This window comes from Scardinius erythrophthalmus (genome assembly GCF_964197995.2).
Source record: "Scardinius erythrophthalmus genome assembly, chromosome: 9".
Lineage (NCBI taxonomy): Eukaryota > Metazoa > Chordata > Actinopteri > Cypriniformes > Leuciscidae > Scardinius > Scardinius erythrophthalmus.
The window spans coordinates 7,677,191-7,749,279 of record NC_138229.1 but is presented as its reverse complement, the minus strand read 5'-3'; the positions used below and the strand labels follow the sequence as shown (position 1 = coordinate 7,749,279).

General features: G+C 39.3%; 1 protein-coding gene across 2 annotated transcripts; it reads right to left on the bottom strand.

Annotated features, from left to right (window-relative positions):
• Positions 1-38,699: 38,699 nt before the first annotated feature.
• Positions 38,700-69,193, bottom strand: pax3a (paired box 3a). Of its 2 annotated transcripts, none has more exons than XM_081373632.1 (9): positions 69,062-69,193; positions 67,869-68,104; positions 67,120-67,249; positions 66,722-66,865; positions 51,417-51,616; positions 50,585-50,750; positions 49,356-49,567; positions 42,849-43,112; positions 38,700-39,639 (listed from the first exon to the last, which is right to left on the bottom strand). In XM_081373632.1, the coding sequence occupies exons 1-9, from the start codon at positions 69,144-69,146 to the stop codon at positions 39,622-39,624; spliced, it is 1,455 nt and encodes a 484-aa protein (XP_081229758.1). In that variant the 5' UTR covers positions 69,147-69,193; the 3' UTR covers positions 38,700-39,621. The 2 variants fall into 2 exon arrangements, with proteins under 2 accessions (XP_081229758.1, XP_081229759.1); XM_081373633.1 differs by having other exon boundaries at positions 67,120-67,246.
• Positions 69,194-72,089: the final 2,896 nt, after the last annotated feature.

Genomic DNA, 72,089 nt, shown 5'->3' with positions numbered 1-72,089 from the left:
ATAGGATTAACAGGGTTTATTTCTCTTTCTCAGCAAGAATTAAGTGAGAGTCACAGCTCTGGAATTTTCTTTTGGGGTCGTAAAACTCTTATCAGTCTCAATGTGTCGTGTAACATGACACCGGGTTCTGCCAGTGTGTTAGCTTCACTTGTGATGTAAGTTTTGGGGGAAGTTTCATAGGCCTTTGTTGGGAGAGTGAGTTTGCTGGATTATTGATTAAATATTATGAATCATTTGTGTGTATCTGATTGGTCCAGACGCTACAAGACTTTCAATGAATTTAAGCTCTTGCCTATTTAAATCCAAACAGTGATTTATTTTTTATTTTATTTTATTTTATTTATTTTTTGGCCGAGCAGTGTATATACAATTTTTAATTCCTTAGTCATCATACAGGTTGCCTGTGGAGCTGTAACTTTGATCAGGATGAATGTGGGTGCCACTGTAAAAAAAAATTACATCCCCAGGTCAAAAATTTCTAGTGACTAATAACATCTAATTTTTCAATTAGTCTGACTTATTATTTCTCATTGAGCCAATGTAAACAGACTATTGCAACAAGAATTGCACTTGGGCCAATTTAAAAATTTAGATGTGACCAGTGACTAGAAAATTTTGACTTGGAGAGGTTAGAAATTTTTTACAGTGTGGGAACAACTTCCAAGACAGTTTTGATTGGACCAGATGGTCAGGGACAACACCATTAAACTTCACTGGACCACCCAGTGACCACACCACAGAAAGTAAGTTTGCTGGGAAAATTGGTTCATAAAATATGAAGTAGACTATGGGATTCTGTTGGAATTCTGTGGAGCAGATTTCATGAAGATATTGTATCCATGTCCCAGTCAATACCTGGGTAAAACAACTGAAAACTGGGTTTACTGTCTCATTCACTTCTCTGACTGTTATATTTAGGTGGCTTTTACATGTATATTGAGGGGGATAGTGTGGTCCATGGCGACTCAGCCCGAATGATGAGTCCTGTCTGCAACACTTCCAGCAGGCAGTGTTTGAGTTTCTGGTTCCACATGTACGGCCTGGCAAATGCTATGGCTCTCAATCTCTACATGTATGAGAACAACCGCGCCATCAAAATATGGTCCAGAGCCAACAACCAGGGCAACAGCTGGTACCAAGGCCAGGTTGAAATCCAACCACAAAAGCCATTCCAGGTAAGTTACTGTGTGTTGATATGACATCAACGCATTCTACTTGTTAATGAATTCAGAGGACAAAATTAATTGCACAAGCAAACATGATGGATGAAAGACTGTTTGTTAATACTCTAATATGGACTGTTTCAGGTCATCATAGAAGGCATCAGGGGCTCAAATCAACGCTCAGATGTGGCTATAGATGATGTGGCAATAATGTATGGTGCATGTGATTGTAAGTGTTGTAGATATAAATCTATTTCAGACTGATGATCTACTGAATTTTCCGGACTATAAGTCGCTCTGGAGCAGGGCTGGATTCAGCCAGCCCCACTAGGGGGTGCAGGTAGAATATCAAGGGGGGCAAGTCATTTTTGGGGTGTCAAATCCCCCCAAACCCCTAAAATGCATAGAAATCTATACTAACTATCATCATATCAGTTCATCTATTCATATATCTATCTTAGGGCTAGGCGATAAAACGATAACGATATCTATCGCGAAATAACATTTTCTCGATAGAAATATGAGACTATTGCATAGAACTCATTTGTCCAATTTTTTTTAAATAGACATAAGAATAGCCAATCAGAATTTAGTAGCGCTGTGCCGAACCAATCATTGTGGGAACAGAGCCATGTTCCCAGACTTCCCACTGTTACCTACAGCACTTGTGAATTAGCAAGCGGTACACATGTGGATGTCTGGGCTGCAGGAGCCGACCGGGCAGCGGAGAACATTAATGTTCCGTCTGATGAAAAATTTACCGAGAACTCAAGCGTTATACCATGAGAGGGAAAAAAAACAAAGAGATTTAAACATTAAAATAAAATAAGCCTTCACACACAGAATATAACCTAGCAGTCAAAAATCCCCACACACACACACACACCTGATTCTGGTCTGATTCTAAACAAAATAATTAACATCTGGCTTGACACTGCTAATAGCTTAGCATTTCATTTAGTTTATGTTGTCTTTGAAAGCTGCTCTAATTTGCACCAAGGATTTAAACAAAAATGTATCTATATTCTGTTTGATTTTTTGTTTTAAAAAAACAATTATTCTGATAATTTGTTGTTAGTTCCTAGCTAATTCATTGCTGCCAGTGCTAGCTTTAGCAACCAGAAATCGGCGCATACTCGACTCGTCACTCGGTGCAAATTACAAGAGAAAGCGATAGAGAGATCGATGGAGTGAATGAGAACACGCTTACAGAAAGAGTAACCAAATAATTTCAGTGACTGACGGCGAAGGAAACTCAAAACAGGGGCTGAGCTCAGCTGACGACAGTGTGTCTGCGTGCTCCGCTCTGCAGTGACTAACTGAGACGTGAAGCTCAGCAGGTTCACCACAAGCCGGTGAAGCGACTGGCCACGCCCTCCCGTTGCATCTACCAATCAGTAGCTACTTTGAATGAGGGATAGAGAGCAGAGAGCGCTCTGACCATTTTTCTTGAAATATTTTTTAAATTTGGGATCTTTGCATGCCATCACGTTTGGGGGGGCAGTCACGGCATTTGGGGGGGCATTGCCCCTCCTTGCCCATGCCTATATCCGGCCCTGCTCCGGAGTATAAATCGCATCAGTCAAAAAATGCGTCATGAAGAGGAAAAAAAACATATATAAGTCGCACTGGACTATAAGTCGCATTCATTTAAATTTATTTCACAAAATCCAAGACCAAGAACAGACATTTAATCTGGAAAGACAAGTTATTCAACTACACAGTAGCACACAGAACAACAGGCTGAGTAGTAGGGATGCAACGGTACACGGTAAAATCCCGGACCGTTCGGTCAGCCCTGCACGGGACAATCTACCCTCGTGTCCCGCGGGACTTCGGTTTTGCCATTGAGTTCGCGCTGATCCTTTTAGTTTTTGCTTTAAGCGCCGTTCACATATCGCGCCTAAAAACGCGTAGAAAACGCTAGGCGCGCCGCGTTCTCCTTTTACCAAAGCGCGGGCGTCTGTCGTTGCTAAAGCAACCATCAGCTGCGCTCTGGTTGGTTCTTGTCACGTGACCTACGGTGCGCTTGCGGCATTCTGAAAAGTTGAGAATTTTCTCCACTGCTGGGGACATCGTTAGTGCCAACCGGTCTCGCCTTGCACCAAACAGTGTTGATAGACTCATCTTTTTGCACAAGAATCTCTCAATAGTGGATGAGTAAATAACATTGCACTTTGTATCGTGAATGCATTATTTTTTTTATTATATTATTTTGCTCAGCTTTTTTTTATTCAAAGCACAAGCTAATTTATGTTTGTTAAAGGTAAAAGTGCACTTTTTCTTTCACATTGATCACTTCATATACCAGTTATCAAGGTTTGGAATTGGGATCCACTTGAATATTTTGAAGTGTGTTTGTTTACATTTTGTATTTCATATAAGTGATAGTTGAAGAGGTTGTATTACTTAATGTTGTTCAGTACAGACTAGAGTGTTAATTTATTCCATACATTGATGTTCTTCCTACTGTGACATTCTGTTTATGCTCATAAGAAAAATAAAACATATTTTTGGGATGAAATAGCAGTCTCTTTCTGCACAAAACATGTACCGAAACCGAACCGAGACCGTGGCCCAAAAACCGAGGTACGGACCGTACCGTGGGCTATCTGTACCGTTGCACCCCTACTGAGTAGATGTCTGGTATGTTAACGCAACACATTAACAGTTATTCAGCTAAACAATAGCTAGCATAAAGAACATATACCTGGGAGGCTGAATAGGCTAAATTAGCACAAGCCAGCGAGTCCAACAAGCATGTTAAACGCTCCCACGATCTCATTCCACATCACTGAATCCATTGAATTTTCTTCATCCTTGGTAGTGATGGCCGGTTCGTGAACGAATCGTTCTTTTGAACCGGTTCTTTTTAGTGAACTGGTCGAACCAGTACACTAAATCGGACTGAATCGTTCGAAACAGTTCGCGTCTTGCGTCAGCGCTGATCCACAAGTTAAGTTACTCACTTTCGGACATGCCTGAGTCCTGACAGTCCCTTCGACTCAAAATAAACCAATATCCCGAAATAGGCATATATGTTACTCTAGTAAATCCAACAGTTCACTGAACTGAGACATGTTGTGCTGAGAGAAGTGATGAGCACGAGCAGTTGATACTGAGCATGCGCGCACTACCGAACGTACAGGTATACAGCGGTTCTCGGCTCACCAGTACAGAACTGAGAACTGTTTCTTTCGGACACGTTCGATACGGAGAACGTACTCGGTTACTAATGTAACCTCGGTTCTCTCTAGAAGAGGGAACGAGTATTGCGTAAGTAGCTTACGCATCGGGAAAGTCTTCTTTCTTCGAGATCTGAAGCCAAAAAATTATCCTTAATTTTGTATTCATTGTCAACGCAGTGCAGCAGCCGACAGACCTAGGCAGGCTAAATAAGCGTGCTCATTGGCTGCTCGGCTGCAACTGCTTAAGCCTATCGGTGAGCGCTCTGAACGCGGCTACCAATGAGGGCGCTTCGCGCCCTCCACACCCTTCTAACCGTCAGAATGGGCGTGGCCAGCGTGTATATATTCAGCGCTCACAGGCTAAAATTCTGGTTTTCGCAGTCTGAAGCGCAAAAGCTCGTGGCGCGACACGGCAGGTTACGCAATACTCGTTCCCTCTTCTAGAGAGAACCGAGGTTACATTAGTAACCGAGTACGTTCTCTTACGAGAGGTTCTCTCGTATTGCGTAAGTAGCTTACGCATCGGGAACCCTTTGTCAACGCCGTGTGCGCCGAGCATCCAGCCCATGAATCCCAGGGGAACCGGGGAAAACACTCTGCTGGGAAATGTGGCCGGTCGGAGAGACGGGCCAGCGCAGTACATGCACTTCATGCAGCATATGAAATAGAGCGGCGCGGCCGGTCTATAAACATAACAGTACAAACAGTAGGGCCGGCGGAGCGAGCCCATACAGCACATAAGCACTCATAAGGGTAGGAGAAAACGACATAGTCGGTCTCACATGAAGAGAAAAATTCCCACGCGGCAGAGAATAATGCGGGGGCCAGCAGCGCGGGCCAGCACCGATAACAGCGCGTAACGGGAAATAGGAAACAGAACGGATCAGCCGGTCTGAGTCAAACACTTCACCCTGAGTAGTTACCAGAATAGCGCCAGCATATGAACGTAGTCTGCACACGGGAGCTGGGCAGAGCATACATGTCACTTATACTGACAATATTTTTGCCTGTAGGGCAGGAACTTCCAGGTTATAAAACCTCACGAATGTTGACGGGGAGGCCCAGCTCGCCGCCATACAAATGTCGTGGATAGAAATTCCGCTGGACCAGGCCCACGACGAGGCCATGCCTCTAGTGGAATGGGCTCTGATGCCCAGAGGGCACTGCAGGTGTTTGGAGGCATAAGCTGCTGCTATCGCGTCCACTATCCACCTGGACAAGCTCTGCTTCGAGGCAGCAAGACCTTTGGTGCGTCCGCCGAAGGAAACAAAGAGCTGCTTTGAACGCCTGAAAGCGGCGGAGCGCGTGATGTAAACTCTCAGCGCCCGGACAGGGCATAGGAGGTTATCACTGTCCCCACTATCGGATGCTGGCAGAGCCGAGAGGGAAATAACTTGTGCCCTAAACAGGGTTCCAATCGCTTTGGGGATGTAACCGTGCCTCGGTCTGAGAATGACTTTCGAGTCATTCGGCCCGAACTCGAGACATGCAGGGCTAACAGATAGCGCGTGCAAATCACCCACTCGTTTGACTGAAGACAGAGCTATCAGAAAAACGGTTTTAAGCGACAGATACTTTAGATCCGCGGATTCAAGCGGTTCAAAGGGAAAAGCCTTTAGGGCCGCCAGGACCAAGGACAGATCCCACGAGGGAACCGAGGGGGGCCGCGGGGGATTCATCCGTCTAGCTCCTCTGAGGAAGCGGATAATGAGCTCATTCCTTCCCATTGCCCGGCCGCGCGTCGTCTCAGCGAACGCTGTAATAGCGGCCACATATACTTTGAGCGTGGAAGGGGATCTGCCCTTTTCCAACAGCTCTTGTAAGAAGGAGAGCACCCGCGGGACCCCGCATGCGCGCGGATCCAGGTTTTGAGTAGCGCACCATTTAGAAAACACCGACCATTTAGACGCATAGAGTCGTCTCGTGGAGGGGGCTCTCGACTGTGTGATCGTGTTCACGACCCCTTCTGACAGGTCAACGGGTATCCGTTGATCACCCATGCATGCAGCGACCAGCGCTCTGGATGGGGATGCCAGATCGATCCAGCGGCTTGGGAGAGGATCCTTTCTCACCGGGATCGGCCACGGGGGTGAGTGCGACAGCCTCACTAGCTCTGGGTACCAAGTTTGGTTTTCCCATCGCGGGGCTATAAGCAGCACTGAGTGGTGCGTTTCTCTGATCCTCTAAATGACCTGTGGCAACAGGGAGATCGGAGGAAAAGCAAACAGCGGGAGGCTGGGCCATGTCTGGGACAGCGCGTCTTCGCTCTTCAAATAAAACTTCAGGCATTGAGCATTGTCTTTCGACGCAAAGAGGTCGATTTCCGCTCTGCCGAATAGGCGCCAGAGAAACTGGACTGTCTGGAGGTGCAGAGACCATTCTCCCGGGGGAATGTTGTCCCTGGACAGTCTGTCTGGACCGACATTCAGGTGGCCCGGTACGTGCGCGGCTTTCAGCGAGCGCAGCGAGCGGTAAGCCCACACGAGAAGGCGTTCTGTCAGCCTGCACAGATTCCTGGATCTGACACCGCCCTGTCGGTTCACATAGGATACCACGGACATGTTGTCCGAGCGGACTAGCACATGGTGATCCCGTATGAATGGGAGGAAGCGCCTGAGCGCGTTCTCAACCGCTATCATCTCCAAACAGTTTATGTGGAGGCATTTTTCCCGGTCTGACCATAGGCCAAAAGCCGGTTTGCCCTCGAACAGAGCGCCCCAGCCTGAGGTGGAAGCGTCCGTCGAGATAATTTTGCGGTGTGAGATAGCTCCCATTGTCACTCCCCGCTGGTACCAGTCGGCCGCTAACCAGGGCTTCAGAGCTGAAACGCAGCTCTGAGTCACTCTGATGCGAATACCGCCGGAAGCCCATGCTCTGTGAGGCACTCGGGCATTCAGCCAGCATTGTAGCGGGCGCATTCGTAAAAGACCCAGCCGAAGCACTGCTGCGGCTGAGGCCATACAACCCAGTAGCCTCTGAAATGTTTTGAGAGGTACGGTGCTGCCCGGCCGGAGAGACGCGGCCAGGCGTCGAATGCAGCGCGCGCGCTGTGTCGACAGGCGGGCCGTGTACTGATATACCTGACCGTCGAAGGCGAATCTCAAGAATGGCCTGTGACGGGGTATTATCAGGATCTGAAAAGCACGCGTCTTTTAGATCGAGAGATATAAACCAGTCCCTCGGGCGAATTTGCGCGAGAATTTGTCTGGTTGTGAGCATTTTGAACGGTCTTCTCATAAGAGCCTCGTTCAAACGTCTCAAATCCAAAATTGGTCTGAGTGCTCCGTCCTTCTTGGGAACGAGGAAATAACGGCTGTAAAAGCCCGACTCGCTCATGGAAGGGGAAACCGGTTCCATAGCCCTTTTGCACAGAAGTGTAGCTATTTCTGCTCGAAGTAGATGTGCTACTTCCCCATTCACTCTGGTCTCGATACGCGCTTGAAAGCGCGGAGGGCGGCGAGCGAACTGCAGAGTATAGCCCTGTTTTACTGTGCTTAGCACCCGTTCTGATGCGCCTGGAATAGTTTCCCACGCTTTTGCGTGTGCAGCCAGGGGCAGAATGGCCTCCGGGCTCCGATCGCCGCGCATCGCGGGCTCGAGAGCTCGAAACGGAGGGGCGGGCGCGGCGCGCGCGCTCTTGGTGCTTAGATACGGCAGATCGCACGCAGCGATAGCTGGCCGTTTTACACACAGTGTCCCGCTGGCTTTAGACGGGGAACATAAAGTGTGAGGCGCGACGCGCGATGGCGGCGTCGGGGCGAAAATGTTCGTTAGTATGTGTGAGCGCTCGAGGGCGGGCACAGGAGTTACATTCAGGGGCGGGCGCGGCGCGCGCGCTCTTGGTGGTTAGATACGGCGGATCGCACGTAGCGATAGCTGGCCGTTTTACACACAGAGTCCCGGTGGCTTTGGACGGGGAACATATAGTGTGAGGCGCGAAAATGTATGTGTGAGCGCTCGAGGGCGGGCACAGGACTCACATTTAAAACATGACCGGTCGTGCAAGGCCGTGTGACAGAGCGGGCAGTGAGTAGGTGTGGGCATGGAGAAGTGGACACGTGACCTACTTTTAACACTAAAGCGGCTTTTGCCTGCTTCATGAGAGTGGGCTCTGTGAGAGACACGGGATGTATAGTGCTTGTGTACAGGGGTGAGCACAGAACGTGGGCACATTCACTGTACTAGAAACACATACGGCGTCAGCCGTGCAACCAGACATTATGCTCTTTTGACATTTTCTGGGTTGCCGTGAGAACGGCGGATGCGCGCAGGCGAGCGAGTAGATACCGGCTCGTTGACTGCGGGGTAAACAGCTGCAGTAGCCGTGGCAACGGGGACTGACAGAGCGTTAAGCTTCGACGGTGGTCCAGCCGCAGGGCTGTGGGATTTAACCGTCTTTTCTTCTCTCGTGTTTAGACGCTCAAAAAATACTCGAGCACCCTGAGAAGGTGTGGTGCGAGGGGCGGGTTCGCTTTCTGTAAGTAAGAAAGACTGGCCGCGAGCTCGGAGAAGCAAGCAGCATAAATTTTATTTTCCCCGAGAGCTGGGATCGAACGCGGGTCTCTCGCATGAAAGCGTATGATTCTGCCACTGAGCCACAGGGGAATCACATAGGCTTTCAGTTAGCGCGAGCATATAAAAAGCGACCTCATGTGTCGCGTCGGCGTTCGTTTGCAGGCGAGCGTGTGTTTAAAACAGGCTCGTTTACTGCAATAGTAATATTTCCAGTCGCCTGAACTTAAGAGGGGACTGAGAAATGTGTGAGGATTGGCGGTTGTCCAGCCGTAGCGAGACTAACACACTCTCTTCTCTTTTCGCCGGTGAGTGAGGCGCGCACGCTGAACGCTGCTCGTGACCGTCCGCTTTGTCATCCCTTGAACGGCGCAATCTGCACGGCCCAACGAGGGAGAGAGCGGGCTTGTTTTCTGTATGTAAGAAAAACTGGCCGCGAGCTCGGAGAAGCGAACAGCATAAACTTTAACTGCCGCGAGAGCGGGGACCGAACCCGGGTCTCTGGCTTGACAGTCTAGGATTCCGCCACTGAGCCACAGGGGAGAATACATTAGTACGCGGTTAGCGTCATCATGTCTTGTGACAGCGTTTGCTTGCAGGCGAGCGTGTATTTATAACAGGCTCGTATACTGCAATAGTAACAATTCCAGTCGCCTGAACTTAAGAGGGGACTGAGAAATGTGTGAGAATGGAGGTTATAGTCCAGGCCACGGCGGGACGAAAACACTCTGTTCCCCTTTCACCAGTGACGCGCGAGGACGGAGTAGCTTTCTTGTAACGTAAAGAGAGCTCAGACCGTCCGCTCCTGCCATCCCTTGTGAGCGGCGCAGTTTGCGCGGCTCGAACAGAGGGAGAGGAAACTCGCTCCGAGACCGTCCGCTCCTGCCATCCCTCGTGAGCGGCGTATTGCACGGCTCGAACAGAGGGAGAGGAAACTCGCTCCGAGACCGTCCGCTTCTGCCATCCCTCGTGAGCGGCTCAGTTTGCGCGGCTCGAACAGAGGGAGAGGAAACTCGCTCCGAGACCGTCCGCTTCTGCCATCCCTTGTGGGCGGCGTATTGCACGGCTCGAACAGAGGGAGAGTACGGGTATCTATCACATTCACCTCATCTCCTGACGCGGCGGCGGCGCGGGCAGAGCCGGCGGTTGAGCGGCCGGGAGGGAGAGGGCGAGAGAGAGCTCGAGGGAGAGGTTCCGGCGAGCTCCTCAGTCACAACAGTCTCCGGTGGTCGCTGCGAGCGGCGCTTCTTATTGCGCGGCCCGGCAGGGACAGGCGGAGCGACAGCTTGGTCGAAAGCTTCAAGTCGAGCCCGCAGGGTCGACATTGAAAGCTCTTCGCACTCGGAGAGTGCGGTGGCGGCGTGCCCGCGGCCCAGGCGGAGAGCGCAGAGAGGTGGCGGTCTCCGTTGCTGAGCGGGGCGCGGCACGAGCCGCAAAAACGAGGCGTTTTTACAAAAACGCCTCGTGCTCTTTTAGAGTACACACAGAAACAGTAATAATGTAAAGGATATGTCGCCGGATAGCGTAGCAGGCACGGATGGCTGAAGGCGGCGAAGACGGCCGGCTTCCTCAGGCGCTGTCCTAAGCTTGCTGGTCGCTGGTTTCAACGGCGGCGGCTCTCAAGATCCAGCGATGCGAAGAGCGTCGCTGAAGACAAGAAAATCAGAATTTTAGCCTGTGAGCGCTGAATATATACACGCTGGCCACGCCCATTCTGACGGTTAGAAGGGTGTGGAGGGCGCGAAGCGCCCTCATTGGTTGCCGCGTTCAGAGCGCTCACCGATAGGCTTAAGCAGTTGCAGCCGAGCAGCCAATGAGCACGCTTATTTAGCCTGCCTAGGTCTGTCGGCTGCTGCACTGCGTTGACAATGAATACAAAATTAAGGATAATTTTTTGGCTTCAGATCTCGAAGAAAGAAGACTTTCCCGATGCGTAAGCTACTTACGCAATACGAGAGAACCTCTCGTAAGAGAACCGATGAGCTGATGAGCTGAGCATGCGTGCAATTTTTTCAGAGGGACGAAATGCATGTTTCTTAAGTATTTTATTGAACATCAATAAGTGTAACAAAATAAAACATGTTAGAAACATGTTTATCACATAGGCTACTACCTTTTCACTGTATTATTTTAAAGATTGGAAACAATGAATGGATTATAAAACTAAACATTTATTATTATACTAAAACATTATTTTCAGGAACAGATCATTTAATTTCTAAGTAAGTTGATATACATTTTTGACGTAAACTCTTTCCAAGGTTTTAAAGGGTGCAAATTAAATGTTTATAATGTGTTAATCAAAACATAACGTATTAAACATAGCCTACTGGAGTCAGACATGCATCGAGTTTTTAGTTTTGTCGACTGAATTAGCCTAGTAAGGTTTCAGTAGTTTTCAGCTCACACACAGGCATATGCTACGGTTCTCGAGTCAAGAACTGGTTGTTGCAGCAGTTCTCGGATCACCAGTACAGAACCGAGAACTGTTTCTTTCGGACACGTTCGATACGGAGAACCGATGAGCTGGAGAGACTGCGCATGCGTGATCGCACCGTCTCTGAACCGAACTTTCTTTTGGCCAACTGATGCTGTGTTTATATACTGCGTGCTGTGCTGTTACATGAGCACGGGTGAACCAAGGACTTGAATGAGGGGCCGAATGTAAGTTTAAGCGGCGAAATGTAAGTTTATTTAATTACAAATAAAATAAAAATGATGAAGACCAGTTTATTCACTTTAAGACATGTAAAACATCCGCGTTTGCGCATTGCCTTGGGCCTACTGGGTTCATTTTCAAAACGTAAATGTAAGAAACCTATCCAAGATGATTATGACGATGAGTACTATTATTTAACTGAAGTTATGATTACAAATGCCTTTATTTGAATGTATATTTATACGCCGGGATGATAGAATTGACGTCATTACGTGATGACGTAAAAGAACTGGTGAACCGGTTTTTTGAACCGGTTCATTGAAACGAACTGTCCGAAAGAACCGGTTCGCGGAAAAGAACCGGACTTCCCATCACTAACCCTTGGTGTTGCTTCTGAACAACTTCACCATAGAGCGCCCTCTTGCGGCTGTAGACGGTTTTCTCTTGGTTCATCTCAGTCTGAATTAATTTTGATATATAAGTTGCACCTGACTATAAGTCGCAGGACCAGCCAAACTATGAAAAAAAGTGCGACTTATAGTCCGGAAAATACGGTATAAACATATTTTGAATCTGATTATTTTTGTGTGGCATGATCCATGACCACTTAGTCTTTTTTTTTTTTTTTAGCTTACTCTACTTCAGAACTGGATATTAATTAATAGCTTAGCTTAGCATAATGAATAGAATCCTTTGTTGCCAGCTAGCATGTCCTGAGTAAAAGTGATATAAAAAATAAAAAAAAACACCTAATTACTTCTTGCGGCCTGCGTATTCACAACGAGTACAAATAGCGATGCAGATTGGGACTATATTAGGGGGAAGCACAGGCGAAGCACTGCTACTTGGGCGCAGAGATATCACACCCAAGTAGCAGTGTTTTGCCTGTGCTTCCCCCTAATATAGTCCTTAATATATAAGTCAATATCTGCCTAGGAAATCGCCCAGTGTTAATCTGCATCGCTATTTGTACTCGTTGTGAATACGCAGGCCAAGAAGTAATTAGGTGGGTTTTTTTATTTATTATATCACTTTACTCAGAACATGCTAGCTGGCAACAAAGGATTCCATTCATTATGCTAAGCTAGCGCCGACCCTGTCAAACTAAAACAACGCATGCACTGAGACAAAAATGCATTTGCCCACCTATCTAAATGTGGGAAAGAAGGTGAATAAGCCCTATTTCAAAAAACGGTGGAGTGTTCCTTTAAGCATCGCAGTGAAATCTCTTTCTGACTCTGCAGAGATCACTCTCTCTGACACGTATGGAAATGCTGACGGTACACTCAAAAATAACATAATAATGTCAAACGTGGAGAAAGTAAAAAATAATAAAGAGTTTGGAGACAACTGGAAAGCAACAGATGACAAAAGCACAGCAAGAAGAAGGTAGAGAGACGTTCTTAATCTTTTTTTTCTTTCACATCAGCCATACCAAATCTGGTTTTTGCTTTTCATTATTGGGTATGGAGTGTAGTTTGATGTGAAAAAAATAATTAAAAAGCATTTTAGCATAAGTCTGCAACATAACAAAATGTGAAAATGCACAACATTTTTACGTCGCAATCTTATGTGTGAGAGTGATTAATTTAGTAACCATATTGTGCAATTTATGTAGGATTATTAATTGATTAACAGCAAATAAGTTAATCATAAGTTGTCAGGGTAATTCTTATATACTTTGTATCAATGTCAAAATCTGAACACCAGATTATGGAAGCTTGTTTCGCCACGAAAAAAAAATAAATAAATTTAAAAGATAGTTGAGACTTTTATATGGTAATAATTGCAAAGGGAAAAAAGTCAGAATTGCAGAATATCTCAATATTCAAAAATCTGAATTGTGAGATATTCTGCCATTCTGACTTTTTTCCCTTTGCAACTCTGACTTTATAACACAATTGCGACATGCAATTCTGAGAAAAACTTTTTTGAAAAAAAAAAATTGTCACTTTTTTTTGTGGAAAGATGCCTTTATACAGGCAAAGAAAACATAATATACTATCTTCTTGTATATGACAGAAAACTAAAATGTGATCATGTTAATCAGTTATACATTTATACATTTGAATACTTTTTTTACAAACTAAAAATGCTTTTTGATTATAATATTGTGAGTCACCTATAATAAAAATATTAGTATGCGTTTTGTTTTTGTCATCATTGTTTTACATCACATTTTAATTTATTAAGAGAGGTTTTAGGTTAAAATAGCCTTAACTGATTTGCAATTTTAGACTGTTTATGAACCAGTGATGTTGGCCCATGTTTTTTTGTTTGTTTTTTAGTTTTTTACAAACATAATTGACACCTGTATGATTGCTCTTCTTTCATCTTTGAAATGCAGGCGGTCGTTGCTGTTAAAAAAACATTCTTAGGCTTGAGCTGAAACAGACTTACTTTATACGTGGCAAACAATCAGCTGACAGCACCTGTCGATATGGACCTCCTCATCATCATAACTCATCAATCACTCACACTAGTTTTAGCAAGATCTTTAGGAAGCTGGGTGTGTTGGTGTTGTTTACCAACAGTCTCTAACATAGACATTTCATTATATGATGTACAACAAACTGCTTATCAGCTTTTAATAAATATAAGGTGTTAACCCCCTAAATGTCACAGTGAATTTTCTTCTCAAGTTCACAAGGTCTCCTAGTTCCTCCATTACATTAACTATGAACATGTTCCACTAATGTTTGAACATCCACAAAATGTCCATATGCTTATTTTAATTTTCAAAAATGTATCTATTATCATTTGAAAACTAGCAAACTTTTTTGTCTTTTTGTGTGTGTGTGTGTGTGTGTGTGTGTGTGTGTGTGTGTGTGTGTGTGTGTGTGTGTGTGTGTGTGTGTGTGTGTGTGTGTGTGTGTGTGTGTGTGTGTGTGTGTGTGTGTGTGTGTGTGTGTGTGTGTGTGTGCAAACGAGACAAACGTGTTTATGACTTGCATTTAATAAACATTTAAATGTCATTCAATAAAACCTGTGATGGTCCTGTTGCTTATTTAACCTTTTTAAACTAACAAAATCACAACATAATTGTTTTCCAGCATTCCTGTCATAGTTTCAGACTATTACGCGTGATGACAAATTACACTGATATACAACAAAACCTGCTGAGCAAGATGCAATCCGTATGTAGACTCAAGTAAACTCAGGTAGAAAACACAGTTAAATGGCAAGAAAGTCAGTTGAACTGGACACACGTACCTGGAGAGAATGAAGGTTTTAGTTGTCCACTTCTGGCTTCTGTTTCTACTCCTGTACCAAAGAAACATGAACCTGGCATCAGGTAAGTCAGACGACACTGCAGGTAACCTGCCGTGTGTACACATGTTCTGTGAGAAACTACAGGTAAAAAGAAACTTTCACATATTGGTCAATTTTGAGATTTTAGTCTATTTTGCTTTCTTAACTAGTGGAAAGAAAACATCCAAAGTATAGCCTACATTTAACTGTTTCTTTTAGAACACTTTATCTATTTGCGTCTGTAGATTTCAGTTGCATGTCTTTAAAAGGCATTTTCTCTCCACTTCAGAAGCACTTACATACACCAGACTTACCAGTTTTATTCCTATCTATGCTTCTGAAAGTTTCGTATATCATTCACCTGATTTATATAACATTTTACTTTGATTTATGGAGTGATAAAAGAGAATCCAAAACTCCACTCTGTAAAAACTTTAACTGGAATGTGTCAACAAATATTTTACATATTTTATTTGATTAAAAATACAAAATAAAACAGTAATATTGTGAAATATTACTACAATTTAAAACAGCTGTTTTCTATGTGAATATATAGTAAAGTGTAATTTATTCCAGGGTTCAAAGCTGAATTTTCAGCATCATTAATCCAGTCTTCAGTGTCGCATGGTTCTTCAGAAATCATTATAATATGATGATTTGATGCTCAAGAAACATTTCGCATTATTATCAATGTGGAAAACAGTTCCATTTACATTTTTATTTTAGGATTCTTTGATGAATAGAAAGTTCAAAAGAACAGAAAGCTTTTCTAACATTAAACACTACTGTTCAAAGGTTTGGGGTAAGTAAGAATTTTTATTTTATTTTTGTTTATATATGTAATTATATACATATATGTAATTAATACATTTATAATTTAAATAAAAATTGTATTTTAGGCACCAGAAACTTTAAAAGAGAGCCACTAATTTGAATTCTTTCTTCGCTGCATGAGAAGAGATTTTGGTATAATTTCAGATACTCCCAAAGCTGCAATGTGCACCACAAGGGGAAGGAATTGGCTGTAAAAAAAACTTGCCAAAAGTGTTGATTTGAAAACTGTGAAAAGATGTTTTCTCTTGATATATCCATTATATTTGGATGCCCAAGTATATGTTGTTGATGTTGTCATGTCTGGATAATTGTAAGAGCTGCACTCAACTCTGCCCTGTCTTGGGTCTTGTATCTTTCAGCCCTGTGTTCAGCACCCACAGTGCTCTGCTGTGCTGGCAGGAATGACAGTTGCACACAGGGTTGTTACTGTGATGAGTTCTGCTTCACATTCGGAGACTGCTGTGCTGACTACATTCAAACATGCCAGCTACGTAAGACTACTCTTAACATAAAATATACATCCACTAGAATCAGCTCAACAGTGCCTGAAAAAAAACAAATCTGCAACATTTCTTTCCACAGGTGTTTGCAAGTTAGAGAGGGCATTAGTATCTCCAAATTAATCAGCACCTAGTTAATTGAAACTGATCAAATGAATCTATGAAGGCACTAGAGTCCCAGTTTAGTCCTTCGCTGAAACAAACACTAGCCAACAATTTGCTAAATGAATTAATGAATGATATAACTACAACCATGGATTTGTTTGATAAATAAATATCTAATTCTGTTTTTAATATTTAACTTTTTATCATCAACCTTAGCACCTTCTTCATCATCCTCATCTCCAACTTCTCTACCATCTTCATCATCCACACCATCATCTTCACCATCACCACCTCTACCAACCTCTGTATCACCAACCTTACCGCCTTCATCTTCTTCATCATCAACCTCACCACCATCTCCATCCTTCCAAACACCATTTCCAACCTCACCGTCAATTTCACCATCCTCACAATCAACCTCAACTACATCACCAACATCATTATCCTCATCACCAACCTCGCCACCACCATCTTCTTCATCATCAACCTCACCTACAGCTAACCAATCACCAACATCATTATCCTCATCACCAACCTCACCACCTTCATCTTCATCATCAACCTCGCCTACAACCAACCAATCACCAACATCATTATCCTCATTACCAACCTCACCACCTTCATATTCATCATCAACCGCACCTACAACCAACCAATCACCAACATCATTATCCTCATCACCAACCACACCACCTTCATCTGCTTCATCATCAACCTCGACTAAAACCAACCAATCACCAACATCATTATCCTCATCACCAGCCGCACCTCCATCTTCTTCACCATCAACCTCATCTACAACCAACCAATCACCAACATCAGTATCCTCATCACCAACCTCACCACCTTCACCTTCATCATCAACCTCACCTACCACCAACCAATTACCAACATCATTATCCTCATTACTAACCTCACCACCTGCATATTCTTCATCAACTTCACCTACAAACAACCAATCATCAACATCAGTATCCTCAGCACCACCTTCATCATCAACCTCACCTACAACCAACCAATTACCAGCATCATTATCATCATTACCAACCTCACCACCTTCACCTTCATCATCAACCTCACCTACAACCAACCAATTACCAACATCATTATCCTCATTACCAACCTCACCACCTGCATCTTCATCAACCTCACCTACAACCAACCAATCAACCACATCAATATCCTCTTCACCAACCTCACCACATTCATCTTCTTCATTATCAACCTCACTTACAACCAACCAATCACCAACATCGGTATCCTCATCACCAACCTCACCACCTTCATCTTCATCATCAACTTCACCTACAACCAACCAATCACCAACATCATCATCATCACCAACCTCACCACCTTCATCTTCATCATCATCATCAACCTCACCTACGACCAACCAATCACCAACAACAGAATCCTCATCACCAACCTCACCACCTGAAACTTCTTCATCAACCTCACCTACAAACAAATCACCAACATTATTATCCTCATCACCAACCTCACCACCTTCATCTTCTTCATCATCAACCTCACCTACAACCAACCAATCACCAACGTCATTATCCTCATCACCAGCAGCACCACCTTCACCTTCTTCAACCTCACCTACAACCAACCAATCAACAACATCATTATCCTCATCACCAACCTCACCACCTTCATCTTCATCAACCTCACCTACAACCAACCAATCACCAACCTCAATATCCTCATCAGCAAACTCAGCACCTTCTTCATCAACCTCACCTACAACCAACCAATCAACCACATCAATATCCTCTTCACCAACCTCACCACATTCATCTTCTTCATTATCAACCTCACTTACAACCAACCAATCACCAACATCGGTATCCTCATCACCAACCTCACCACCTTCATCTTCATCATCATCATCAACCTCACCTACGACCAACCAATCACCAACAACAGAATCCTCATCACCAACCTCACCACCTGAAACTTCTTCATCAACCTCACCTACAAACAAATCACCAACATTATTATCCTCATCACCAACCTCACCACCTTCATCTTCTTCATCATCAACCTCACCTACAACCAACCAATCACCAACGTCATTATCCTCATCACCAGCAGCACCACCTTCACCTTCTTCAACCTCACCTACAACCAACCAATCAACAACATCATTATCCTCATCACCAACCTCACCACCTTCATCTTCATCAACCTCACCTACAACCAACCAATCACCAACCTCAGTATCCTCATCAGCAAACTCAGCACCTTCATCATCAACCTCACCTACAACCAACCAATCACCAACATCAGTATCCTCATCACCAACCTCAACACCTTCATCATCTTTATCAACCGCAGTATCCTCATCACCAACCTCACCACCTTCAACTTCTTCACCATCAATCTCACCTACAACCAACCAATCACCAACATCAGTATCCTCAGCACCAACCTCACCACCACCATCTTCTTCATCATCAACCTCACCTACAACCAACCACTCACCAACATCATTATCCTCATCACCAACCTCACCTCCTTCATCTTCTTCACCATCAACCTCACCTACAACCAACCAATCACCAACATCCTTATCCTCATCACCAACCTCACCACCTTCATCTTCTTCATCAACCTCAGTATCCTCATCACCAACCTCACCACCTTCAACTTATTCAACATCAACCTCACCTACAACCAACCAATCACCAACATCATTATCCTCATCACCAACCTCACCACCTTCATCTTCTTCAACATCAACCTCACCTACAACCAACCAATCACCAACAGTTTCCTCATCGCCAACCTTACCACCTTCATCTTCATCAACCTCACCTACAACCAACAAATCACCAATATCATTATTCTCAGCACCAACCTCACCATCATTATTCTCATCACCAACCTCACCACCACCATCTTCTTCATCATCAACCTCACCTACAACAAATAAATTATTAACATCAGTATCCTCATTACCAACCTCACCACATGCATCTTCTTCATCATCAACCTCACCTACAACCAACCAATCACCAACATCATTATACTCATCTCCAACCTCACCATCATTATCCTCATCACCAACCTCACCACCACCATCTTCTTCATCATCAACCTCACCTACAACAAATAAATTATCAACATCAGTATCCTCATCACCAACCTCACCACATGCATCTTCTTCATCATCAACCTCACCTACAACCAACCAATCACCAACATCATTATCCTCATCACCAACCTCACCACCTTCATCTTCTTCATCAACCTCAGTATCCTCATCACCAACCTCACCACCTACATCTTCATCAACCTCACCTACAACCAACCAATCACCAACATCCTTATCCTCATCACCAACCTCACCACCTTCATCTTCTTCATCAACCTCAGTATCCTCATCACCAACCTCACCACCTTCAACTTATTCAACATCAACCTCACCTACAACCAACCAATCACCAACATCATTATCCTCATCACCAACCTCACCACCTTCATCTTCTTCAACATCAACCTCACCTACAACCAACCAATCACCAACAGTTTCCTCATCGCCAACCTTACCACCTTCATCTTCATCAACCTCACCTACAACCAACAAATCACCAATATCATTATTCTCAGCACCAACCTCACCATCATTATTCTCATCACCAACCTCACCACCACCATCTTCTTCATCATCAACCTCACCTACAACAAATAAATTATTAACATCAGTATCCTCATTACCAACCTCACCACATGCATCTTCTTCATCATCAACCTCACCTACAACCAACCAATCACCAACATCATTATACTCATCACCAACCTCACCATCATTATTCTCATCACCAACCTCACCACCACCATCTTCTTCATCATCAACCTCACCTACAACAAATAAATTATCAACATCAGTATCCTCATTACCAACCTCACCACATGCATCTTCTTCATCATCAACCTCACCTACAACCAACCAATCACCAACATCATTATCCTCATCACCAACCTCACCACCTTCATCTTCTTCATCATCAACCTCACCTACAACCAACCAATCACCAACATCATTATCCTCATCACCAACCTCACCACCTTCATCTTCTTCATCAACCTCAGTATCCTCATCACCAACCTCACCACCTACATCTTCATCATCAACCTCACCTACAACCAACCAATCACCAACATCATTATCCTCATCACCAACCTCATCAACCTCATCTTCTTCATCTTCTTCATCAACCTCACCTACAATCAACCAATCACCATCATCAGTATCCTCATCACCAACCTCACCACCTTCATCTTCACCATCAACCTCACCTACAAACAACCAATCACCAACATCATTATACTTAACAACCTCACCACCTTCATCTTCTTCATCATCAACCTCACCTACAACAAACAAAACACCAACATCATTATCCTCATCACCAACCGCACCACCTTCATCTTCGTCATCATCAACCTCACCTACAATCAACCAATCACCAACATCAGTATCCTCATCACCAACCTCACCATCATTATCCTCATCACCAACCTCACCACCACAATCTTCTTCATCAACAACCTCACCTACAACCAACCAATCACTAACATCATTATCCTCATCACCAACCTCACCACCTTCAACTTCATCATCAACCACACCTACAACCAACGAATCACCAACCTCAGTATCCTCATCACCAACCTCACCACCTTCATCTTCATCATCAACCACACCTACAACCAACGAATCACCAACATCAGTATCCTTGGCACCAACCTCACCATCATTATCCTCATCACCAACCACACCACCTTCATCTTCTTCATCATCAACCACACCTACAACCAACCAATCACCAACATCATTATCCTCATCACCAACCACACCACCTTCATCTTCATCATCAACCTCGCCTAAAACCAACCAATCACCAACATCATTATCCTCATCACCAGCCGCAACTCCATCTTCTTCACCATCAACCTCACCTACAAACAACCAATCACCAACATCAGTATCCTCAGCACCAACCTCACCACCTTCACCTTCATCATCAACCTCACCTACAACCAACCAATTACCAGCATCATTATCCTCATTACCAACCTCACTACCTTCATCTTCATCATCAACCTCACCTACAACCAAACAAACAACATTATTATCCTCATCACCAAACTCACCACATTCATCTTCTTCATTATCAACCTCACTTACAAACAACCAATCACCAACATCAGTATCCTCATCACCAACCTCACCACCTTCATCTTCATCATCAACTTCACCTACAACAAACCAATCAACAACATCATCATCACCAACCTCGCCACCTTCATCTTCTTCATCATCAACCTCACCTACAACCAACCAATCACCAACAACAGAATCCTCATCACCAACCTCACCACCTGAATCTTCTTCATCAACCTCACCTACAAACAACCAATCACCAACATTATTATCCTCATCACCAACCTCACCACCTTCATCTTCTTCACCATCAACCTCACCTACAACCAACCAATCACCAACATCATTATCCTCATCACCAGCAGCACCACCTTCACCTTCTTCATCAACCTCACCTACAACCAACCAATCAACAACATCATTATCCTCATCACCAACCTCACCACCTTCATCTTCTTCATCAACATCACCTACAACCTACCAATCACCAACCTCAGTGTCCTCATCAGCAACCTCACCACCTTCATTTTCAACCTCACCTACAACCAACCAATCACCAACATCAGTATCCTCATCACCAACCTCACCATCATTATCCTCATCACCAACCTCACCACCACCATCTTCTTCATCAACAACCTCACCTACAACCAACCAATCACCAACATCATTATCCTCATCACCAACCTCACCACCTTCATCTTCTTCACCATCAACCTCACCTACAACCAACCAATCACCAACATCAGTATTCTCAGCACCAACCTCACTTTCATTATTCTCATCACCACCACCACCACCTTCTTCATCATCAACCTCACCTACAACAAATAAATTATCAACATCAGTATCCTCATCACCAACCTCACCACATGCATCTTCTTCATCAACCTCAGTATCCTCATCACCAACCTCACCACCTTCATCTTCTTCACCATCAACCTCACCTACAATCAACCAATCACCAACATCAGTATCCTCATCGCCAACCTCACCACCTTCATCTTCTTCACCATCAAACTCACCTACAAACAACCAATCACCAACATCATTATACTCAACAACCTCACTACCTTCATCTTCTTCATCATCAACCTTACCTACAACAAACCAATCACCAACCTTAGTATCCTCATCACCAACCCCACCATCATTATCCTCATCACCAACCTCACCTACAACAAACAAATTATCAACATCAGTATCCTCATCACCAACCTCACCACCTTCATCTTCTTCATCATCATCCTCATCTACAGCCAACCAATCACCAACCTCACCACCTTCATCTTCTTCATCAACCTCACCTACAACCAACCAATCACCAACATCAGTATCCTCAGCACCAACCTCACCATCATTATCCTCATCACCAACCTCACCACCACCATCTTCTTCATCATCAACCTCAGATACAACAAACAAATTATCAACATCAGTATCTTCATCATCAACATCATTATACTCATCACTAACCTCACCACCTTCATCTTCTTCATCAACCTCAGTATCCTCATCACCAACATCACCAGCTGAATCTTCATCATCAACATCACCTACAACCAACCAATCACTAACATCATTATCCTCATCACCAACCTCACCACCTTCATCTTCTTCATCATCAACCTCACCTACAACCAACCAATCACCAACATCATCATCATCACCAAACTCACCACCTTCATCTTCTTCATCATCAACCTCACCTACAACCAACCAATCACCAACATCATTATCCTCATCAACAACCTCACCACCTTCATCTTCTTCATCATCAACCTCACCTACAAGAAACCAATCACCAACATCATTATCCTCATCACCAACCTCACCACCTTCATCTTCTACATCATCAACCTCACCTACAACCAACCAATCACCAACATCATTATACTCATCACCAACCTCACCACTTTCAACCTCTGCATTGTCTTCAACACCCCAGCAAAAAGGTGCATTGTTCAACTACTGAAAATGCTCAAATGCAAATTATATTTATGCAAATAATTTGAGATTTTAGATGCATTGTGTGGTCAAAACCATGTTGTTTTTCTGTGCATATGATAATATATATATCTTGTATTTCATAGATATTTCTTACATTTTGATACTCAACTCTAATTTCAGTAGAATAGAATAGAATAGAACAGAATAGAATTAAATATACAAAGTGATGCATAAATTCCTTGGAATAAATATATTGTGTAATGTTCCATAATTTTCAGAGAATATCAGAGCGATCACAGTCTTCCACATACGCGTTCGCTCCACAGCCAATGAGGAGGCATTGCGGAAATCTGTGCAGGCTGTGAGTGATTCTTATTTTGAGAAATGATTCATATTAATACAGCACACTCATATTAGATAACACTGTCAGTGATATCTATTTTTTCCCTTCTGGCTTTACTAGTTCATTCTCCACCTCAGTTTGATGAGGAGACAGCGATGTGAAGACTGCAGCACACGAGTGCTAAACATCAGCAAGAAATATCACTGATCATAACATCAAATCATATTTATTATATTAGAGCAGCAAAACTTGTGTGATAATGCACTGTTTTTTAGTAGTTAATCATTACCTGACCTTCAGCATCTGGTCTTCTTCCAGGTGTTTGTTTAATTCTCCGCAGTGTGTCAATGATGGCACTAGATGGCACTAGAGAACAAAACATCATGGATTGCCTAATCACAAATAACTCTTAAAGTCTTAATTCAATTTAGAGTTTCTATATATCTTTGCAACAAATATCAATCAATTTAATATATTATTAATATATATTATATTATATATATTTGAATGTGGCCCAATTATGTATATAAGAAAATTGGTATCACTTTACAATAAGTTTAACATGAATGAATGAGCAATTTATTTTTACAGCATTTACAGCATGTTAGTTCATAAAAATGTTAGTTCACAGTGCATTAACTAATGCTCATAGATAATGTTTGAATTAACATTGATAACTAAGATTAACAAACGGTAGAAGTGTTATTCATTGCTATTTCATGTTAACTAATGTTAGCAAATGAAACCTCATTTTAAAGTGTTACTAGATAATATATAATAAATGCTGTTTCAAATGTTATAGATACTGTAGCATACTGTTACATTTCGTATGTAAGTATTATGAATCAGAATTCAAGCTATTTTAAATCTGCATGAATGCCTAATACAGTTATTTCCATAATTTTCTGAAAATGTGAGCATGATCACAGTCATCTACATGTGTGTTCGCTCCAGAGTCATTGACGGGGCAATGCGGTATGTAAGTGATTATTAACTAATTTCATCACTATTTGCATAAATCTGGGTAATTAGTTGCCAGTGCTGGGTAAATGTCTTCAGAAAACTAAGCTGGAACAGTTTATTAATATTTGTGATTCATTAGGCTACATGACTAAAAATAACATTTGTAACTAAACATGTAATATATAGCTAAGCCTAAATTTGATTGACATCTGATGCAAATATTTATAATCCATTTTTAATTGGCGCTTTTTTACACATGAAGACGCTATATTTTTGACAGTGGTAGCAAATAATTCATTATTTGGAAAATTACAATAAAGTGTAGTAACTGGTTTTTTTTTTTTATCATTGGCATTTGAGGGAGAACTTATTTGGAGTGCTGATTAACATTAACACGTTCATAACACATGCTACAGCACAAATGAGATAATACTGTCACGAATATCTATAAACCTACTTCCTTTCTGGCATTAGTTCACTCTCCACCACGAGGGTTTGATGAGGAGACAAAACAGCAATGTGAATGCAGCACGAGCGCGAAACATTAGTAGGAAATAACACTGACCATACCATCAGATCATTTTTACTACATTAGAATAGCAATACCTCTGTAATGTTTTAGTAGTTTATTATTACCTGACCTTCTGCATCTGCTCTTCCTCCACGTGTTTGGTTTGTTTGGTTAATACTCCGCGCGCGGTGTGTAAATGATGGCACTAGATGGCACTAGAGAACGAAACCTGTATTAGAACATCGTTTGGTGTGTGTCACAAAGTAACTCATTTTTCTTCTACAAGCAATAATAATAATAAACTAAGTAACTCATTTACTAAGTTTTAAGTTTGAGTTATGTATTTTTCTTTCTATTTTCTATTTATCTTTGCAACTCATCTTATCTTATTATCAAGTTAAAAAAGTAAAAAATTAAAATCAGATAAGACGATATTGTCACACTATTCAAAAGACTGATTGTTTTGTTATGGATAATGCATGTTTCTGTGCAAAATCAAATGTGTTACTTACACATTATGCAATCATTATTTATTCTTGGAAAAGTTGTAAAATAACTCAAAGCCAAATGCTTCAGAAAATACTGTGAAATGTACATTTAGAACTTTAAAAGTCCCCTTTCATCAAGAAAAAAACATGGCCACATGTCCAAAAAAAAAACATTTTTTTCAAGACAATGGTTTGATATTTCTGACATTCCATGTTAGTTCATTGCATTAACTAATGTTAACAGATACAACGTTGTAATTCTTAAAAATGTTTTAGTAAATGTAGAAATGAACTTAATAAGATTAATAAATGTTGTAGAAGTATTGTTTTTTTTAGTTCATGTCAACTAATGTAGTTAACTATAATGTTACCTAATGAAACCTTATTGTAAAGTGTTACCATGTATTATTAATTATGCAAACACAATGTAAAGTGATCATTATTATTTTCAATCTTGAAGTCAAATAAAAATGGTCACTCTCTGTAAAATAATATTTTGAGTCAAGCAGTTTTTTACGACTGAAAACATCTCTTGTTTTGATAGCTTGTCTTGGCTCTTCTCTGAAGTTGTGGAGGTATGATCAGGTCACAGAAGTGAGATGGTCAGCTCAGCTCTGCCCCCAGGCTTCAACATGTCTTCAAAGAACAGCGGGCGGATAGATTAAATTAAGACAGGTCGGGCCTTTCTTCGGGTCAGGATGCTCCTCTCTTGACCCAGGATATCAGCTGCCCTCAGAGAAACAGTTTCTGGGCCCTATATCCAGTCGCTGATATTCCATCAGACTCAAGTCATTGGATGTGTTTGCACACGTCATTGCTTTCACAGACATAATTATTGTGTGTGTGTGTGTGTGTGTGTGTGTGTGTGTGTGTGTGTGTGTGTGTGTGTGTGTGTGTGTGTGTGTGTGTGTGTGTGTGTGTGTGTGTGTGTGTGTGTGTGTGTGTGTGTGTATGTGTGGACATGTTTTTCTACACCGGTGGGGACTTAAACCTGAATGCACACAGACTCATGGGGACTCGTGTCACCGTGGGGACCTAAATTGAGGTCCCCATGGGTACAAAAGTTTATAAATCATACAGAATTAGTTTTTTTGAAAATGTAAAAATGCAGAATGTCTCCTGTGATGGGTAGGTTTAGGGACAGGGGCAGTGTAAGGGGATAGAATATACAGTTTGTACAGTATAAAAACCATTACGTCTATGGAGAGTCCTCACAAAGATAGTGCACCAGACATGTGTGTGTGTGTGTGTGTGTGTGTGTGTGTGCGACATACATACATACATACATACATACATACATACATACATACATATATATTATGTTCACTGGGGATTTGCGATTTGTTAAGCACAATTTTTTTTGTAAATCTGCTTTGAAACAATATGTTTATAATGTATTAGAAAAATAAAAATTTAGCATGTCTTCTTCAATTAGATTGTTGTTGCAGGTATTTTACAATAAGCCACTCAAAGTCACTCCTTGCAGTGATTTTACCATCATCTATGCAGGAAAAAAGCATCTGAAAAACACCAAACCCCTCTAAAACGAGCAAACTGACAAACCATCTTGAAAAAAATTTCTGCAAGATTTTAGTCTACGTTTTTGTTAAATAATTTATCATTTTTTTCATTTTCATTTGATAAATTTTGCAGACATAGTGTGTAATTCTAATCAGTGATGAGATGAACCCACTCAATAATTCGTTTATTCATTATATATATATATTATTATTAAAAAATTTCTTGCAATCTAAACTCAGTTCACATTTATTTTCTAAGCAAATCAGACATGCTGTGATTTAACAACATTCAAACACGTCAGAGAATGAATTCCTGCGGTTACTGTGCAAAAACCTTTGCTTGCAGAGAAAGAGATCAGTGTAAAAGAAAAAATCATCATTAAATTAAACTTGTCGCAATAATTCCAAAGTTTTCAGTTTCATTGGAAAATTAATTTGATATGGTTGCAAAGAACTTGAGAAATGAGTTGTTTGTTTTTACCAAAAAACTTAAGGCAGCATCTTAAAGGTGGTATCAGTGATTTCAGGCCCAAAAATATTTTTATCACATTCATCTAATCTTTCCTAACGATCCGCTAGCTGCCCGCCCCATAAGCATGCCGTCAAAAAAAAACGTGTCTCTGTAGGCAGCCTAGGCTCTGAGATCTGCACACAAAAACAAATGGTTTAGCCAAACACTCAAAACCAAAACAAATAGTGTTCCAACCAATCACCGACAGGGGGAGGGTGTTGTGAGGTTTTGTGCTCGTGCACGGCTGCACGCAAAGTCAGAGCTGAAGAAAAAGCTGGCTCAAAACCTCACAACACCCTCCCCCTGTCGGTGATTGGTTGGAACACTATTTGTTTTGGTTTTGAGTGTTTGGCTAAACCATTTGTTTTTGTGTGCAGATCTCAGAGCCTAGGCTGCCTACAGAGACGCGTTTTTTTGACGGCATGCTTATGGGGCGGGCAGCTAGCGGATCGTTAGGAAAGATTAGATGAATGTGATAAAAATATTTTTGGGCCTGAAATCACTGATACAACCTTTAACATTTCAGTTTTAGTGGGGTAGATTTTGGTATAGTGTGCAAACACATATTAATATTAAGATGCTGAGTGGATTATGATGGATTATGAACCAGGCCAAATGAGCCTTTGCCTTGAGGCCAAACTGAGAGGCCCACTGTGACCCAACAGCTGGAAACAAGCCACTGCAGATGTGCAACTGATATAGACAGACAAACAGCACTTCCTTCAGTTTACCAGCTTCTATTTACAGCTCAGATCGACCCTCCAAGCATACGGTCCCCTTGGCAACAACCTTTGCCGGTGCACCCGTCGAATAAACTGATTACTGCGCAAAGGAATAATAGAGGCTTGGTCCATATTATATTCTTTTATTCTGGAGGCCTCCTATGATAAAATGCCATTAGACAGGCTGTGGAGATGTGATTAGCCGAATTTGAACCCAGACTTTACTTTGGAGTTTGAGTAAATATAAAGGAGGCCTCTTGTAATCCTTACCACCAACAAATACATTTTAAGTTTGTACATTTAACCCCTCGCAAGCTTTATTCGATGAAAAGAGTGACCAGTTCAGCCAGTGCTCTGAGGGTGCGTTCTACACATGATGTTGGAGTGTCCACTTGTTGCTCAGTTTTGGACTCAGATAGCCTCCAGATTGTCTAATTTGTTTTCTGTAGCGGTGCCTGTAACTTTGTCTGCCTTGTTATTGAATGATGTTATTGATGTTATTTTATGATTAAACAGATTAAATTAGATTAGAATAGAATAAATAAATAAATAAATAAATAGCAAGTTTGGTTAATATAAATAAATAAAAATGGGATTCATAAATAAATACATAAATACGCAAATAAATAAATAAATAATGCATTAATTAACAGTAAGAATCTATATTAACGTAATAGATAGAATAGAATTTTAGATTTATAATGTTAATTTGTCTGTGCATTAATTGTGTGTAGGTATATCAAAGATAGAAGCCTTTAAAGTTTTAGGATGGGGACATTGGGGGTCCCTCACACGAGGATGGTCATATTTGGGGGTCCGACTTCGTGACATCTAAAAGACTGAAAACCCCCTAATGTCTCGGTACATTCTCTCTTTGCATGCGTTTGTTCCATCCGTTATGTTCAACTATATTTCTTGCTTTTCATCTCACAATCGCAACCTTCACATATTTGTGACGTAGCCTACTCATTTCTCTCTCTCTCTCTCTCTCTCTCTCTCTCTCTCTCTCTCTCTCTCTCTCTCTCTTTTTTTTTTTACAAAAATCTAACCCCACAACTAACCTGTCCTCGCTAATGCTAGGCTATATGTAGGTAGCCTACTCATTTCCAGCTTCAGTGTGACGCTCAGGTCCCTCCGACACCTCCAGCTCCGACCACCATCATATGATGCGCCCTTGATTAGCTTTTGGAAACTCGAGGAAATTAAAAACTGCGTAAGTTGTTGGTGCGTTACTGAAGATTACACCACTTGCTTGCGCTCGCTCTCTCTCTCTCTCTCTCTCTCTCTCTCTCTCTCTCTCTCTCTCTCTCTCTCTCTCTCAATCTGGCTTTCATGATCTGGCCGAGAGAATGTCGTCAAAATGAAAAGCGTATGTTCTCATTAAAGGCATCCCCGCCGTCCTTGCAAGATGCAATTGACGTTAATTCACAGAACCGATAAAGTCTAAGGTTCCATGAGTCCTCGCCGCTCACTGGAAGATCACACGGGGTCAGCGGGAGGTTGAAATTAGACGAGCGCGCTCTGCGCCGCTTTCTGCACGGATCAGATCCCGTACATGACCGTCCCCTGCTCCGCATCCCTGCCTCCTGCCTTCTGCTTGATTAAATCTAACCTCTCCACATCAGAAAACCTTCGAGCACACGTCGTATAACCTTACTTCCTAATACTGATTTTGTCAAAACAAATGTAATTACAGGGCTGCGTTTGTTAATTTGTAAATTCACCTTGCAATTGCTGGTAAGTTTGCGCACAGGGGTCACTGAGAGAGAAACGACTGGTCTTGCTATTAAAAATGCTCACTTCAAAATTAAGTTAACTTTTTTCAAATCATAAACTTTTTTACACTGTCAAATAATGTGTGTTGCCAAATAACCACCAAAAAAAAAAAAAAAAAAAAAAACATAAATTGACTGGTTTTATTTTATTCAAACATAGCAAGGAAGACAAGATGGAAATATTACCATATCACATATTGGGTAAACAAGTGGACACAAACCAGACTGGCATACATTCAGACAAGTGTCATTTAAACTTTAATGCAGGTCAGGTCCTGAAGGTGACAAAATCTCCATATTCAATGTTTACAGTTTTTTAAAACATCCTATTTTTTGCATAGACACATTTATGGATTATTTGGATGAAGTAAAACATCTTGTTATTTCATTCTTCCATGAATTTTACAGCTAGTAAAAGGTAATGTTGTTGTTTTATATGCAAAGCTTGTTTATAGAATATTTGTTGCCTTTTGATAGACATATTAAATTGTAACTGTTAAATCATTGTTGCAGTTCAACATATATAATATATAATAAGCTTATATATAACATTGTGAAATATTACAATGAACTGTTTTCTATTTTTATACATTTTAAACTGTAATTTATCCCTGTGATGTCTTTCAGCATCATTTCTACAGTCCTCAGTCACATGACCCTTCAGAAATCATTCTAATATGCTGATTGGCTGCTCAAGAAACATTATCATCAATGCGAAAACGGTTGTGCAGCTTAATATTTTTATGGAAACCGTGATTCTTTTTTTTTTCAGGATCTCTTTATGAATAGAAAGTTCAAACAGCATTTATTTGAAATAGATTTTTTAACAGTTTAAAAGACTTTATTGTAACTTTTGATCAATTTAATAGCCTACATGCTGAAAGAAATTTCTTTCATTCATTTTTTTTCATTCATTTCATTTCATTAAAAAAAAATAAAAAAAAAAAATCTCACTGACTCCAAACTTCGAACGGTATAGCGTTCTTGTTAGAATCTCAGCCGATGCATGAGAAATATAGATACTCAGATGCTGTTCTCCTCCTCAAAATCGATTTTGTCAGCGACTGGGCCTGCGTTGTGTTTCTGCTTTGAGGAGTCAGTGGGGGTCATAAACTCTTCGTAGGAATCCTTCTTGCCTTTATCATATTGAACAAAACCTTTAAACAGAGTCAGAGCCAGGAAAGAGTAGAAGAACATCACAAACAGGATGTAGAAGTAGGCGTTGTCATAGGAACGTCTGCTTGTTGTGACGGGAGCCGTGGATGTCGGGGCTGTTGTGTTCGCATTCTCTTGGGAAACCTGAAGATTCGTCTCGATTTCCTTCAGAATGGCTTGTCTGCACCTGTCCAGCAGAGCGAGGAGCAAAGTTTGGTTCGTTGTAGCGCCACCTAGAGGCATATTGATACTAATGATGTGGTGAGATTCAAGGTTTCAATCTCTCGAAAGGAAACAGATGCTTTAACTTCACTGAGTTTCAAGAAATCATCTGTTTGTAGTTCTCCAGAAGGTCAAAAAGACTCCTTCACCTTGAGCTGTGGTAAAAACAATAGTTCAGAACATACACGGTTTGTCTATGAACATCGCTGATATTTTCACTAAGACTTGCCGATACTGATGTAAAGAGTAGATATGGAGCTGCTGGAGAAGTATGGGATAGATTATCCGTGCCGCTCTGATGGAGGCGTTTACTCCAGAATGTCAATGTGCGATTGAAGTTCTTTTTCTTCAGTAAGACATTTTAAAAAGGCTTCTGATTTCTTTTGTCACTCAACTTCAGTCCTGGACGTGCTGGAGTCACTCAGTTATCGAAAGCAGCTTGTTTTGCTCCTTAAACTTCATGTCAGAGAGACTTTAATAGGATTCTGCTGAAGTTCATCCACTGGAGCTGCTCTGATGATTGTGAGGGTTTCGGTCTATTGCATGAACACCATAGCCATGACCAAAGACAGAGAGAGAGAGAGAGAAACGATAGCAGGACACTTTTGGAAAGGAATGCTGTCTGTTCTTTCACTGCCATGATAAACCCTCTTTATCATTCATGCTGTGATAAAGGCCCTGCGCCACCACTACTACTGAACATACAGTACTAGGCTACATGGTCCATATGCTCTTCTGAAGCTGACAACAGAACGTCACTATTTATTTAATTTATTATCTGACAAATACAGCTGAAAGTCTTGTAGGCCTACACATTGAGCAGCAATGCAATTCTAAATCAATCCTATTATAATTGCCAAATATGTATAATCAACTTTGCTGATAAACACACACAATCTACAACATGCCTTCTGTCATCTGATTGATAGTTTATACTTTTTTATATAAAAATGTCCACCTTCAGGTTGTGGTGCATGTGCATCTTTTGCTGTGAAATCTTTACTAATCTTTTATAAAGTAAACATTACAATAACTTTTTATATTGTTAGTAATATTTCAAGATGAAAACTTACTGGACTGAACCAAAATAGGTTTGCTTGATTATCCATACATCATTTAATAGAAAAATCATGTTAAAGGGATACCTCACCCAGAATTGTGAAATTCTGTGATAATTTACTCACCCTCATGTCTTTCCAAACCCTTAAGACTTTCGTTCAGCTTCAGAGCACAAATGAAGTGTCTATCCCTCCATTGACAGCCTAAGCAACTGACACTTTCAAGGTCCAGAAAGGTATTAAAGACATCGTTAAAGTAACCCATGTGACTCCAGTGGTTTAACCTCAATTTTATGAAGCGCCAGGAGTACTTTGCGAAAAAAAGAAAAGAAAAAAAACATAATTTACCACATTATTACAAAATATGAATCTCTAATGTATGCGTCATGGTGCTCTCGTGAACATTTTGGAGATAATAAATTGTGTAAAAAGTGTTTTTTCACTTCATAATATTGAGGTTAAACCACTGTCACATGGATAACTTTAAGGATGTCTTTACAACCTTTCTGGGCCTTGAAAGTGGCAGTTGCTTAGGCTGTCAATGGAGGGACAGAAAGCTCTAATTTTTGATCAAAAATCTTCATTTGTGTTCCGAAGTTGAACAAAAGTCTTACTGGGGTGTGTTTCCCAAAGCCAACTATGGTCGCAAGCTCCGTCGTTACCAATAGAGTTCAAGGTGAGTAATTACTGAAAGAATTGGGTGAACTAACCCTTTAAAATTTGAATATAAAAATGATGCATCGGGCATTTGAGGAATGTTTATTTGTATCAGTGTGCATACATACTGTATTTATGCACAGATATGTACATGTGACATACTCCATTGCACACTGAACAAGCAAAAGACACAAGATAGTGATTTACACTGTGTGTACAGTAGTTTGACTTGTATGTGGCTAATCATTTAATGGTTTGTGTATAGAGTTACTATACAAAAACAATTTTTAAAAGAGTTAAAATAGTTTTGAATAAAGTGTTTGCTTTTGCAAGAGATGTTTGACAATTTGCATCTTGTATGTGTGTTTTATGGCTTTGTGTGTAGAGTAAGAAAAGGAGAAATTTGAGAAATTGTGTGTAAGCAATTAAAAAAACTGTAATATTACCATCAACAATCATTTCAAAAACAATAGTCTTTGAAGATTGAGCACGAGAACATGTGACGCAACTCATCTACATTGGCATCTGTCTAACTTGGCCGTTTCTCTTCCAAGTGACAGATATACACTTTAGCGTTTGACTGGTCCTGTTTCTTTCTCCCTTTAGTTACTGAGCCTATTTGCCATTGTAACTATACACAATAATATAGTTAGTTGCATTTTATCACTTAGCATTTAGCAGCATTATCTTTTTCCAAGCTGTCCGTGACCAATCAGAACAGACATGCAAGCCGTTCTGGTCCAGTTCAGAATGACTGCTGTAAATATTTCAGTAATGATTAATTCTGTAGGACTGATGTAGCTGTTCAGGACATTGATAAACATTCAAAAAGTTGTTGAACTCCTGAATTATTTACTCTCACATTCTGTCCTGCATGTTTGTGCATGAGCCGAAAGGTTCAACTGACCAAATTCCACGTCATTTGTTACTGCGAGAAACAGTCTCATGTCTTTCATGTTTTTTTCCCTGTTGTTTTTTTTTTTTTTTTCACCGTTTCTCTCCTCTTTCAGCCGTCTGTCTCAGAATGACGTGGGGGAGTGGGGAGAAACTCTTGCCCTGTCAGCTATGCTGTGATTGTCTACTGATTTCAAAGAGTGCAAGGGGTCAAAGGTTAAGTTGTCTCCAGTATATGTTATTGTGTCTGACACCAGGCTCCATGCTGGAAAAGCGAGCAAAAGAGAGGGACACTTCCATAGCCATCCAGATTTTGTGGATGTGAAAAACAAATGTAAAAAGATGTGCTACATTAAATTTAATGTCCAAAGGATGGTTTAAAGCAGCGATTCCCAACCCCAGGGGATCCTTAAACAGACTCCAGAAAGATGGAAAGATTTGAACTGCTCTGACAAAGCCTATAAAACAAAACTGATGGAATTAAAATACAAATATGAGGGCAAAATTAAACATTCATTTGATACATTTAGTTAATGATCTCATGATTTGATTCGACTTTTGCCTTAATAAACTCCTAATTACTGCTTATTAATAGTTAGCAAGGTTAAGTTTAGGTATTAGATAGGATTAAGGGATGTAGAATATGGTCATGCAGAATGAAGCATTAATATGTGCTTTATAAGTACTAATAAACAGCCAATATCCTAGTAATATGCAAGCTAAGCAAGTGAGAATTGGACCGTAAACTAAAGTGTTACCAAAAATGGGTGTGCATTTTGTGAATTAATGTGGGTGGGAACACATTTCTGATCTGGTTTCACACTTCAGACTGGCACAAGAGGAAAAACAGGTTGGGAAACACAAAATGACATATTTAAATGGTTTTCCTTGAAAAAAAAAAAACATTTCTTCATGCCTTAAAATAGCTTGAATGTAACTCTACACCCTTGCCTCATTTAGTATATGCAGTTCTATGAATATGCAAATTAGCCCACGTCTCCACTCACTCACACCAGCTCAGAGATCCACTCCTTGATGTGATTGGTTTCAAGGTAGTTTGTGACTTCAGAAATACCAGCGATTGTTTTTGATTCACTGCAGTTTTAAAGAGAAAATACTCAGCAATGGTGTTGACTTATGAATTTACACACGGTTTGTCTTAAAGCTTGATTTTCACCACAGGGGGACTTTAAAGGGGTGGTATAATGGGCTTTTTACAATATGTAAAATAAGTCTCTGTTGTTCCCAGAGTGTGTATGTGAAGTTTTAGCTCAAAATACCCCACAGAAATTTTTTTACAGCATGTTAAAATTGTCCCTTTTTGAGTGTCAGTAAAAACGCATAGTTTCGTGTGTGTCCCTTTAAATGCAAATGAGCTGCAGCTCCCGGCACAGAGGGCGGAGCTTCAAGAGCTCGTGTTAGCAGCTCCGATTACCTCACGCAGACAAGCACTAAAATGTCAGAAACTGTTCTGCCTTTTATGTTTAAACTGGAGTCGGACAATGATGGAGAGACTCAAGAAGAAGTGACAACGTAGAATGCAACAGGACGTTTCTGAATGGTTGGTTGATAAATTTGTGTAGCTGATGTGGAGTTAACTATTTTTTAATTAGCATATTCTGTCATGATAATCTATAAAATTGCTTGTGTGGGAACTGTAAGATGCCTACAGAGTGACATGCTATTGCATTTGTGTTACGTACTGTATTGCATGTGAAAAGACGGACGCGACAGCTTGAGCAGACTCACAAATGTACACAGACTTCTCAACATATACTGTGTGTTCTCGGGGGCAGGGTTTATGTACATTTTAGGGTTAATGATGTCACTAACCCGGAGGAATGTCCTGTAATCCCTACCTGCCTTTTGTATATAATATCTTCCTTTGCTTTGAACTTTGGGCGTTGTAACTTTGCAGATGTTGTTTATGCTCAAACAGCAACATTACACACTAACTAAAGTTAGAAAAGTGAAATCATAATCCCCTTTAAAGGGTTAGTTCACCCAAAAATGAAAATTCTGTCACTAATCACTCACCCTCATGTCAACCCCCTAAGACTTTCATTCATCTTCGGAACACAAATTAAGATATTTTTGATGAAATCTGAGAGCTGGCTCATTCCTTCATAGGCTGCTATAGGTAATCGATATGCCATCCCAGAAAAGTTAGTAAAGACATCGTTAAAAAACAACAAAAATAACGACTTTATTCAACTATTCATTTTCTTCTCTGTGGGCCTCTGAGTGAGTTCACGTAGTGTAACAGCGCAGCGCTTCGGGGTTGTACGTCAGAACGTAACCCAGAAAGTGAAAGCAAAAGAAAGGAGCCAAAGAAAGAGCGAAAGAAAAAGTGAAAGAGCAGAAGAAAGAGTGAAATAGCTAAAGAAAAAAACAAAAGAAATAGAGCGAAAGAAAAACTGAAAGAGACAAAGAAAGAGCAAAAGAAAGAATGAACTACAACCACACTCACTATATATGCCTAGAGACACTTTTATAAAGATTTTTCTTTTCTTCATTATTAATATTATTTTATTTGTTTATTTTTATTGTATAGTGTTATTGATGTTTATTATGTAAAGATTTATTTCACCATGCCAATAAAGGTATTTGAATCTTGAATCTTATTCTTAAGAGTGAAAGGAAAAAAAGAGTGAAAAAGAAAAAGAGTGAAAGAAAAAGTGACAGCGCAAAAGAAAGAAAGAGTGAACGAGCAAAAGAAAGAAAGAGTGAAAGAAAGATCCCTGTAGTGTTTGATGGTTTACAGCAGGCTGTGCTTCAGTCATTAACCCTTTAAGAGCTCCCTGGAGAGAAGGACTTTGTCATGTAAGAGTGTTTATGAGACTCAATATATTTCTGAATGAATAAAATTGCTCTATGAAGTTAACGGCTGAATAAACCTGATACTTATTCTGAACCCTCATTCTAATTTTCCAAAAAACAGCATTTCATACATGGTTTATTGTTTTACACAGGTGCAGAATCATTTTAAAAATGTTAGACGTGATCCAGAAAGATAATGCAATTTGTTGTTTATTTCCACACAAAAAATATATATATATAGAAGGACTATAAAAAAAACGAAAGGGGGAAAAAAAGGAGAGCAAAAAAGATGGGAAAGATAAAGATGAGCAAGAAAGATCCTATTTTTTTGTTTTGTTTTTTAAAGGTAAAAAAATCAATAATTTCAAAACAATAAGCTTGAATGCAATTTATTTATTTTTTCTTATAAATAGTAAATAGTGCTGCATTTGACACATTCTCCATCAACAATTATATGCAGTCGAGAACCAAAAAAACAAAGTATAAAAAACAAACAAGGTAAAAAAAAAATTGTTCCAATTCTTAAGATGTGAAGGCAGATGAACATTGTGTTACAGAGACAGAACAAAGTACTCAGTTATGCAAACTGCAGTGTAAAAATATTATGAAACATTATGAACCGCTGCATCATCTGGAATCTTTTCTTGCACGAAAAACAATCGGAACACACAGAGTTGAAGAACAGATGATCTTCTTGAGCGAGTAAGAACAGACGAGTGTTTATGAGGTATTGAGTGTGTATTGCACTTTCATTGGGTTCGTTTTGTGGCGTGTGTCTCTCTCTGAATGTTCAGAATAGCGTACTACCATACTACTCATACTAATTCTGCAGTATGCACTATGTGTATTATGTGAATTTTCTGCAAGCAAAACTAACTAGATGACCTTCTACATTTGCCATTGCACTGTGAAATACGTAATAGCACAATGCAATAGATTCAACTTGACCTTCCTATTCCATTGTGACCAATGAACTCTTTGGGCCCTATTTTAACGATCTAAGCGCATGGTCTAAAGCGCAAGGCGCAAGGCGCAAGTGCACTTAGGGCGTGTCCGAATCCACTTTTGCTAGTTTAACGAAGGGAAAAATGGTCGGCGTGCCCGGCGCATGGTCTAAAAGGGTTGTCCCTATTCACTTAATGAGTAATGGGTGTGTTTTGGGCGTAACGTGCAATAAACCAATCAGAGTCTCATCTCCCATTCCCTTTAAAAGCCAGTTGCACTCGCACCTTGGCGGATTCGCTATTTACATGGCGGAATTTGCAAGCGGAAAAACTGAACACTTCTCTAGCGAGGAAACTATAGGCGCATATTAATAACGCACTCTTTAAATAACAAAAAGACAGTTTTTTTTTTGTTACTTTAGGCCAGGTTTCAGTTAGTCAATGGCACAGTCTATTTCAATTGCCTCATAGCAACACGCCATCGATGCACCCGAACACAACTCGTTTTCAGACCAGCAGCCCATGGGCGAACAGATGGGCACAAATGCATTTGCTATTTAAACAACGTGGCGCAGGACGTGAAAATGATAACTGCGTCAGGCTGAAACTAGCTAAAACACACTTGCGTCACGCCTGGCGCTGCATTGCGACGGATGTATGATAGTAATCCGATTTTCTTGATTCATACAAAAGATGTTTTACACTAAATGACATTAAAATGCAACAGGTTGCATACTGCAATTGACAATGTTTATCATTGCATATGTTCTGTTTCTCAAAGTATTTTTTTGTATATACTGTAGTATACAGTATTCAATAAGCGATACGATAGTATTCCATTCTGAACATCACTTCTGTCTCGTACTACGGTATTTTGTGTGTGCTCAGATGAACTGGTAGTAAAGGGATCACACTTCTTCGTTTAGTCCGTCTATCTCTCTGCCACGACTGAAATGCCATCGGACACTTGAGTGCATTCCTTCAAGGTCAACCTCTTTCTCTCTTTGAAGAGGACCTGAGAGCGTTGACTTGCGAACATGTCATTCTTGTCTATTTATGGATGAAAAACAAGGAAAGTTGGCACACTTTTCCGAGCCCTTATTTCCTAAATATATCGATAAAAATGTCTCAACCAAAGAGTCACCGTCACTAAAGTGCGTCCGTCAGTGGACAGCTGATATCAGAGTATATCTTCCCTGCCATTCCATGCTGTTTATAAGCACAGTCTCAGTCTTTGAGTTGTTTATTTGTCCTTTCCCTTTGTCCTCCGTGTGTCCCATGTCGCTCTTCAGGAAGGAGGCAGTAAGTGTCGTGAGAACGTGTGATGCAGTGGCCTGCTCCAAAACGGGATGGATATACGGAGAGGCTGTTTCCTCCAGGACTAAATTGTCAAACTAAGCCTTCCACCACTCACCTCGATCCTGGTCCTAAACCCAACCCAACCCTACTCACAATATCCCCCTCATAAAAACAACTCGGTCGCACTTTGGACCCACGTGCGTTGGGGAGGACCGCCGTCACCCCTGGCTTCTCCACAACGCTCCTCGCTCAGAGACCCAGTGAGGAGCGGGAGTTTGAGGATGGATGGTCATTTTGGTCAAACATTCAAGGAGAGCTCAAGTGCAAGAGTTTATGGTCAGGCCATCCATAGATCTCTTCATCTCCTTCCTGTCTGTCTTCCTTCAGTCAATGCTGGGTTTCAGATAATGAAAGGCACCTGAAAGAGACATTAAAAATATGAAAAATTAAACATTTTATTTATTTTAGCTAGTTCACTTATTTTATTTCTCATTTTCAAATAGTTTAGGTTGAAATACTAAAATAACTAACGATGAAAGTAAAACTTAATAAAAACTATATAAACATAAAAAATAACAAAATGACAATGACAAAAACACACAACAAAAATAATAAAACTTTAACTGAAATGCAAATGAAAACATAAAAAGAAATTTAAACTATTGCCAAAAACAATGATAGAATATCAATGATACTAAAATAATACTGATTAAATTCAATTAAAATGTATAATTCATTTTTTTATTGAATATACAGTACACAAATTTAAACATCTATGTTTTAAAAAAATTCAATACATATGTAAATGTATATAATTGCATATAAATTAATGTAAATTTCAACCTGCTTCTACAATATTTTATATTACTTTAACATTATAAATTAACATATATATATATATATATATATATATATATATATATATATATATATATATATATATATATATTAACATATTATATTACAAATTTAACATTAGTAAATATCTTTTTCTTTTTGCTAATTAACCTTTGCTAATTGTTTTGGGGACTAATACAAATTTGACCATTTTGTTTATATGTTGCAGAATTTTATATTTTTTGTAGCCTTTAGCATTTTTTTAATTATTTTATAGGCCTGAAATGATACAATTGTATATATTTACATTAATTCAATTATATTAAACATTGGGAAGTTTACTGATGCCTCCTAGTGGGCTCTGGGACAATGGCTGAGAAACACTGGCCCTGTTTACAACTGGTATTAAGATGCCGTCGATCGGATCACAAGTGTATGACGCTAAATACAGGTGTAAGCGGGGTCTAAAACATTTTGAGCTTGTCCACTCTCAACCACTTCCAGAGGTAGTTGAAAACTCATTGACCAGATTGCTTTTGTAGTGTAAACGCTCATGTGGTCGAATGTGTTTGAACAGCCACAAAAGACTGTCTACTCTCCGCCTACCGACTTAATGAGTAAACATTACGGGAAACGCACTAGCCAGACGGGATTTAAACTTTGTCGGCTGAAGACCCAAATTTGGTTTGAAGGCGAAAAATGTACCAAGCGCAATGTTCGCTCACCATTCCTGATTTCTAACACACACTCACAGTGTTTGTCGTTGTTTTGCGGCTATAAGAGCAGAAACGAAAGCTGCTGCTCTCCATGTTTTTCTGTCGTCTCTGGTCGCGTTCATGAAAATCACGTGACCTTATTTTGTCCATTAGATCGATAGATCTGAACAAACAAAAAAACATACATTTACCCACCCATAGCCTTCCTGGTCGAAAATGGGCAAAAGAGACGGATTAAAACACCAGGTGTAAACAGGAATGTGTCTCCCTCGTCTACTTCTGATCCGATCAACCAAAACGCATCTTAATACCAGCTGTAAACCACTGACATCAGTATATGATTATCTCAACATAGCCTTTGCCAACAGAAAGACAAATTGAAATATGCAAAAGATCCAGCAAAATAAAGCACATGATTGAGAGAGCCAGTGCGTGCCAATTCCTCTAAGAATACAGACAGACAGAGCAAAAAAATGGAGATTTTTGGAGGGTGAAAAGAGAGCTGTTCTATATTCAGCTCTGTATGGATCAGAGTCAATGATCAACAGCAACTACAGATCTGACCCATCTGAAACACATGGTTCTAATATCTGCCTGCCACGGGCCATTCTACTCCAACACGAGACCCCCGCTAACTCCTCCACGGACCCCCAGCTCTGTGCTTACGGGGTGCGGACCCCAGCAAATTAACGATATCAAGATGCAGTCCTGGATTGGGCACTCGACATGCAGTCCTGGTGTGTAAGGCCTCCCCCCCTCCGACACTGTCAAACAAGTTCTGAGATGGCTGCTCCTCTCATTTCACTGTGTTTGAGTGGATCATGAACGATATCTTTGTTACCCAGAGCTCATTACATGGCTGGCTGACGGATGCCTGGAGCTGATGAGATATAGCTCATCTCACAGGGTCGTGAAAGGTTACGGGTTAAGCATCATAAACCATGACAGCGATATGTGCGGCGGCCCAGCGGATTACAACTAACTAACGTAAACTGATGATTACGTCTCAGATTAGAAGACGAATACTCCACTGGAAATAATCTCTATAGAATCAATGACATTTTTTTTAGTTCTCTAAAAAGTGGAGCTGTGGGGATGCAATTCATAAAAATCATGTGGCTTGCTTGTGTCAAAGTGTACAAATCAAAAATGTATAATTTAATGTGACTAGAAGTAAAAAAATATATATATTTTTTAAGTTTAAAAAAGTTTGAAAAGACATTCCGAAGATTGAATCACTCTTCAGTAAAGAGATGATTTAAAGTCGGCATGAAATGGAAATTCACCCTATTTTCATATTGTGAATGATTAGTCCATGCATTTATTTATTTTATTTTATTTTTAAATAATTTAATTAAAATATCTTCTTCCTGCCGCTACTTCCGTTACATCGCAACTTTAAAAAGCTAAACCAAGCTAACCAAGAAAAAAAGTATTTTGTTTCTTTGGTTAACGTTATGTGAATGTGTAAATATTAGGAAGGGTCTTAAAGTCACCATGAAATCAAAATGGTAAAATCCTATTTTTTATGGAATATTGCAGCATTATAAATTATTTTTCTGTGCACATATTTTTTTATTTGTGTGCCCTCGTGATCTTTTATCAAAATAACTTCTCCCTCTTGCAGCGACATCTCTTCTTTGATGACACGTATACTGGCATGAGGGCGGGACAACCTGTCACTCACATGAGATCGACCAATAGCAAACCACAACCATCCAATCAATTTCCAATGGACAAAATCAAATCCCACCCGTTTCACTCGGATATACGTCACATTAGGGAAGAAAAGAAAATTTCTGACAAAATCGCAACTACTGTTTCATGCCAACCTTAATGGTACATGCATATGATGTTATGAATATTTGTTTGCATAATAAATAAATAAATAAATATGCTAAAACTTTTCACAATGTTAGAAGAACATTGGTGGATTTTTTTTTCGTAAACGTATAAATGGTGTTCTCACGTACTACAAAGCAAATCCAAAATGGAAAATTAAATGTTTTTAAATGTTTTAGAATATAAATATGTGGGTCACTCTCACTACAGTACAAACAGTGCTGGTATTCACCTTACTCTGCCCATACTGGCTGTACTGGTAAGATGCCACATGGTCCACGCTGTACCCAGGTGAGCTGTAGCTGGAGGGGCAGTAGGACTGGGAGCTGGGCAGAGTCGGCATGCTGGCCAGGCCTGGCAGAGCCTCCAGTCTCTGAGAAGAGTGGCAGCTGGCAGCCATGCCCGCGCTGGGCTCCAAACCGCCCGTCAACGGAGAGAGGGCAAAATCACTCTGCGGCTGGTGGGGAACTCCACCTGGATTCAACAGCCCCATCACCTGAGAGAAAGGAAGAAGAAGAGAACATTATGTTGAGTTCCTTTTTTTAACAAGTTGCTGAAAAGACTAGCCTGGACCAGTATAGATTTCTGTGCTGTTCAGGCTGGTTTATTCTCATTGGCTGATACATGACCAAATTTTGGTACAAGCATCACTTTTACTATTGCTAACCATACTAAGTAAACTTAAAGGGATAGTTCACCCAAAAACGAAAATTCTGTCATCATTTACTCACCCTCAAGTTGTTCCAAACCTGTATGAGATTCTTTCTTCTGCTGAACACAAAGGAAGATATTTTGAAGAATGTTGGTAACCAAATATTTGACGGTAGCCACTGACTTCCATAGTAAAGAAAAAAATACTATGGAAGTCAATGGCTACCGATGAAAAACTCAACAACTTGAGGGTGAGTAAATAGTGACAGAATTTTCGTTTTTTGGTGAACAATCCCTTTAATATGAAATGGCACATAATTTGTCCCACATTTGTGCTCAAACTGTTTGGTACCTCAAATCCTGCAGGTATGCTATTATTTTCCCAAGCGATCAGACTTCAAATTTCACCTGGCAGATGATAAAATGGGTGAAAAATCCCACTGACTTACAATGAAGCACCTAGCAACACCCTGGCGACCACTTCAGAAAATTGAAGTAATCAGTTTTGAATTGTGTATGTAAATACTTAGTATTTACATTTAGCTCTTCGTAAGAGCTAAAAAAGAGTAAGAGTTTTCCCATTTTTAATACACCTGGAATAACTAAAGTTCCCAGATCTATGAGAATTCTGCATTTTCACCAAATAAAGCCATGAACATTTGCTTTTAATTTGAGTTCTGTGATGTGGAATGAATCCAGCATACCAAACTAAACACAATGACAACGGTAAAGTTTTAAATAAAAAAAAACCCTCCTTTCTATCAAACACCATCTGAAATGATTCGGTGACAGCGAGTAAAGATCTCTCCAGCTCACACACAGCGTCTCTGGCCGCCCGTGCCTAATTGACACCAGTGACAGACAGATGGAAACGGGACGTGAGTGTGCCATCAGTGTCTGTGAGCTCTCGACCGCTCCTTGATGGGCCAAGTACATATCAGTTCCCTCCTGCTAATCATTAATCAAAACCAGCCCGGCCCAGAAAAAATCTCCAGCACACGGCCTGAACAACCGGCCCACTGACTCCGTCCAGAGTCCATGAGAGTCAAATTATTCCCCATCCTGCAGGACACATGGTTCCTTTTAAACAGTTACCCGGTGCAACCAAAGAGGGGGCGGAGTCAGACGAGAGGGGCTGTGTTTCCTTCCCCGTTCCTGAAAAACTGTAGAGTTGTGTGTTTGGGTAAAGAGCATAACCAGATGAGAAAACAAGAAGAGAAAGAAAAACTTTCTACTTTTTTCTATCAAGAAATCCAATAGAACAAGAAAAGCAGAGGGAATGCCTGTGCCACATGCTGTGGGAAGAGGAATAACAGTCGCAGAGAAAGTATTGCACATTAAATACGTGGGTGGGTTTGCTTAGATATACTTTAGGGAAAGATTTGTCCTCAGATGTGAGCTAAATCTTACAAAAACCTCCCTTTGGGGACATCTGGAAATGTCCTCAATTGAAAAAACTATTCATAAATCATGTTTTTATTTATTTAAAACCAAAAATCACTCACCAAGGTTATTACAGTTAACTAAAACTAAATATATTTTAAAATAAAATAAACGTTAATTAACAAAGAAAATTATTTCTGCTAGATGCCAAGGCAATATTTCTCATTTTCATATAGTTTAACTTGACATACTAAAATAACTCAAATAAAAATATTTAGACATTTAAAAAATGACAAAAAAAAAGACTAAACCTTTATCTAAAATGAAAATGAAAACGGACTATAAAAGCATGCCTAAAACTATAAAAGCATCTCAATGATACTAAAACTGCATTTGATGAGCATGAAAAAATGCTTAACTTTTCTGTGTAAATTTCCATTCATTTTTCTGACAACGCAATGCCTAAAATGACTATAAAAATGAATACAAATGAAAGTTCTAATAGAAGAGTTAATCCTTCAAAAATTCACTTTCATTCACTTCCATTCTAATGCCACACTGTAACCTAGTTTTTGTTTTAAAAAATAAAATAATGATGGGCAATCGAAATCATTTTTTGTGGTATTATGCCACAAATGCAGTGCAATGAGCTTAACTTGTTTTAAACCCAGTATATTAATTCAAAACAATAGGCATCTATGGTACTCAGCTAGGAAACCATGTGTGTTTGTGCGGTTAACACTTTCACAAGCTGTGTGAAGGGTCATGAAATTCCTCTCGGGGTTCATCTTCAACAGCTGTTCAGGACAGAAACGGGCTCAAGGCTCTAAGCGCTCACAGATTTTCAGGTGCTTTCCCCACCTTGCAGATAACTCAACGGTCACACGAGCTGACAGCGTATATCATGTACAGCAGCGCATGTGTGAGTCACACGGTGATGTGTGATGCTTAACAAATGAAAAGCACATGGAGGTTAAACTCTCTCGTTCACCTCCCCATGGGGGGCCCGGGCCCAGGCTACATGTGAGGTGAAAGAGAAAATCTTCCTTCCGTGTCGAGACCACAGACAGGAGTTGTTGACAAAAAGCTTCCTCATAAAACATTTTCCCAGCCAGTGTGATGCATGTACGCAGCTGTCCAGAGGAACCTGTGGGATAAAGCATCCCACCACAGCTCGAGCTCAAACAGCAAATCCATATAAAGTGCCATTTTGATGGAATATTGTAGCTTAAATACAAGTTGAGCGATTATTGTAATTACTAATTTACTTTTTTGTTGTTGTTTTAACAAACTGATGCATAAATTGAAATTATTTTTTATATTTAATTTGATTTAAACTTTGTGTTTCAAAAATAGCACTGCAAAACACTACACAAATTTTCTTTTCACAAAAGTGCCTTTTTAGCACTATTTACTGAGAGGAGAACAGGCAGAAAAACAACGTATTTTTGACTTTACAAATTTGGTAACAAAGCCTTTATATATACTGCGTTATAAAAGTATTTTTAATGCATTAATGATGCCTTTTAATGGACATTATAATGCATTGTATGATCTCGAAAATAATTGTATCCCCATTATAATACTCATCTATTCATTGAACACATTTTTAGAAAGTTGGTTTCAACTTTGGTTACAATTATTTAGGAAAAGATATAATGCCATATAAAGTACACTATGTATACCTATCTATACATACTGTGTGTATATATAGTATCCGTTCATGTTGTGTTTTTAAACATGTACCATGGCAATCATTCAGTATGGTATTTATCATAGTATCTCCATCTAATACATATCTGTACTATCATATTTTTTGTTAAATTAATAGATAATAAATATAATAATGTATAATTCTAAATAATCACAGTTTCGTTTGCTAATAAATTACAAACCAATCTGCAGGGACAACCCTCCTCAACACACCCTGAATCCCAAGCTTCTTTCAGCATACATTAATCCACAGATAAATACATAATTCAAACAATTAGCCAACAAAGTGGCTCATTTGCATAAATTACACAGCACATTATGGAGGGTAAATTCTCCCATTCCAATCAATTAAGAGTCTGGAGGATCTCATAATTAGAATCCCAGACGCTGAGAGTTCTAACATCGTCATGACGACGAGAATCCCTGCCCTTCAACAACACAACGGCACTGGCCGACCCTGTGCCAGGTTACAAACACACACACACACACACACACTAATGGCAATAACAGACTGAGTGTGAGTGTGAGAGTTACCTGACCTCTAAGTCATTCCTGACGGAGGAATGCTGGCTTAATGACTAGGAATTGGTTCTGATTACAAACCCTGCTGCTGGGGGCGCTGCAATTAGACACACTTCAATTAATACGTCATGTTAAATAACTTTGTGCAGTTCAATTACTGTACACGAGGCGATAGTCACAATCCACGCAGTGGAGTCGTTTTTTCATAAGGTTTACACTTTTTAAAATCATGAAGTGAACTTTTGCATATTTAGAAAAATAAAGACATTTTGGTAACTCTTTACAATAAGGTCCCATTAGTTAACATTAGATATCAAACATTAACTTACAATGAGCAATGCATTTGTTACAGTATGTATTCATTATATAAAAATACAACTGTTCATTGTTAGTTCATGTTAGCTCAGGTTCATTAAATAATATGGTAACACTTTATTTTACAGTGTCCTTGTTACATGTTCTTACCAACAGTAAATTATGCATAATTACATGCAACTAACAACCAAACCCTAATCCTACCCTAATCCTATAGTAAGTACATGTTGTTAATTAATATTAATTACACTGTAACAATGACACCTTAAAATAAAGTGTAACCAATAATATTAAGAGATACAGATACAATTTTGAAAAGAACATGAACTAACAATAATATAAGCTTTAGAAGTATTTTTCATTGTTGGGGCATGGTAACAAATGGAACCTCATTGTAAAGCGTTACCAAACTTTTCAAACGAAATGTTGACATCCGTCTGTCCGTTTTTTCCATGAAACGCAAAAGTCAAATTGTCATGCAGATTTTTCCATGCAATAACTGTTCATTGTGAACAAGGACTGTCAAGTCTCAAAAGTGAAAAAAAGTAGCATAAAAGTGGTCTTCTGGAGCCATGAATATTATAGACTTATGAGGAACACACCCAAATTTAAGTTGAATGGACTCATGATAATTTTATGGTGCTTTTTTTGTGTTTTATTTTTTGGAGACATGGAAACAGTGAGCTGTTGTTTAATTCCTCAAAATGTTCTCGGGAAGAAAGAATGCCATTCAAGTTTGAAACAACATGAGGGAGAGTAAATAAAGACCGGATTTTTATTTTTGGGTGAACTACCCCTTTAACAAAAACGTTATTGTGACATATCATATCTGATCAATGGCGATATGTGTTTCGACAGCAGTGTTGCTTGTTTTCCATAAATCTTCCTGGCGTTTTCAGGCTTTTGTCTCTTTTATGTGTGTGTGTTTTGAGAAAGAACCTCATTCTCAACACCATCTTCTGTTTCATAGCCTCAGGGCCGCTCTCTATCTAAATCACTCTAATTTTTCTTCTGTGTCCATTTCTTTCTCTCTGTCCATATCTCTCATTCTATTTATCTGTATCACGCAGCACTCCGAGGGGTTTGAGCTTGAGGACAGTACCCAGAATGCCGCTCCTGTCTAATACCGGATGCTTTGAGGCAGTTAGGAGCTCATTTTCTGGTTGTTAGCACGTTGTGCGCAGCAGGCGAGCCGACAGATAACAGCTGATGAGTGTGTAATCACAAATAATTGTCTTTCACTTCTCGTTTCCATCATCATCCTATCGGTCATGTCCTACCCCTTCTCACACCTTCATTCTCACATTCACTCACATTGCCAATCCGCTTGGTGTAAAAAACATAGACTTTCAGAAAGCAACATCACAATAAATAAAGCTTGTATAGACTATTCAAAAGTTTGGGGTCAGTAAGGTTTCTTTTCTTTCTTTTTTCTTTTTTTTTAAGAAATCAATACTTTTATTCAGCAAGGATGCATTAAATTGATTAAAGTGAAGTGACCATAAAGACGTTTATAATGAAGATTTCAAATATATGTTACATTCTATTCATCAAAGAATCCTGGAAAAATGTATCACGGTTTCCAAAGAAATATTAAGCAGTACAACTGGTTTCAACATTGAAAATAATAATAATAATTAATGTTTCTTAAACACCAAATTAGCATATTAGAATGATTTCTGAAGGATCACGTGACACTGAAGACTGGAGTAATGATGTTGAAAATTCAGCTTTGACATCAGAGGAATAAATTACATTTTAAAACATATTCAAATAGAAAATAGTTATTTTAAATTGTAACAATATTTCACAATATTACTGTGTTTTTTAAATGCACCCTTAGTGAGTATAAGATACTTCTTACAAAGACATTTTTAAAAATGTTGACCCCAAACTGTTTCTCTACTAACCTTGATAATGACTACAGTCCAGCGGTCAACACTTTCTAGTAAGACTCATTGAATTAAACAGCTGTATTTTGTGACTGTACCTTTAAGAGTTCCTCATGACCCTGTATGATTGCCTAAAGAATTGAGTAACAACAACACCTAACCATAACACAGATTGTGTGGTGGAAACCTCTGGCAACTGGTCAATATATACAGCCATTTACTATATATCCAGAACCGTATATGTCGCATGAGATGATACTGACCTGTGATGGGAGGCTGTTGGGGTTCACTGGGTTTGCATGGCCTGGCGCAGCCACATAGCCATCCGAGTAACCAGAGAATCCATGACGTCCAGAGGAGAGGCAGTAGGCCGAACTCCCCTCCTGGGCCCCCGGTCCGCTGCCAAGCCCAGACTGATGCACTGAGGTGGGGGGAAGAGGCTGAGGCCTGTGCACAGTGCTGGGCTGATCTGACACTGGTGGGAGAGAGAGGGAGGGAAAGAAAAAGAGAGAGAGAAAGAGAAAAAGGGAAGACAGAGGCAAAAAGATGAAAAATTAAGAGGAATCTCTTTGTTAAAGTTATATACCATTTTATTATTAAAAGTTGATCTTTATAAAAACTAGGCCTTTTTGAATGATAATTGTTGTAAAGAATCAGACACAGCTTCTTTAAAAAACATCAAGGTGCTGTGCTGATGTAAATACCATCAAAATTCATTTCTTTGAGCTTCCAAGGACTAAATGAACCAACAGAAACGAAAGTGCCATAGGGCTACTATTTAACCATTTACATGGCTGTTTAAAAAATGAAGTACACTTCCGTTCAAAAAAAGTTTGGGGTCTGTAAGATTTCTGTAAGTCTCTTCTGCTGACCAAGGCTGCATTTATTTGATCAAAAATACGATAAAACAGTAATATTGTTGTAATATTTGTTTTCTATTTGAATATATTTTAAAACGGAATTCATTCATGTGATGGCAAAACTGAATTTTCAGCATCATTACTCTAGTCTTAAGTGTCACATGATCTTTCAGAAATCATTCTAATATGCTGATTTGGTGCTCAGGTAACATTTCTTTATCAGTTTCAATATTTTTGTGTAAACCATGATGCATTTTTTGTCAGGATTCTTTTTTCATTGTTTATTTGAAATATAAATCTTTTGTAACATTGTAAATGTCTTTACTGTTCCTCAAGTTCATGCATCCTTGCTGAATAAAAGTTTTATTATTAATTTTTTTGGTTACACTTTATTTTAAGGTGTCATTGTTACAGTGTAATTATATATTTAAGTACTGAGTAATATTAAGCATGTACTTATTATAGGGTTAGGGTAGGATTAGGATTGTAATTATGCATAATTTACTGTAATTACTATGGTAAGTACATGTAACATATGTAACAAGAACACTAAAATAAAGTGTTACCATTTTTTTTCTTACTGTGCCCAAACTTTTGACCAGTAGTGTATTACTATGCTTTACAGTTCTCACCTTGTGAGATAGATGAGGGAGGGTAAGGGCTGTCCGCCAGCTGATAGGGCTGAAGACTCGACATCGCAGAGGGTGGGAAACCACCAGGTATCAGGTGATTAAACGCCATCAGCTGATTGGCTCCTGCCTGCTTCCTCCAGCGAGCTCTTCGATTACTGAACCAAACCTGCAGGACAGAAAGAAAAAAAACTTATACTGATCATTCAGACACTCGAAAGATTGTTTTTATACTCAAACTGGTACTAAATTTAAAACATGACACATTTCAGCATGGACTTCCTATAACACCCTCCTTTATTCAGGAATATGATATTCAACCATGTTATTCCTATAAGAATGTGTTTGTGAGTGTCATGTATCTGAGTTTACACAGGCACTCTTTGTGTGTTCAGTAGCTCGAAGCTTGTTTGGTCTGATTTCGATCAAAACATCTGTGCTCATTAAAAAGCGATGACATCAAGTCACGGGTTCTAGTTTAATTGGGTTAGAAGGACTTAATAATAGAGTTTATTAAAAGATTCTGTTTTGGGGGTTTTCTACGACAGAATACTAGGGTAAAAACAAGAGGTCAGACGTTACACAAAGAAGCCTGTGTTTATGCGAGTGTGTCATGTGACTTCGGGGAAGGGGTGCAGGGCTAAATGCTGGTAAGTTTAGTCGCCCAGTGTAAACCACATTAACGTTTTAGCGGCAATGCAACTTACGAGAAAGTGTGTGTAGGGTGATCACAGGCCCACACAAAAAAGAGCCAAATATGTTATGGTCACATCATTAACAAAACTTCAACAGGAAGAAAAAGAGTTGGATATTAAAAGTCTGTGCATGAATGTACCTGTACTCGTGCCTCTGTGAGTTTGGCTCTCTGAGCGAGCTCTTCTCTGGTGTATATATCAGGGTAATGTGTGCGTTCGAAAGCTCTCTCCAGCTCCTCCAGTTGCTCGGCCGTAAACGTGGTCCGACTGCGCCGCTGTTTCCTCTTTAGTGGCAAACCCGGTTCTGAGTCCACGTCTGAGCCCTCATCTGAGTGGCTTGCTACAAAGTAAACATTAAAATGAGATTATTATTAAATAAAGAATAAAACCAGTACTCTGTTATCAGCTGTGAGAGATTTTCATTTATTTCAGCAGTGCACACATTTTTAAATGAGAAGTTATTGTCTAGAATTTGGATCTGTTCCTTGTACAAAGCTATTGCATGGCTTCAAAAGAGTTGGAATATAGTTCAAAAGACTCTTTTATGATACATTTTTATGATGCCCCAGTCCTTAAAGGGTTTCATGATATAGAAAATATGGACCAAAATATTTGTATTACACAGCCAAAAGAAAGTCACAGGTTAAATAAAATTAACAATTAAAAATAATAAATAAATAAATAAATAAATAAATAAATAAATAAATAAATAAATAAATAAATAAATAAATAAATAAATAAATAAATAAATAAATAAATAAATAAATAAATAAATAAAATAAAATAAAATAAAATAAAATAAAATAAAATAAAATAAAATAAGCCATTTCCCCCCCAAAGTCTTGACTTTTTCAAGGAGACATTAGATAATACATAACATAAAATAAAATATAAAATAAAATAAAACAGTAAGTAAATATATACATTAAAATTTGATTAAATTAAATATCATTTAAAGTCTGCTAGAAATAGTTTTTGAGCAGCAATACTCTAGAAATTATGTTGTAGTTCATGTATTGATGCACAAGGGATAACTAATATTTAAATGAAACAAATTCTACATCCTGAATACACAAACATACAAATTTAATGTAAAAATTTACAAGATACCATAAGGAAAAAAGTTACAGCATATCCACAGCATGACAATTCTATAAATCACCTGCAAACCAATATCTGAAAATGTATATTTAAAAACTTTACATGGGGCTAGATAAATTGACCGCAATATTGTTATTTTGTTACCACCTGCTTAATATTGAAGGCCAGTATCTGAAAGATTTACTCTCACCCAATACACACGTCACACATCACTCGCTCATATGCAGGTATTATTTGGGGTGAAGTTGGACCGGGTGAGAGGTTCTTTCGTAGCTAATTCAGCAGAAGAGAATGTTAGTGTGAGTGGACTAAAGCTCGGGGAATCTGTACCCAGAGGAGGGGGGCCCTATCAAATGATTAGGCTCCTCAAACTAGCGTGACAGCTAGCTATTGTCCAGTAATACGCCTCGAAAGCCCCCGTCCAGAACTCGCCAACGCCACATCTGCTTCGTCTGACACTAGCCATCTCCTTTCTCTTGTTCGCTCTCTCTTCGATTTTCACCCCCATATGGTTGAGAACACAAAACGTAAAAAGACGCCCAGACTTCGCCAAAACACACCGCATCCGCAGACCCTAAAATTAAAACGTCCATTAAACTTACTTTTCATTAAGCTTGAGTCCACATTCACCAAGTATAATAACCAAAAAAGTAAAGGATATGCAAAAAGTAGGATCCGCAATGTGCCAGTCGCATGAATTTTCCTTTAGTAATCTATTGTGAACTCATCTGATTTTACAGTTGAGATGTCAAATCTTTTTGACTTTTTTAGATGGAAAAAGTAATGCAAATGCCATAAATAAACCAGGTAATGCTTCTTTTTCACAAACAAAAACTCATCTGGACTTCCCAACAAATACACAGGTGTATTTCTCCTTCGGAGTGCAGAAGAAAGAGAAGAGAGAATTCAAGGTTTAATTGAAAGTGAAGAGTCACGCAAAGCAAACCCTTCGGTCTCCACCCTGGAGCCACACAGGAAATGCTACTGCAGCTCTCCAGCATCTCACAGGAATTGGAATGGAAAGAGAAACAGGGATGGCTGTCCTTTACCACTTTTCCACCCTCTAACACTAGTGAAAAGTCTCTTTTTTCATGCCATTTTTCCCAAAAGTCTGGGCTATTTTCAGTAGACTGGAATGAATGAACGGACAGTTTTTGAGGACATGGTATCCATCATACCCATCATACAGAAAGCCCTCAGAGAACTTAACAAAAGCACATAAAAACATGTTATTCTCCCAAAACTAACATCCAGAAATCAAATCTTACAGAGGCATGAGGAAGAAAAAAAGAGCAAGAGAGCTTTCAGATCACTTTAGAAGCAAAACAGTTTTTAGGTTTCTTTTTCTTTGTCTTCCAATTTACTTTTCTACTCAATTTAGTTTCTATCATTACAGCTGCAAAAAAAAAAAAAATTGGAAAAAATAAAACAAAATAAATTTAATAAAAAATGTATTATTGCCACTGCAAACATAAAATTAAAAAGTAAATAAATAAAATGAAATAATGGGTGAATAAGTAAGTCGGTCTTCCCATAATTCCCTTGAGTTTCTAATATTACTGCTGCAAAAAGTCAAACGATGCAAATAAATAAAGTAATAAAAAATAACACAAAATAAAAAAAAACACAATTCTCTTGAGTTTCTATCATTACTGCAGCAAAAAAAAATCAAACGCTACAGACTGTAATCTGTAAATTACACTGTTTCATTTGGCTCTTTCTCTCTTGTGCGCTCCCTCTCTCTCTCTCTCTCTCTCTCTCTCTCTCTCTCTCTCTCTCTCCATCTCTTTTGGGGAGTTATTTGGCAGTCTTTTGTTGGCCTGTTTAGTGAGAATGGTGACTGAGCTCTTTGGAGTCTGATTTCCACGCTCCATCTGTAGGTTCCATGAGCTGGGTCCGGGCAGCATTGAGGCCCCTGTCACCTGCCTGGCAGGGGGCGGGGGGGGAGGTGGGCACAATGAGGGCTGGACGCAGGGCAATGGGGGCTCCGCAGGGGAACAGCGGGGGGCCGCCCCCGAACCCTTCCTCCTCCACGGCCAGGGGGTTACGGAGGTGGAGGTGGTGGGGGGGTGACGGGGAAAGAGCGATATGGAGAGGGTTAAGGAGAAAAAAAGAAGATGAAGAAGAGGGGGGTGATCGCTCAATGGCACCTGGGGGACTAGTTTAGTGACTAGAGAGGGTGTGTGGGAATAGCGATTCTAGTTTAAGATGATTGTCAGCCCCGGTCTCGTCCATCATGTCCATTTACAGCGCTGACGTACGCTAAACAGGCACTTCTCGGAAAAAAATTATCATTCCATGATTTTACATGGATTTTTAACTTCACCGACAAAGAAGCCATACGGCCATAGATCGGATTAGAGATTCATTTAACATCATAAACCAGATTTGGTTTGAAAGTGTCTTTGTTACACTGTAAGTATACATATAAGTACTGAGTAATATTAATTAACTACATGTACTTGCTATAGGGTTAGGATTAGGTTTTAATTTAGTTTATGGTTAGTTGCATGTATAGTTATTACTATAGTAACCAGTAACACTGGTAAATAAAGTATTACCCCAGATTTACTCTGAGAATCAGAGCGATACAGACAGAAATTGCTCCCATAATTCCCCTTTAAAAATAAACAGAATGCATAGAATTTTAACAGAATAAACAAAAGCTTCCCATATGGAGAGCAGTGTTTGTCAACAAATCATCTTAGGGGCCGTTTACACATCACTTTCAACTAAAAAAGGGAAACTTTTTATACATTTTGGCAATTCATTTACACGACAACGGTGTTTTGGTGGCCTGAAAAAACACAAACTTTTGAAAATGGGTTTCAAAGTTCAAGTGTTACTGTAAAAGATAGCGTTATCGTCTCCATGTAAACTACAAAAATGAGAATTTGTGAAAACAGTGACTTCATGCACATGCTTGTTCAGTCTATACTTGTTCAGTGTATAGGCACGTACTGGCCTGGCATGAATGATACAGCGTTTGTAGTCGGTTCCTTGTGTAAACATACTCTGTAATTGTGTGAAAACACTTAAGCCGCTGAAAATGCCACTGAAAAATTTTGAATTCTTAATAAATCAAGGGTCTTATGACTTGAAAACATCTCGTACTGGTAAATGGCAACACTGACAGACTCACAGATTCAGTCACTGTCCTTCAGAATTTCAGCAGGACAGGAAACTCACACTGTGTCCACTTCCCACAGCATACCTGTCCCATACACCACCGACAGCTCAGCCCATCTATCTTCTCACGCTCATCTACTCTGCATCTCTATGACTTTAGACAGAGCTTTTGTCTTTCATCTGCAAAAAATCCATTAAAGCAGACAACTGAATGTCTCGCTACAATGAGTGATATGATGCACCAAGAAAAGGAGAAAAAGAAAAAGACTGAGGAGGCAAGACAGGTAGCTTGTGGACCACTTAAAAGTAAAAGTAAAGTAAAGTAAAAGTAAAGACATTATTCAACCAAAGTAAATTATGAAACAACATACATAAGCACTAGGGGAGTGAACATTTGCTTTGAAAAACTAAATCACGCAATGTGTCATAAAATCTGGATTTTTTTGTCATGATTTGGTTTGGCTTTGTTTGGTATGACTGATATAAAGTGTAACTGGAAGGACAATCTACACCTACGAGTTGACATGATCTGGATATGGAGGAATTTTACTGTAAATAGGACTAAAATTATATTTTTATATAGAAAATAAATTATTTTGGTTACTAATTACATTCAAAAAAAAATTCTGTAATCAATGCATTGCACTTGTCAGATTTTGACACCTCTAGACACTTTAATATGTCTACAATGATAAAAACGTAGTAAAATGACTGCTTAAAATCACAGTAGTTATATATAATATTAATTCTGTAGTCATCGCTTAAATATAACATTAGCTGGAGGATGTGTGGAAGTTTTGGAGCTTCTAACCACAGGAAGAGTCATCAGAAGGTCTATTGTTATTTAGTGAGCGTTAATTCCCGATACCAGCGCATGGTGCCTCTCGCTCACACATCAGATTTATATTCCTCTCACACACAGGACAAACCCCACAAACCTGCAGCCTGCCAGCTACACACAGCATTTATCAGTGCACTCGAGAGAGAGAGAGAGAGAGAGAGAGAGAGAGAGAGAGAGAGAGAGAGAGAGAGAGAGAGAGAGAGAGAGAGAGAGAGAGAGAGAGAGAGAGAGAGAGAGAGAGAGAGAGAGAGAGAGAAATGAGTGCTCTGAATGAACTCCGTAGCATTTGGATGGACGTTAAAGTGGATGTGGTGAATTCCAGGCATAATCACAGAGAAACAAGAGAAGACTGCAAAACAGAAGCCAAAATGACGCAAAGCAAACGCAGCTTTATGCAAAACTCCAAGAGAGTTTGCTGACTTTAAAATGATGGATTTGAAAACCCAGAGGAAAACTATTGCTCGAAGGTTGCTAATTTCATAGCTCAGCATGTCATCAAACTTACTTCTCAAAATATCTTCTTTTATGTTCCACAGAAGAAAGAAAGTTCAAACAAAATGAGGATGAGTAAATGATGACAATTTCTATTTAAAGCGATAGTTCACGCAAAAATGAAAATTTTATCATCACTCACCCTCAAGTTGTTCCAAACCTGTATGAGTTTCTTTCTTCTTCTGAACACAAAAGAAGATGTTTTGAAGAATGTTGGTGATCAAACAGTTGATGGACCCCATTAACTTCCATATAGGGAAGGCTACCGTCAACTCGCTGGTTACCGAAATTCTTTAAAATATCATCTTTTGTGTTCAACAGAAGAAAGAAACTCATACAGGTTTGGAACAACTTGAGGGTGAGTAAATGATGACCTTTTTTTGGGAAGGAGGGATGGTGAACTATCCTTTAATGATCAACTTTGTCTCAGATGCTTCTCCCAATGTTTCTTAAAACACACAAAAAAACGTGTTCATCATTGACATACAATAAAATGAATCCGAATTTAGTCTTGGAAGAAGCTGAGGAGAAACATTTGAGTTCTTTTAACCTGACATCATATCTGAGCGCAGTCTGAGGCGTTTTAGGGGTCTTATCTGCAACATGTGAGATTACTGGACTCGATTTGCTGAAGAAATTGAGATTTGGGAAAGATCTCCTTTGTGATTTTCCTACAGGAAAGTCAGGTTGGCAACTCTAACGCAACACGCGCTTTGACACGCAAACAAAGCCGCAAAAACAAAGAGAGATAAAGTGAAAGTAAACACAGGGATGTCCACAGACGACCATCTGGGCAGTTTATAGCTCCTGGTAGGGGAGAGTCTTCTCCTCCTCAGGGGCTGTTAAATGGTTGGGTAATTGAGCTCCTGACATGTGTTCCCCAAACAAAACAAAAGAGAGAAGAGACAAATGAAGCATTTATTTGCAGCGTGGAGGAGTGCTGGCCCTTTCAGCCCGCGCCCCAGCCAGCCACTGGTGAGTGAATTAAAGAGTACATAGAATCCCAGCAGATGTAGGGAGAAGAATGGTTAACGGAACGATCACGACTCCATCTGGGGTTGGCATTTTGTTAAGAGGGAGGAGCAGGGAGTCACTCAACTCGCTAAAGAGCCACGACCCCAGCAGCTGCCCCGAGAGAAACCGAGCGAGAGAGAAAGAGAGGAAGACGGAGGAAGAGAGACAAAGAGGAGAAGAGCGCGTTTGAAAGATCATTTTTAACCTTGCAGGTGGACTAAAACAAGACCGGACACTTATGGACAGTATGATCCTTTAAATAGGCCTACTTTCTGGATGACTAACTGTGCTTACTGTTAAAAATACTATGGTGTCAGGGGTCGAGTTTGCCTGTTGCCTATAGGGGTGCAAAAGATGCATGATCCAAAAGTTATTAAACCTAAATTTAAAATGGCCTGGAATTACTCATATGATATTTATTTATTACCTATATCATTATATAATAAGTCAATATATCAATATGCACTATACTGTTCAAAAGTTTGGGGTTAGTAAGACTTTTTTTTTTTATGTTGAAAATGAAATATGTCTCTTATGCTCACCATGGCTGTATTTGATTGATAAAAAATTCAGTAAAAACAGAAATATTATTACAATTTAAAAATAACTGTTTTCTATTGTATTATATTTTAAAATGTAATTTATTCCTGTGATGGCAAAGCTGTATTTTCAGCATCATTACTCACATGATCCTTCAGAAATCAATCTAATTTGCTGATTTTCTGGTAAAGACACTATCTTAAGTTCTTTGTGAAAACCCTAATATATATTTTTTTTCTATCAGGATTCTTTGATGAATAGAAATGTCAAAAGAACAGCATTAATTTGAAATAGAAATATTTATAAATGACTTTCTTTTTTTTTTTCAATCTAATGCATCCTTGCTGAATAAACATAATCATTTTGTTAAAAAAAAAACTGACCCAAAACTTTTGAATGCTAATATAATAAATAAATTCATAAAATATATAATCACACAAAAATAATTATGGTTTAAAAAAAGCCAGTGAGTTTTTAAATCGTTGTTCTGTGTATTAAAAAGAAATACGTTAAGGTCCAATTTAAGAGACGGACACAAGGAACATAAAGGTGGGATGCTGAGGCATTTTGGGTTCCCAGCATGCTTTGCTCATTATGATGTCAGAGCAGGACAGAGGTGCCTGTTGCAGCATGGAATCGCTCCCAACAACGGGACAAAGCCAAAACGCAGCACCCACGCAGCGACTGCACCGCAGGAACACACACCACATGCTCCTAAATATACGCGCTCATTACATTGACATCACGTTATATTTATGCACGCTTTTGTACCAAACATGCACATATTGAGTAAGCCATTACTGGGACAGGTGGGTCAAATGCTAATATGACAAAATGATGCAAAAAATCACTGCGGATACAATCCACATGTTGAGCAAAATGTAGACCGCACCTCTCAACATACAAAACACATTATCTTTGATATTCACTTCTACGTCTACAAAAGAACTAAAACTTATTACACAGCATTAAATGATTATGAAATAAACTGTAGAATTAATTGAATCGTTTATGCTTAAAAATGAAATAAAAATGTAATACAAATATTTTGTTTATCTTTAATATTTACAAAACATTATATGAATCATATTTAAAATATATTTTTTATAATTTAAAAAAAATATTAAAAAAGACTAAATATTATTTTATTTAACAAGAATGCTCTGAAAATCTGATATATTATGCAACATTTCTCTTGTTTAGGGATATCTAGATGTTTTTTGCTAAAAAAACAACAACAATACAAATATAGTGATTAAGAATTTGATTTTTTTCATTGTTTCTGAATTATATATTACATTTCTTCTGTGGAAAAAGATGCTAAATAGCACATTCAAAACACAGTATAATGCAACCATTTAATGCAAATCAGTTCTCCTTTGTGTTCTTTAGTTTCAAAGCATTTATTGGCCATCATAGAGTGTCTGTTACCTGTCACACTGAACAAACACATTATCTTAACCCGCACTTCCAACAGAGAGGGAGTTTGCACAGCCACTGACCCAGGACTCCCCCTTGACCCTGCCCAGCCACATCTCACCCTCTCTGGGGTACAAATAAGAGACTGAAAGTCCTATGCAATGCCCTGCGGCCCTGATTCAAATACACACAAACGTTTGGATTGAGCAGGAACTTGGTAACTACACTAAGTAGGTAAAACGTCTCGTGTTTCTTTAAACAACAGCTAATATGCACCACATTTAAAAAAAAAAAAAGAATCAAAAAGGGGTTTACAGTCTAATGCCAAAAGGAACCTATTTAAAATATCAAATCGATTTAATATATGCAACATCAAGTTTTTAAACTGAGTGAACTTAACCTAATTCTTGATATGAATACGGGTATTTGTTGAACCTGAGGCACTTTGAAGAAACTCACTGTAAAAAAAAAAAAAAAAAAAAGTATTGCTGTGATTATTTATCACAATTCAAAAAATTAGAATAATAAATAAAGTGTTGTTTCAACTTAAAAAAAAAGTATGTGTGTTTGTAGGCTACTTGACATAAAATATTAAGTTTAGCTAACTTTAGTTAAATTTAGGTAAGGTTGATATTTAAGTTATCTCAACCAATTTTAAGTTGTTAAGTAACTGCAACAATATTTTTTTTACAGCATTGAAGAATCGTAATTGTTAAAGTTCAAAGGCTATGATGCAATGATGAAACGTGAAGTTCAAAAACCTGCACAACAAAGCGTGTAATGCATAAGAAACACTAAACAAAGCATATTTGAGACATGGCTTTGTAAAATGACAGTGTTTCCCCTGAAAATTGCACTCATTAAACTCACTTTTTAAAATGATGTAAACAGGCAAAAACAACAGTTGGAACATGTTTGAAGTTTCAATTGACAGTCTTCTGTAAATTCTCCAAAACCAAATGAATTCTGTCTGAAACAAATCAGAAATTGCACATTTGAGTTGGAAACGATGATTTCTGCTCGTCTAAGTTACATAGAGTAAATAAAGTGAGCTAACAATGGTCCACTGTAGAAGCTGGAAGTCATAAGGCTGGAGCTTCACGCAGCCACTAAACCTTCCAGAACAACGAGAAAACTCTGCTCATTCAAGCTTTTAGCCATCTTAACTTGATTCTGCCGTCATTTCTAACAGATTCCCTCTCTCTCGGTGTCTCTCCCTCTCTCACCAGCATCGTTTGGCAGTTAAGTAGTGAATTTCCTCAAGTTAAGTGATTGACAACGGCGGCTAGCTCTTCTCAATTAACTGCCTCATTGTGAGTCTTTATGGCAAGGCCCCTGAAACCCTCGACCTCTCCTTTCTCCTCCTTTTCATCGCTCCTTTGCCAGAGTTTCACTCACACAAACACTTGCAAGAAAACAGAGCGCTCTATTCGGCGAGGAGCCCCTATTCTCATTGACCTTCTATTGCTCACTTTTTCTTTTGGACACTTCAAACCGTCTTTGAGAAGAGAGGAGTGGAAGAGGAGTCCATCAGTCGCTAGGGGCTGGTCCGGGTTTGACCCCGCACCCCCACTTCAAAGATGCTTCGCATTCATTAATTGTTCTTTGAATTAATATTTGAGGATCACAATGCTGGTGCCAGCGTATAAAGCGGACCTAATGAAGCATACAGGCAGCATTCACTCGGAGATAAGCTCGGTGCGACCGCGTGCATGCGTGTTTTCTTCCTTTGCGTGCCACTTTGAAATCAAATGGAATGACATCATGTGGAAATGATGCACGGTCTACGTCGTTTCTGAGAACGCCACGCAAACGTGCGAATGGGACAACAACGACTCTACACATTGCCTCTCGGTCAAAAGACGTTTAATCTTCATCGCCGCCTAAAAACCACGATTGATGTTGGGATAACTTTGCGATCCGTAACCTCGATGAACTCGGAGAGAGAAGGGCGAAGCTTGTTAGGTTTCAAGGAACTGCTGAATAAAAGGCAGATGATTGCTCATCTCCATTCCCGCAGGGCCCCGGAATCATGACTGAGGAACATTCCAGCAGAGAGAGAAGAACCCTTGTTTATTGATCGAAGAGGCAGATCTCAAAAGAATGTATAAAATTAGACCCCAACGAGCGCGATATGGCTATAGTTGCCCATCTGTGGTCCAGTTTTGGACAAATACATCTGGCTTTACGGCTCTGAGTACAATTGTGGTTGCGAAAAAAAGAAATCGTCCCAAAAATATCTGTTTGTTATTGTGTGACACAGCTGTCTGTTTTTGCTCTCTCTCCTCGATCTCCCCCCTTTTCCATTGAGCAAGTATCCAGTCAGCAAAGCAGGCAAAAGCCCTATTTTATTTACACAAACAAAGTCCTCCTTGCTCTCTGGGACAAAGGCAGCTGAATCTTTCATGTGTTGTCATTGCTTGATTCTCTCTGTCCTCCTGGCTATTGGCCTGCTGGGAGACAATGAGCCCAGGAGAAAAGCAGCAGATTGTTGGAATGCAGCTCAATGAAACTAATTATTACATGTTGACTGCGTTCACCATGGCACGTCTGAAAGCACTAAGCTCATTCAATTGGCCTCCACGGGACTCCCTTTCAAAAAAACTTGATCCCTTTGACTGTTTGTATTTCGGAGTTTTCTTTTTCGCCTGCCGTGAATGAGAATCTGTGAGAGAGGGGCCGTGGCTCTTTGATGACTTTAGTTACTTTTAATTAGCTAAATGAGGCTCGAGGATTGTCAGTTTTCCCAAAGTTAATGGTATAGGAAAAAGGAGGGGATGTGCTCAGGCAAACACAGCATTGTGGGAGAAGTTTTATCGATTAACTTGTGACGCCAGGCACTAGAACCGTCCCTTGGCGTTCTTAAAAACTGTCTTTGGAACGTTCAAGCTTTCGTTTTGTTAACTGAAGTCATTATAATATTTTTAACCTAAACAAGAGGGGAGCCCAGACTGATCCAATCATTTTAAGGGGGGAAATCCAACTTACGAAAAACATGATTTTCTCTCTCTCTCTCTCTCTCTCTCTCTCTCTCTCTCTCTCTCTCTATATATATATATATATTTTTTTTTATAAATAGAATCACTTCTAAATGATCATGTGACTTAAGACTGGAGTAAAGATGCTGAAAATGCAGCTTTGCGTCACAGGAATAAATCACATTTTAAAATATAATTAAATAGAAATAGTTATTTAAAATTGTAATAATATTTCTGTTTTTACTGAATTTTTGGATCAAATAACAGCAGACATGCTGTGCACAAGAGACTTATTTCAACATTAAAAAAAGTGTAAAAAATGTTCAATAATTTTAAAATCATTACAGGAAAAAAAAATCGAAATGTTTGCTCTGAGCCTCCTGATCAAACAACTTTCGAGAAACATATTTTAAAGCGTATGCTCAATCCATGTATTAGTAAGCAATGGTCCTCTACTCTGCCTTTTCCCAGACAAATAAATCTGAAGGGGTCTTTGCTTTGATCTCAAGCCTTTAAGGGGCCCAACAATAGGTTTTGAAGGAGCAGGGGCCCAGATCCAACACACCCCTCTTACCCGACAACTATAGACTCAGCAAACATGTACTTAATCAATATTTGGCTAGAGAACACCCTCTTGATTCTGAAAACACCCTTTTGAGATTTGAACTGAGTACCGAATAGGAAAAAACAACAACTCCCACAAGCAGGGAGGAGAGAGTGAAATACAGCCAGCGCAGAATCAGCCCACTGCAAACAAACGGACGAGAGTGAATGGAGAGAGGAGAAGTTTACAGTGTGTCAATGGAGATCAGGACTCATTGAGTTTTATGATGTAGACACATCTACATGTGAATAAAAGCCAGAGGTGATTGATCCTTCTAGGAAAACAAAAACATTAACGGGGCTTTGAAAAGGCTGTTTTCCTTTCTCCTTTCCCCTTGCGCTTCCTTTCTTTCATTCACTGTTTTGTTCTTTTCTTTCTTTCTTTTTGCCAATGCAGATATAGACATCTAACTAACTGTGTTGCAAGTCCAGGTTTAAATGCATGCAAAAAGCTTTGAATGCTTTAGCCCTAAAAAAAGTTTCATGAAAAATAGCTCTGCTACATTGTTTAAAAAAAAAAGTTCTATGTTTTGACTTATCACAATCATTTCTGGCAAGTACATCACAAATAAATTCAGAGTGGTTGGATTAAGTGTAATTAAACATACGGAAAAAATCTGCAAACAGCAAAACATACTGTAACAATCACATTCATACTTAAAAATGCATGTTGGGAGCTCGCAACAAACTCTTATCAAATCAGCAACATTTCTCATATCTGATTAAAAAACACTCCATATACCTGATACCACTTTTTTTTTTTGTAGAAGTTTGTTTAACTGGATTAAGTCACTGAAACAATAAAGCAGGTCAAATGAACAGGGCATGTTGTTTAATATACACATTTCAACGTTTAAAAAGCAAAATAAAATGGCAATGCACAATCTAAAGTTAGTCAAGATACAATACAATAACAATATGGAGCTGAACTAATGACTAAAACAACTAGTTTTTCTTAACGCAGAAAGGTTTTTACAGTGCATTAGCTAAGTTGTGCGTTTCAAAAGTTCATATCAATCATCAATCTCCAAACAACAACAACAACATATCGACAGTGGTTTGTTAAACTAATTACCAACTGATCTGTATTCGTGATGGCGGTGCTGGAAAACAGAGAAGGAAAAGGCCAGTGAGGAATGAATGCGCGCCCCGGGCGGAGAGGAAGGGGGCGGGTTTTTGTCCTGAGATGAAAGTGGGGAGGAATAAAGGGCTCGATTTAATCTACTAGAAAAGGTTTTCATTGCAATGACTGAGTATAATGTGCGCCAATTGTAGCGCGGCCCATGACGCGGGGTGAATCCGGCTATAGCGCGCACAGAGCTCAGTTTCTCTCTCCACTTGACATCTAGAACAAACTCCACTGCGCAAGAATTTCAGGCCTGTGGGGGTTAGAAAAACGCGCTGCCTGTATCAATTTCCAAGTTAATACATACAATTTCTTCTTCAACTGGGGAAATGGGTTTTGCCTCGAGGCTATCGCCTGTGTGAATGTTAAAGATTTTTGTGATATTTTGACACGTTGTTTTGACATTTGAGTGTCACTAATTAAATTTCCATGAAAAAAATGCAGTTTGATTGGCTAATTAAGCCTATTTAATGAATTACTATCTGTGCGAATTTTTCAGCGACTTTTCGTTATTGTGTCTCGCAACACTTAGTAATGTTAGCCGTGGTAACTGTCAACTAGGAGTAAAGGATTTTAAACAAGCAAAATTTGAAGCACAAAAACGTTTTTATGATAATGTTTGAGTTACTAATTAAGATTCGATGAAAAAAGTGCAGTTTAAATTCGCTAATTAGGCATATCTAACGAATTACTCTATCTATTCGAAATTTTCAGCGATTTTCGCGGCGTTATCGTGTCTCCCAACACTAATGTTAGCAATCAACTATCAGTAAAGCATTTTAAACAAGCAACATTTTAAGCACAAAAATGTTTTTTTTTATGATATATGTGCATTTTTAACAAATGATCATCTGAGAGTAGGCCACTTCTGATATGTCGATATACCGTTTGATGGAAAGCGTAAGAGCGGCGAACTGATATGAACAGGCCTATACCTTCTCATGTGAACTCGTAATCTTGATTTTTATGGCTACTGAAACGATTGTTAAACAGCATATGCAAAAAGAATCAATTTCAGACATCAACCTATATTTGTTTTGACATCCTTGGGAAGGTTCATCATGGGGGCCAGATGATCAAACTTTCAATAGCCTATTATTTATTTGTTTCATAGGCTAAATTTAGGCTATATTATGTAAAAATAATATTTTTATTAAGCCTATTAATCGCTTTTTCTTTAAACAATCGAACAAGGAATTCCATTTAAATCCAAGTATTTAAATGTGAAACGTTATTTTTAATGGCCTCGATCTTAAAATTCTTAGCCAACCTACATGCTGATCAACAAGTGTTAATTTTATGCTTAAATGTAGGTAAATATTAAAATATCCTAAACATTAAGCATAACCTCTCAATGTTATTGACGTCGTTTTTAGGGTGAAAGAGAAAAATTCCAAGACATGATCTAGCAAGAAATGGACACATTATTCAGGCCTCGAAGTCTAAAACACTTCTGAGTCGGGACTACGGTCATTCGTGAATAATTCATCTCTCATTGCCCGTCCATAATGTCCTCTCTGCACCTTTTGTTGGACCGTTTTTTCTTCCTTTCTTTCCAAATTTTGAAAAGCTTGGAGTCTTTTGTCAGGACCAAGCTACTGCTAGGCCGAGCTTTGTCCTGGGGAAACTGAAGCGTGAGTCTCATGGACTCTTTCGCTTTTGTTTCCCAAGTTCATCCTCAAGTGTCCGATTGTGCACCGCAGGAGCGTCTTTTAGTGAACGCTATTCTTGGACAAATGTTTGATTTACTGATTCGGTCAGTTTCACTCCAGGAACGTCTCGTTTTAGGAGGTTAATCTCCGATGCTCCTCAATTGAGTTTCAACGAGTTTAAGGAAAGACAACAACAACAACAACAAAAACGTTAAAAATATAGGCCTAGCCTACTGCATTTTGGTGCCAAAAGATTCAAACTGAAACATTAAAAGCGATATTCATTCGGGGAAAAATAAATCCATAAAAAACAGCATTAATGTGCTTATGACATTCACGCACTTCCAAACCCCCTTTTTTTAAATAGGCTACTATCTGAACAGAAAATATGTATATTAGCATCTAATAATAATAATATGCATGATTGTATTGTTATTATTATTATTATTGTTGGTATTAAGTATTAGATATTATAGGTAGCCTAATAAAACTAAACGCATTGTGCTTATCTCAAATCCGCAAGGAAAAAAAAAAACTCGTCAGAACTTACATCTGTCGCCGAGAATCCCGTCGATGCTGTGTTTGGCTCGTCTTTCGTTTTCCTCGATCTCCCTTTTTTCCACTTCATCATCATCCTCATCTTCATCTCCGTTTCCACCAAATTTACAGCGCAGCATGCGGCTGATGGAACTCACTGCGGAGAGACATGGAAAGCTTCATGAAATGACATCACACAATTGCACTTGTTGAACGTTTAAACGCCTGAAAATGCGCTAGTATAACATTTAAATCTATAACCCATTTAAATCTTAATATATAAGATTATAGGGCTGTTTTAAAGTGTACACGTTTTTTTCGTTTTTTTTTTTTTTTAAGCAACAGGTGTGGTAAAAAAATATCTTAAAAACATGAACTAAACTGAAGAGATTGCCAGATAAAGTTCAGTACCTGAGGGCACGTTATTCCGGTCGCAGATTCCATCTTTCAGAAGTTTATCCCGAATCTCCCAGCTGAACATCCCTGGATTCTCTCTCTTGTATTCTTCGATTTTCTTTTCCACATCGGGAGTTGTGCTCTGCTTTTATTACAAAGGTAACACGATCATTTATTTAATTTTTATATCCTTGTATAGTTTTCTAAAACACTTTTAAAATATCTAGCAACAATTAGAACAATTATGTATGGGTAAAATAATCGGTTTGTATTTAGTTTTTTGAAGTTCATAACAGAATGCTTATTTCATTGTTTGTCAGTCATTAAACGAGGGGAAAATATACTGTGTTTTGTAAAACAATTTACAGTAAATTCGAATAGCACTTAAAAAAATAGTTTGACAGACTCATGCCATGGAATACCTTTTTATTTTCTGATTCTTTAAAGAAAAAATCAATGCATTGGTGCTTCAAAAGACTCACAGACAAATTAACTGATATAAAAAACATTTTTGGCTAATTAGAACCATACAAAATGACTTATTTTTTGCTGAACCTATAGGTGAGAACCATTAAAAATCTTAGCCTTTATTCTGTATACTGAAAAAAACTAAGGGCACAACCATAAAAATACCAAACATTTGGTATTTCTGAAGTCAATCAAAACTCTTTATTTGCAAAACTCCGTGCAAAGTTAAATGTAAAACTGATATAAACTGTATAATAAAGTCAATAATACAATGCAGCCCTATACATATGTCCTACCTTGGGTTTACTGCCACCAATAGCACCGGGCCGAATGGATCCGGTCTCCTGGTACCTGCATAAAATTTTGGACACGCATCCGTGCGAGACGCGCAGCTGTCGGGAGATGACGCACGGTCGTATCCCGTGATGGGCCATCTCTACTATCTTGTGGCGGATGTGATTGGGCAGAGGCCGTCCGTTTATGAAGACTCCACCGAGCTGGTTCACGCGGCCCTGACCTAACGGCGTGGAGACTGCAGCAAGAGGAGGAAAAGTCAGTGACTGACACTGTATTCAACTATTTCCTTGTGCTAAAAGTCAAAATATAATCAGCATGACAGCGGTAAGTTCTTTCCTATGATCAGCGAGCCTACATACAACTACACAACAACAATAAAACTAATTGCGTAATACTAATAACAAATGCTAATTATTTATAAATACTACTATTAACAAAAAAAAAATTGTTGGCCATTTGACAAAAAAAAAGCCAATCAATAACAATAATTTGCAAATGTTACTTGTTGCCAGAACACCTAAAGTATTTAAAAAGTAGCTCCACATATACATATATATATATATATATATATATATATATATATATATATATATATATATATATATATATATAATATTTTATATAGGCTAAAACAAAGTTTGGAAACACTAATTTTACAGTTGTTACATATGTAACATGTAATTACTATAGTAATAACTATAAATTCTGCATATTTACAAGCAACTAACCCTAAACCAAACCCTAACCCTATAGTAAGTACATGTTACTTAATATTACTCAGTACTTAAATGTATTATTACAGTGTAACAAAGACACCTTAAAATAAAGTGTAACCCAAAGTTTTTATAGAACATGTTAGCTAAGTAGGCTATTAAATAAATTTCATTACATTACTAAATTTATATCACTGTACAAAATGTTCCCTATTATGTTGTTTGTTCTTTGTTTTGTTGCAGCTTGAACGTGGTTGAAAAACTACAATTTTGTAGCCTTGACACCACAAAAGAATGAAACCATATTTTTCAATGTTATTTGAAAATTTTACACTGTAATTTCCAATATTAAGGTCTATAATGTCTCTTTTCTTTCCCCAATCAGAATATTGAAGTGCATCAGATCAAATCTGTTTTATGAAGAATCAAGTTTGTGAATGCATCTTAGCCCAGGCTGTGTAGTATAGCTAACACCTTACCCTCCAAGGAATAGCCTCCTCTCGGGTAGTTTTGGGGTGGCGTGGGGCGCATCATCCTGGAAATGCCCCCCGCTAATGCGGTCATATCTCCTCTGCACGGAAATAAACGGGTTCACGAGCACTTGATAGAAGAAGGGGATTTATCCAAAGGAGAAGCACTTATCGTCAAGTGTCAGTGGACTGTTGAAGTACAGCTAGTCTTCAGTTAAAAACGAAAAGTCAACTTCAAAAGTCAAAACGTCGCTGCCAATCCTCTGAAGTTAATCACGGATATCCAGGTTTTCTCAAAGCGGTTTGGAAGATAAAATTCTCAGAGCTTCAGTTCCGTTGTTGTTGACACACTTGTTGTTGTGAATTGAAATGGTGATCAGTGGCGAAACATTTTATCAGTTGTTGAGTTGTTGGCTCCTTCTACCCATCGAGGACTGTGATTGGTCAAGGAGGGAGGGTCCAAAGATCTGGGAAAGCCTTCTGATTGGTCCAAATCCCGAAACTTTCTTGTGCCATGACCTCGGGAGTTCAAGGGGATGTGTCGCTGATAACACCCTCAGACATAAACTGTGATGCTGAGAGCAATCTGGAAGATAACACTGACGTTTTCTTAAAATTATTTCATTTCAATAACATTTCAGTTTCTTTAATGCATTGGTTTGGATCAGTGGTTCTCGACCGTTCCCAAAAGCCCTCCAAATTTAGACAATTTTGATGCCTTCCTTATCAAACTTATCGTTAATAGAGGCCACAAGACCTGCAATGGAAGGGTCAGCTAAGGAGGATATCCAAAATGTAGTGGGACGAGTTGGGAAGCTTTCAGGAACAAAGTTGGGAAGCACTTCAGAGTTGCTCCATGCATTTTGCGTTCTTCTGCCACAACCGTGTTTATCTATTGAACATGAATCCTTTTCAAACCCCAACTTTTAAGTAAAAAACCCCAAAGCTGCACAGCACAGAGGTATTTATTGTATGCTTGTGGACAGTAGAGTCTCTGCAGAATGAAAGGAGCAGCTTGCGGGGGTCTCAGCAGGGTATGACGCCGAGAGTGCCGTAAAATGTGTCTGTGGAGAGGAGTACAATTGTGAAGAAGCGTTATTTATAACGCAGAGACATTCAATATAGCCATCCATCCCACTCATTCTCTTGCATTACTCTGCATTTCTCTCTCTCACACACACACACTCTCACTCAATCTCACATTCAGATGCTCCCCCTCTGTTCCCCGCAGTCACTGAAGTTCCTTTTCTTTGCAGGAGCTCATTGAGAACCTCACGTCAGTCAAACGGGCCCGTTCATTCAGAGTGACCCCTTATCAATCAAACAGAAAAACTATCACACTTTCAACTGTTCAAACAGAAGAACCCACTCCGAGTTTAAAAAAAAAAAAAAAACTTAGTTCTGTTGCTAAACAATACTGAGAGAGGGGATATAAAGTCCTGAATCCGATTTCAATCTGACTAATGTGACAAATACGCTGGCTGTCATCTCAGAGACGTCGACAGTTCAATCAGAGGGTATAAAGTGCCCCTCTGGTCCTCTGGGATGTAGGCATTATCGCATGTTTCGCGGCGGCGGCGGATAAGCGCATGTTATTGCGGTCCCAGGTGCTTCATAAACGGATTAGCGCAGCGGCGTGGAGAGTGGAGCCCGGAGCCCGAGCGGTGCGCCACAGGCCAGGCTGCCCTCAGAACAAGAGAAGCCCACAGACGCACAACTGACTTTAATTGACATCTGACCGTTTCTGCCGGATTGGCCTGAGGGACAAAACATCAAAAGTGAAGTGAAATCATTGCAATTAATATCGGACATTTCTCATCTATCTATCTATATCGAAAACCCCATAAAATCCCATATTAATATTAGTAATAGCATATTTAATAGTATTTGTATTATATTTTACTTTAAAAAAAATTAACAACAAGGAAGTGGAGGAAGAAGAAAAAGGTTGTTTGTTGGCGTTGATTTATACTTAGGCTATAGCCTAAAAAAAAAAAAAAAAAAAAAACATGTTTTAAACTAACATCGTTGTTTTTCTTAATTTTTCAAAAAAGTAGCCTGAGCAATAATAATAATAATAGTAATAATTAATCATTAATAATAATAGATAAAAGAATACTTTCAAAAGGGCGTTCATTTACGCACTATTAACACTTCTCTCATTTTTAAAACTAAGTTGTAAGGTGAACTCATTTAAGTCACACAATAATAAAGGAAAAGTGATGTTGTGTTAAAGTTGAGTCTATTAACTAGTAGACTGGAATTTGTCTCAGGGAAAGTCAACTAGCGAAAATGTCGCAGTAGTTAGGCCTATTTAATATAGGATAGGTCTGCATTAAATACAACGTAAAAGTGACAATGTAGGTAGCCCACTATCAGAAGAAAATACTACAAAATAACTCGTTGTTGCCCTAGCCAGGTCTGTTAAAAGTTAAATAAATCATATTTATGACTTGCTTTCATGACATTAAGCAGTTAATTTCAGAGTAACCACATAAAGCACATTTTCGGTTTCCTGACAAAACACGTTGACAGTAATTTCATTATTATGCTTTGCGTATGAATGCGATGTTATCATGTGTGCTGTAAAATGTTAGTATAATAAGGCTGTTTTTCAGATTTAAGAAAACCATCCTGTTTACCTTTATGCATTTTCCTTAAGTTTTGCATTTCGGTAGGCTACTTTTGGCTCAACTGACTGTTTACTAATTGTTTCTTTGTACTTTGGCCTGTGGTTGCTCGTGCATTTCAAGCTGCGTGCTTGTGTGTGCGTGTGTGTGTGTGTGTGGGGGGGGGGGATTCAACTTTATTTTAATTAATTCTTTGCATTGCATATCTCAGAAAAGCCTGCTATGAACAAATGTTTAGGACAAACATGAGCTATTTCCCCCGCTTACAGTGCAATAAACACTATAATAATGTTTTCAGATTGAAGAATGTCTATTGCACACAACAGGCTCGCGGTAACTCGATATGGTCATAAAGTGAGTGGGGATATATGCGGAATGAGGAGAGACTCAGTTTGATTATCTTTAAA

What these genes read in the sequence shown, in the direction of transcription:
- pax3a (XM_081373632.1), bottom strand. Translation starts at nt 69,146, where the DNA reads ATGACCGCATTAGCGGGGGGCATTTCCAGGATGATGCGCCCCACGCCA. An exon ending in TCCCTCATCTATCTCACAAG is followed by an intron (nt 49,568 to 50,584) that starts GTGAGAACTGTA and finishes CTCTCCCACCAG; the next exon opens with TGTCAGATCAGCCCAGCACT. An exon ending in CCAACAGCCTCCCATCACAG is followed by an intron (nt 43,113 to 49,355) that starts GTCAGTATCATC and finishes CCTTTCTCTCAG; the next exon opens with GTGATGGGGCTGTTGAATCC.